We start from the raw sequence: 72,089 nt of genomic DNA, 5'->3' as shown, positions 1-72,089 counted from the left end.
CCCACTAACACCATGCACCAAAGGCACATGACACAGCTCATCTCTTCCACTCTAGTCGTGGCTGCTCTTACCATGGAAAAGTTCTCTGACAAATTGCTGCCTTTGTTGGCACAGCATTATCTGCAGTAAAGGGACTGAAGTATATCTTTTAACACAAAATCTGAGACTGCTTTCAATATTTCTGAATCCTGCTACATTGTGGGAAAGTTCAAAGAGAAGCTCTGATAACTATGACATTGAATTTCTAAGAAACCTACAACAGAATTAAGGGAAATAAATATGAATTATTGTATTTAAAGAAGAAGAATGAGAAGAAAATATCCAGAGGGCTTTTTTTAGAGCTTTTAGGTGATCTGAGAAGAGGATGACAAAGGAAGAAGCCAAAATTGTAACTAGGGACAGAGGTTAAAAGTTTCCCTTTAAAATACTTTCAAATTTTAGCTACAGCTTACAAGAGATTTAAGGATTGGAGTGAAATCATTGAGCTCAAGCTGACTTCATTAGAGCTATTCATGTGAGGAAAGTGAGCAGGATTTGGTCACAAAACAGAAAGGCCTTTGGTGTTGTTTTCATTGCCAAGTATTTTCTAATTGATACTGCATGTAAACTCTGCCCTCTGTTAATACACTAAATAATCAATGCTATCCAAGCTCATAGGTCATCTTCTGCCTAAAACATGATTTTGTTTGTATCATTGCCACAGGGATGATAAGGGAGCCAGGAAGGGGCTGTGTCATTGGACTGTTCCTTCCTCATGCTGCACCACGTTTGTGTTATTCCATGCTCTCTAATGGAGAGGTCATAGCCCTCTTAGCTGTAGTCCCCTGGCAAATCCCCACCTGGCTGTAATCCCTTGCACCTTGAAGAAGATGGGATTCCTCTGCTTTCCCTGAACACTGCATTATGTCCCAGCAACTACCAGCCAGCTTTAGAGACTGATTATCCAAATCCTTACAAATTACATATGACCTTTGGAAAGCTACCTAATTAGAGAGAATGTACTCCAGGGCTTGGAAAGCCACAATGTCCTGAAGAGAAATGCAGAATACTTTGGACATCTCAAATGAATTTGGTAGACCGTAGTATAAACTCCAAAACAAGATTATGAGTTGCTGTGATTCATCTTTTTTGATTAATACTGTTATTTCACAGGATTAAAAGCTTACTAAAGAAAAATGTTTAACTTCATGGCATAATACAAGAGTATTTTCAGTATAAAAAACCCTGTGATTTAAGGCTGATCTTTAAAGTCAAATTCTGTTTCCCAACAGTTGCCTATTTTCTGATGGTATCCCTATATATTATGACACCTAAAGTATATAAAAGCTACCTTAAATATTACACTCACATCTCAGAAGCTGTCCATACCATCTCTCACTTGCTGAGTTCTTGGTGGTGGTGCTGGATGGTGACTCTATATTACCTTTTTGTACTTAGGAAATAGTGAAATTACTGAAGAAACTTGCCATATCAGATGCTGGTGATACGTAATGACTTGTGAAAACAGAAGGTCTCTCTTTAAGATTTTCCTCACTTCTCTTCTGTATTGACTAATTTTGCAATATTTACATTGATTTCATAGGTGGATCCAAAATTTAAGGAATTATAATATCAGAAAGAGTTACTCTTAAATCTTACACAATCTCCCATTAGAAGGAGACTCTTAAAGCATCTTTCAATCAATTTTTTTTTAAAGTGATAAGATCTTAAAATACCCCAAGTCATGCAGTCTTGGTAAAAAAAGCCCAGATACCAACAATATCTATGCATTTCTCCTATGATAAGTCATCCTTGCAGCCAAAATATGCATCTTATTTTTTATCAAGTTGTGGCTTTCAGCCATTACAGTTTCATATACAATTTTTCTTACTACACTCAAATTGGTTTTTGCCCCCATCTCATGTTAGTCTTCGATAAATGAAACAGACTGAGTGCTTTGAGTGCTGCACAATGACATCATCTCATTCGCTTTGTAATCATTCTTCCATGAACACTCTTCAGTGATGAACAGTCTGTATGGACGTCACACTCCAAAACAGGACAGACGGTGTGGGATTGCTCTCACTTAGAGTACAACCCACATGGCTCCCTGCAAGGTAGTCACACGTTATAGTCAATGAGGGCTCCTTTTCATGTGTGATTCACTGGGTGCTTTGTACACTTGAGATGAGGTGAATAATACCCTAGAAATGCCTCTTTGTAGATAACAACATAATTTTGATAAATTCTTGTATTCTGGACGCAGTAGCATTGGTAAACCTACATATGCAAATTTCTTTATCCTACTCAATTTCCTTAATTTACCTGCTCAGCAGCTGTGTTTGCCTGTTTGTTCAGTGCCTCCAGAGTGTGCTCCATCCCTCTGATCATCCTTTCCGCCCTCTTTCTGAATTTATTCCAACAGGTACATGTCCTTTTTATGTTGGGGACCCCAGAGGTGGACACAGCACTCTGTGTGTGTCTCACAGGAGTGGAGTAGAGGGGGAGAATCATCTCCCTTGACCTGCTGTCCCCATTGCTTTTGAGGTAGCCCAGGATACAGTCGGCTTTCTGGGCTGCAAGTGCACATTGTCAGGTCATGTCCAGCCTCTCATCCACCAACAGCCCCCAACATCCACCAACACCCCCAAGTCCTCCTCAGGATGGTTCTGAATCCATTCTCTGTCCAGCCTGTATTTGTGCTTGTGATTGCCCTGACCCAGGTGCAGCCCTTTTAATTTGGCCTTGTTGAACTTCACAAGGTTTGTGAAGTTCCACCTCTCAAGCCTGTGCAAGTACCTCTGGACGGCATCCCTTCCCTCCGGCATGTTGAACGCACCACACAGATTGGTGTCGTCATATGATGTCAATCTCTGTACTCTTCCCAGGCTACCCATCCTCACTTTCACACTCTGTAAGCTTAACACAGACATATAAAAAAGTATACTTTATATTCTTCTACATGTTCAAACACAGAATGCATACACATGCAGGAGCAGACAAGTACACTGAGGTTCCATATATGTGAATAAGTGTGTTGAATTAAAGTTTCTTAGCACAAGTTTGGTCTCAGATTTCAGAACCTGTAGATTATCCAAATAAGGAAATTTCTAGCATGTTCATGGGTCTTCTGATTTCTTATGTAGGTAATCAACAGCATTGGTGCATGACACAGCCACATGTTAGTATAAAAAATGCCCTGAAGACAAGGTTCTCTTCCATTAAGAAGAAAACATTAATACATTAATTAATGTCTACTATTAATTTTAGTGTGCTTTCATTATAGCAAAGGGATTTTTAAAATTCAAATTAATTACTAAAAGATTAACAATTGGTTCAGAATCTAAACCAAGAAATGGTTTAGAATAATCTTGTTAGTATTTCTTTCCTTAGAAACAGCAACTTAGTCAAATTGATGCAGTTTACCTAAAAGGGAAACTTGTGACAAATTTTGATTACTGCTATTAGTGTTGCTTTTTGAAATTCTGAAATGTTCTCTTACAATATTTTCTAAAAGAAGACTGCATTTTTTCCTGATTAAGAGAACCTTACTTATAGCAGCTAAGAAAAATATTTCATGGACCTTCCAAAAAAATTTTTTTTTCAAAGTCAGTAGAAGGAAACCATCCAATTTGATGTAATTTTAATGTTCTTCTGTGTGAGTACATTTCACATATGATAATCATAAAAATACAAAAGTATATATCTGTGTTAAGTCATATTAAAAGTATTGAATAGCAAATCCTTAGGAGACAGTCAGTATAAGAACATGCAAACAGTTTTGCTTCCTCAGACTACCTTTTGAAATGCAGGAATTTCTTGCTCAGTGACTACCAAACATTTAATAAGCATGGATTTCTTCCAGGACATAGTTTCTTTTTTTTGAACCTATGCAAACTTTTTGCTTCTACAGCATCTTATAATGAAGCATTTCAAGTGTAGCTATGCATTTTGTGCCACTTGCAAGCTTCATTTCATGCTCCCAGCACTTTTTCATTTGAAGCCTATCTACCTTCTCAGCAGCTATCATAGCCAGCCATAGACGTTTCCTATGCTGAAAAGCCCTTGAAAACTCTATTTATTGTTTCTTATACAAAATCTGTTCTTTATCTTTTAATTTCAGTTCTTAAACTCTTTTGACAGTCCAATTTTTCATCCTAGTTTAGTCTGGGAAAAATGTTGAAATACTAAAAAAAAAAAAAAATTCTTTGGGGATGGGAAAATCATTTTCTGTCCAGCTCTAAGATTCAGTTCCATTTTACTATCAAGAACAAAGCACACGAAATCCACAAGCATGTATAATACATCTGGAAACAGGTACTTCAACACTGAGAGATTCTTAGACAATGAAATAAATTTAATCTCCCTGACTTCCTCAGGTGATTTGTTGCCACACAACTTTCTTTTATTTTGTATTCAATAAATGTATTTGCCATTATTAATTACTACCATCTGTTCAAGTTGGGGTCCAATTTGTAGTGCTATAAAATAAAAGTAGCTTTGCTGGAATAAGACTGATTTTTGCTTAGATGAGAAATTTGGTCATGTTCTACTGTTTTCATCCATGCCCATTAGAACTTTATAAACAGTAAAGTCTGTAGAAAGAAATTGAGATAACCTCCGAAATCAAGTCACTTTCACAAGTCACAGAATTTCCAAAGGGCATCAAGAGTTATGGACACTGAAATCAAAATATGCAACTTTAGCAAATAATTAGCATATCTACATTTCAGTTGATGTACTTATTTTAAAAACCAAATAAATAAAACAATGATAATTCAAGAAAATCAAATGGTCTCATGCATTGATTCTGCAAGTTTACAATTCTGACCATAACAAAGCTGTTTTCTAGACATGTTATGTACCATCTGCATAAAAAAGAAAAGTTTTTATAGTTCTTTGCTTAAGGCTGATGCCAAATAAGTTATATATCAGACAAAGTCAATTGGATAAAATGGAATATGTATAGGAAAATAAAGGGAATGTAGGTGAATAAAGGGAATGTATTACTTTTTCCTGATGCCTTCAAGTTGAGAATATATGCCTCTCCAGAAGCTGTGTTTCACCAAGAGTAGATAACACGAGATCAATTTAACAGCCACTATGTAATATACAGTGATTGCTGCTATAAAAGACATTAATCCCTTTTGCATTACCTTGTTTGCAACTTTGAGGGCTTATCCACAGGATAATCCATCACAGGTATCTTCACATAATATGATGGATTGAAATGCATCTCAAATATGGAATCACAGAGTGAACGACAAAAGCAAGAAAATGACATTTGAAATACAGAAGAAAATTGGCAAAGAAACAAAACATTTCTGAATGAGATAAACATTTTTTCATTGGATGAACTAAATAAATTATTATTTGGCAACTATTTCTTAGTTGAGCTCAATTAAATAATCTACATCTTATTTAAAAATATCTCTTTTTTTGCTGCTAATTTAGGACTACAAGACAGTTACTATCTAATGTATAAGAACTGAAAATTCTAATATAATACATCATCAGAGACTTAAGTGGTAGATACAACTTTGCATCCTTGCTAGATTTTGTGTCACAAGAAGTATTCAAGACAAAGATCAGCTCTGTAATTGTTGTTAAGACTAGCCAGCATATCAGAAAACAAATTGTGCCTGATATGTTTCTATACTGGCTTCCTTCTACAAGATTAAGAATGTAGTTTCCAGTAGTTCTATTAATCATTTGTCAAAAAATTTACTATTACTCTATACCAAAAAAGTAGCATGTAGACAGAAAAAAAAATTAGGTAGTGTCATGCAAATACTGTGATAGTGATTTTACTGAATCAACTGCCAAAATTAGATTAACTTTTTTACTGTGAAGCTCCAGAGAGCAGAAGAAATAACTTATCAAAGTACTGGACAGAAGTGTGTACTGTTAGAATGAGTATGCAGTGAAGGTTTGCATTCTGTCTGGCACTTCAAATACAATTTCAATGTTCCAGTTACCCTCAACCATAACACTTGTTCTATTTCAGTTAGAAGAACTCATTCTTTCTATCTGAAAAGCTTTTAATTTGGGAGTCAACTTTGATAGCTTCCTTCTGGATCCCATACCTAGTCCAGGACCTACTTCTTCTGCATCAAGCTTCTAGGATATAGACTTCCTTTTCTCTGCTATTCACCTAATGCTCTTGCTCAGTCTCTCATGCTCACATCTCAATTTCTGAAAGTTTATTCCTGGTCTTGGCAAATTAATTAGTTTTGTATTTATTTGTAAGGATTTAATCTTCAGTATGGAAGGACTATAAGAGGAAGCACAGTGGCATGTGTTCAACAATTTAACGAGTCAAGGAGGGAGGCTGGCATCATGGGGCTGAAGTGGGAGGAAAAAAGAAGACTGTCTTGTAGGTAAGTGGCAGATAGATCAGTTAAGAGAGGACAGGACTGGAAAATGCTGTGACCACGAAGACAAAATCTTATGCTTTCTTCAGTGGACAGGAGGCGTGCAAACAAATGAAACTTTGCTCTAGTCTTGGAGGTTGATATAAATAAGGAGAAAAATTCTTTCTATTGTGTTCTTGTTTGAAGAACCTCCATCTTTCATGTCCACTGATTTTTCCCATCTGCAAGACAACAAAAAGCTCCTGTTAAGTTCCTGATGTGCTGTGCTGGTTTTGACAGGATTAAGGTTAGTTTTCTTCACAGTAGCTGGTATGGGGCTATGTTTTAATTTATGCTGGAAACAGTGTTGATAACTCAGGGACGTTTTCATTATTGCTAGGCACTGCTCACATAGGGTCAAGGCCTTTTCTGCTCCTCACCCCACCCCACCAGTGAGGGGGCTGGGGGTGCACAAGAATTTGGAAGGGGACACAGCTAGGATAGCTGTTCCCAACCGATCCAAGGGATAACCTACACCATATGGCATCATACTCAGCATATAAAGCTGAAGGAAGAAAGAGGAAGGAGAGGGACGTTCAGAGTGATGGTGTTTGTCTTCCCAAGTGACCATTATGAGTGATGGAGCCCAGCTTTCCCGAGGATGGTTGAACACTGTCCTAAAATAGTGAATGACTTCCTTATTTTGCTTTGCTTGCATGCACAACTTTTGCTTTACATACTAAACTATGGTGCTTAGTTGCCAGCTGGGATCAAACCATGACTTATGCAAAACAGAAGTTTTTGTGGTGATCACTTTTCACTCTTGTCTTTGCCTGTACCCACGTACCTCTGTCTTATATTGAGGCTGCAATGCCCTTTTGTAATACATGTGTACTCCATGTCAGTCACTCCATGAACCCAACAGTCTAGTTCACAGAGAAGGTTCTTTATTGCTACTGTTAAGCATGTCATTGCATCAACATCCATTATCACAACAAAATTGTGATGACTTGTTAGAATGAACTGTGTATCCATCTCTTAAGTCATAATACTTCAAAAGTTCAAAGATCCATTTGATAAAATATGTAATATCAGAATAAAATATGCTAATATGCATATCAAAGAGAAATACTAGAGATCCCATGAAGCAAAGTTAGTACTAGAAATATACTTTTGACTTAACTTTTTTTTTTAAATTAAAATTCAGTGATACTCTATAAATTCCAAATATACTTACTTTTATATTCACATGAATTAGTTTATCCATCAATTCTTTATATCAGCATATGCACATGTATTCCTTTCAAAATCTTAATATGCTGCATGCTAGCATATGATCTTGAAATATATTTTTAATATAAAATTGGGCTAATATATTTAATAGCTGCCCAAAATAATTAAAAGGCCAAATGAAATGGATTCCATTGCAGTGGAGTGGGAAGCAAAAACTCACATCCCTGTTGTGGTTCAGAAAAAAATCAGATGAAAATCTTGCCTGTTTTCAATCAGGAAAAACAGGAAAAAGTCGTTCACAAGTCAGATGCAGAAACCTTTTCTTCAGCCTGAAAAACTCCTTTTCTACTTTCAGATTCTGTTGTTCACATGATGGATCCACCAGATGTTTTCTCATGGAGCACTAGACCACAAGCAAATTGTGACATTCTGAAAGCTGCTGTGCAACAGAATTGCCATCCTCTCTGGTTGGCTCTTCTGCCTGCAGGACATACAAAATGAAAGGGGAAAAAATGAAAGAAGAGAAGGGACATAACACTGCAAATCTTTCTGCTAATTATAAAATCAATTTGTGGTAGCTTTCATTTAGGAAATCAAAATGTTTAATAGGTAAAAAAAATGAGCATTACTTTACACTAGGTTTCAGCAGGACTACTGCATTGCTGGAGTAGATTGCACAGCATACCAGCACCGTATCCCTGAAATACATTTGAGAATGTCCTTCTAGGTAAAAATAGCTCCTCTTGTAAGAGAGTTCCATTTTCTGGACTGCAGTTAAGAATATTTTCACAGTACAATATGGAACAGTGATAGGAATAGCTGGATTACTGCTGAGCAACCTAAAGCAAAGATGGGTGCAGGATTAAAGGCTCAAGTTCTGGAAGCAGTAAAGGCAGGTTAATGTGTTACTGCTTCTTCTCCCAGCATCTCACTGGGGACAGGAACATGGCTACACCTTTCGCTTTCCAAAGTTATCATGTTCAGAGTGTACAAAACACTGGTATGCAGACTGGAAGGCAGTGAATTTCATTCTACAGATACATCTTTTCTCAGTTCTTGTACAATAATAAAAAAAAAAGGTGACTGAGGGTGACATGATTTGGTGTGATCAAGTAGTTAAACGCTTTAAAGGGCTTATTGCACATTTGTAACTTGCATACTGAAAACGACTGAAGGGGTGAAATGAGGACATTGGTGCAATGGTGAGATGAGAGGCAGATTCCTTAATTCTGTCTCACATTAGTCCTTTCCAGACAGCAAAAATGGTTTATAAAACTCTTAGATACACTGGGGCAGCTGCCTGTACTGGTTCTTCTTTTCCCACTAGCTGTTTTCTACCTCCTCTCACAAGGCTCCTTTCAAGCAAGTCTCTAACTTCAGCTGGTCAAGATATATTAGACCTTCATAGAATTTCATCAGAATAATTTGCTGCATTCCTCCTCTGTAAAGTAACCTGACTGAGAAGCCCTATAATAGTTTTGTCTTTAAATAGTCTTTTACTCTGATGAGGAAACAAAAGAAGAGATAATTTATAAATACAAGGAAAGAAAAAAGTGAATATTTGAGTAGTTGCAGAGCATAGAGATCGTGCAAGAGTATGAAGGACAAGGATATATTTGTTGGTTTCACATTTATTTACTTATTTATATTCTAGAAATCACACCAGGGAGTGAATAGATCCACTGTGTTAATGAAATATGTGACATTTTAAGTCACAACCTAGGCTGAGTAGTGAAGAGATTTTGCTGTCAGGTTTTGAATTGCTACTGGTAGCTAACATTTGTGAAAGCTCATACCTTTCCCAGAGTGGGATTCACTGCTGCCATCCCATACTGTATTGCTGAAGCTTGGAACTTGTGTAACTCCCACATTTTGCCCAATTCTGAGTGCTTAATTCTTTGTGCTATTGAACATAGAAACATATTTGCTGGAAGAAAAATGAGCAGAAACTCTCTAGATTGGGGTCCATATTCTGTCATTTGGGAAGGTTTCTCTGCACTCTGTGTGACAAAACCACACAATATTCTAAAATTATAATAGATACCCAAGCAACTGACAATCTGTTCTCAAAAATATGAAATCTGGACTTCTCCTTAGGGCAAAAGAGACATTATTCAGCCTAAAGAAAATAATAGTCATAACATGGAAAAGTAAAGCGGCTCTCAAAATTCTTAAGGTCAACACTCTCCAAAGTCCCTTTTAGCCCTGTGTTTCTAAAGAGAGACAGGTATTTTCAAAGTCCCACTGGAATATTTTCTTCAGCAGCAACTCACAGAAGACTCCCTAAATGCAACACGTGTTCTCATGTAGTCTGCAGCTATTCAAGTAATAGCTCATAACAGACTGTGAAAACTGGAAGAGTCTGATAGAGACGCCTTCCTGGACAAAAAAGCTTGGGCTATTTACCAGCCATCTGCTATGTGACTATTAGTGTAACAGATTGGGTGGGCAAGGGTTGGTAGGGAAACACATCTGGGATAGTTGATCCCAACTGACCAAAGGGACATTCTACAATGTATGATGTCAAGCCCAGGGAAAAAAAAGCTCAGGCAAAGGAGTAAAAAGGGTGCTCATGGTAATGACATTTGTATTCCCAAGTAAATGTTACAGGTGCTGAATCACTGCTTTACAGGATAGGACTGGACACCTGCCAAAGGGAAGTAGTGAATTAATTCCTCTTTTTCCTTGGCTTGCACACACACCTTTTGCTTTCCTTATTAAAATATAACTATCTTCATCCATGAGTCTTCTTGCCTTCCTTCTATTTTAATCCTGTCCCTCAGGAGAGGGGAGTGAGCAAGGGGCTGGGAGGGTGTTTGGCTGATAGATGAATCCATTTCACAATAATAAAATAGTGTTATATACAGACTTTTCAGTGAATTACTTGTTCCTTTAGATTTATTTTTATAACACACTTTTTCCACTGTGCCCATTTTTTATCTGATAATCTGAAAAATGAAAAAGATAACTCTATTGCTCTAAGATGTAAGCCTGTCTTCGGTCCCAATGTTAAACACAAGTATGTCATATAAATAAGTCAGAAATTTTAATTTGCAATCATATGCTATAAAAATATAATCATAGAATCATAAAATCATAGAATGGCTTGGGTAGGAAGGGACTTTAATATTGTCTAATTCCAAATCCTCTACCATGATCAGGGACACCTTTCATTAGATCAGGTTGCTCATAATCCCATCCCACCTGGCCTTGAACACTTTCAGGGATGGAGCATCCACAGCTTCTAGTGCCTCATCCATGTTTTAGTACCTCATGACTCTCATAGTAAAGAATTTCTTCCTAATATCTAACCTAAACTGACCTTCTTTCAGTTTAAAGCCATTGCCCCTTGTCCTATCACTACAGGCCCTTGTAAATAATCCCTCTCCTTCTTTCCCTTTAGCTACTGTAAGGTTGCAATTAGGTCACTTAAAAGCCTTCCCTTTTCCAGGATGAACAATCCCAGCTCCCTCAGCCTTTCCTCATAGGAGAGGTGCTCCATCTGTCTGATCACCTTGGTGGCCTCCTTTGGACTCAGGTCAATATCCTTCCTGTGCTGGGGACCCAGAGCTGGACAAAGTACTCCAGGTGGGGTGTCATAAGAGCAGAGTACAGGGGGAGAATCTTAAATTTTTTGCACATCTTTGTTATGGTGTGAGAAGTAGTGTCATTAGCTTATATCTTTGGCAAGCCTAAAGAGTCCTGTCACATGTACTGATGGTCACTACATGAAATTCATTCAGAAGTCTTCTGGCTTGTGAGAGTTCGATTGCTCACATGTAACCAAGCTGATCTCAATCAGAATTCCAAATGCATATTCACTTCTTTATTGCCTACTTATACCTACTCAAATTTTTCAGCAATACAGAAGACCTACAAATGAAACATGTATCTGCATAAGATTACTAGGAGGGATTAAGATTTTTCTTGGATTTTTGTATCATTTTCTTTATTTGAGTAACAGAACACTTGGAAAACTTGCCTGTTATAAACTTTTCACTTTCTTCCACTTCACATTTTTGCGAGTATTTTAACATAGAGGAGATATGCTCCCCAGAGATGATTTATAAACACTTAAAACAATGAAGAAATTCTCAGTTATTATAATATCATCTGTACCACCCCAAAATAATTGTACCTATGTAGCTTTCACATATTTTACCCCAGCAAGCCTAAACAGTTAGGAAATCCTTTATTTTATAAGAATTGCCAATGTAAAGCCACATAAATTGCATATGTAAGCATATCCCACAAAAAAGTCTATTTTAGAAAAGAATACCTTGGAGATTATCTTAAAATCTTAGTCATTGGAAATCATGTCATCTACAATGAGTAAACTTCAAAAGAACAGAGTGAGAACTGCCAAATGTATAATCCGTTTTATTTTTTTATATATGTGGTTTTATTTTAATAACAACACCAAGTGAATGGGATTTAGGCACCCAAAGCTGCCAATGCCTCATGAAAATCCCATCTTCATTGATGGACATTTAGTGATCGAACTGCAGCGCCCAAGACTGCCCTCTGGTGACCACCAAAGCCCTTCACCTGTGACTGCCAGGAGATCACAGGACTGGTTTCCTCAGTCCTTAAAGACAGGCACAAAAAAAATCCTTAAGTTAGGTGGGTTAGGTCTCACCTACAAATAACATCTTCATATATATTGAAGTTACTTTGATGATTGTTCACACAGCACAAATACCCAGTGGCAAACAGAAAGCTGTGAAGTGTTTGTACAGAACATTCAAAAAGTACTTGGAAATAAAAGGGTTCCTGAATGGCTCATCACAAATTCATCTGCTACAGGAAACTAACATTTGAACAAATATTATTAAGAAAGAGTTATTTGATCAGGTGTAGCTTGAAGGTGGATTTCACTTCAGGTAAATGACGATAATCATCTGTGACTTATTTGCCTGTCTAAACTTTTGTCTGCAGACAATAAACAATCTAGAAAAGAGACATTGACACATTTGCAGTATCTCCTGCATTTTTCAGGGGTAAATCATGTTTTAAGCACACTTGTGGTCTAGTTTTACCCAATCTATTCAGTCATCCAAATTTACAGTTGTCTCAGTTACTTGAAGCGATGGGAATACAAATAACATGGAGTACTGAAACATGCTGCCTCATTTCCCTCTACATTTCTCCTTAACCCTTTGGTTTTGCCCTTTCTACTTATTGGTCCTTTTCCCCTTTGTCTTCTACTATTCTTGATACAGCTTGATACTTTAATTAATTTTTTTACTTAGTTATTTGTTTGTGGAAGCTTCCCTTGCTTATTTCTTTCTCATCTTTATAAACTTGTCTTTTGTTTTGCCACAATAGGAATGCCCAATCAGCTCCCTCCACTTTCAAATTCCCTCTGTACTTTTTCACCAGCCCTCTCCTTCCTTCTGCTTTGGAGTCAGCCCAATCCTGCTCTACTAAGATTTCTTGGGGATTTGGGGTTTTGCTTTATTTTTGTTTTTTGGTTTGGAGACGAGAAATAAGGTATCTTTCCGTGAAGTTTGGGCAGTGCAGAAAGTACACTCCTTTTTTCCTGTTCATTTCTTGATGGATTAGGAAGAATAAAACCCTGTGTGTTGGGAAATGGAACACAAACCTGAGAATAATTTGCACAAGAAATTAGAAGACTTAATTATCATATGGTCTTGGTTTATCAGAAGGAACATAACTGTTGATCTGATGGGAGCTACATTGGGTAGCACTTTCACACTATGGGAATTTTTTGAAATATGGTAAGGTTATATAGCCAGCTGGAAGAAAACCCTAAAGCAGGATGTGCTGCTGGATGTGTGTTGTAGGAATGAGACTGTGAACTTAACAGTTCCTTGGTGTGACTTGGAGAGTAAGGTCAGTGACTAAGACCAGTTGCCAAACGGGTCCTAGTTGTACAATTAAGCAGATGAGTTGCTGGAATTCCCTTAGGTCGTTCTTGCTGTTCCAGTCCATGGTATGAACACTTAGATGTCCTGGCAGTCATTTATTTCATTTCCTGCTCAGCTTACCTTCCAAACTGAAGAAAATTATGAATTTTGTAGTGAAACTAATACAAAAAATGCAATGCAATGAATTGGTACATAAATAGACTCTTTGTCACCTCCCTTATCTACAGATAGAGAAAGCAGATTGGGAATGGCAATCTATCAATATCAACATCAGAGTGCATATGAACCATTTTTCTGTCCATCCATTCCACTACTGAGGTTCAGGCAAGCTACCATACTATGACAAACTGGCTGCTAACAGCTGTGAAGTACAACATCTTCCAAACAAAAAAGCACATATAAATAGATGGCATATGTTGCCTTCTGTGCAGACTTCAGCTTTACACAGGAAAAAAAGTCATCTTGGCCCTAAAACTGGCTTTTTGTTTAAAACAAATTCGAGACTTTAAACCTATCTGTGAATTTTAATATTCACAACAGGGATCAGAACTTGGTAGGGAATGACAGTCCCTTGATGTATTTGGGGAAAACTGCTGTTGAAAACTTGGTTTGTTATGAGGGGCAAGGCTAAAAATTTAAAAAAAAATAACCTCCCCTCCCCCCCCAAACCAAATGAACAAAAAATAAAGAGGCATAAAAAACATGGAGTTATTCTTTCCATTTGACATACTAATCCTTCAGAGAAGAAAAATCCAGAAAGTATGCTCAGTCTATGTGTCAAGAAAAAGGTTTGTATATTACTAGAGAAAAGAAACTGTGATGATTCTTATCCAAATTATAAGTTTGATTGACTATTTCCACTACAGGTTGTCATGTCTAAGGTCCCGGAGCAGGACATGAAAAAGAAGGTACAACTGAAAACACACTGATGGCAAGGCAAAATAAAAGTTTGTGCTGAACCATTTCTTTAAAGAAAAGAAACTAGACTTGTGCCATGACTACTTAACCAGAAGGCTGTTTGATCATTGTCACAGTTACACAGATAATTGTTAAGCTTGATGTTCACATCAAATTGTGTTGTGGTGAGTGCTTGATATTCCTTCACTAGACCACAAAAAGACTAATGGTACCTTGCAAGTTGAACTTCTGCTGTCCTTGTTCAACAGAGTTCAGTTGCATGTTCAGGAGGCATGATCTGTGACACAGTTGCCAAATAGCTTCTTTAGAATAAAAATACTGTCTATTTAGGAGTAAGGACAAATACTAGAGAGAAAACAAAGGTAAACAAGTTGCCCACACACCTGTCATACTCCAAAATGTTTATCAAGTTTTCATGGCCTTGAGAAACCTTCCAAAGTTCAGAGCTAAAACTGAATTTTTCTCCCTCGAGGAGTGTACCTCTTAAACCCACACAGAAAGGCAGTTTCCTTCCACTTTGTTCTTTGTCTTTCACTGTCTTTCACCAAAACACATTTTTCGATCAGACTAGAGAAGCTGGGAGAGTTCTTATTGTGAGCACTGGCCCTTTATCATTCCTTTACAGTTCACTGATGGGTGTCTATTTTTATGATTCATTTATTATTATTTTTTAGAAAAATATATGCTCTTGATAGAAAACCTTTCTAGCATATATGCTACGGTGCTTTAATGAGTAGTTAATCACATCACTAAAAAGTCAGCATCTTTATTTCTAATCTGAATTCATGTAACTTTGGGAGTTATCTCCGGTCCTTGTACCATTTCTCCATGTTAAACAGGAATGCTCTCCATCATCACATTTCTGTTCCTTGTATAGTCATTTAGAGATGTCTGATGGCAAGTTACACTGTATCATTGCCTTTAGTAAGCTAACCAAGCCAAAATTTTAAATTCCTTTGCTAGGAGATGCATTTTTCATTTCATTGGTCATACTCACAGCTTTCCTTGGCAGCCTCCAGTTTCTAAATCTTATCCAAACAGGTTTTGTATGTTCTGAAGCTGATGTATTAGAGAAAGATTACCTTTATTAAGACACAAGCAGATTGTTTGAATAAAGTGATGCAAGCTTTTGCAATACACCTCTGCAAAACTCTCAGAGAAATTAAGCTGATTAAACATTTTATTCTGAACATCAAGGTCACTATGAAAGGAAAGAACATGGATAGATTCCTCAGAAGCTTCTTGGAAGTTGTACAAAAAGCAAATAAGCAAAGCATGTTTATGTGGGAAAGATTCAAGAAGTTATAGCATCATTTGAAGAGAGTTATTAGTATGAAACATCAAAACAATGTATTTGGATAATTGTCCATGTATGGAGATTGACGGTTCTTAGTTAAGTCCATGTGCTGGTATTGGCATCACACTAAAACCATGGCCCACATATGGAGATAACCAGAAACAGTAACAGAAACAACTCTAGTTCAAATGTGGAGCTTTGACCAGAGCTTTCACACTGCTCTTGATAATTAGGAAGCTTTCTCCACTTTGGAGAATAAAACTGGAGAAGCTCACACATCTGTAAAAAAACCCAAACAAGCAAGCAAACAAAAAAAACATATGGAAAGAGCCTAAGGTAGTGTAAGTATCAGACTGTGGGATTCTTCAAAGACACTGAGTTGCTAAGAAAGCTTTTAATGGCTTACAACTTTATTTGTTATGCTTTTAGCATAACAAATCAGAAATATGGAACTTATTTACTGATTGAATTCTGTGGGAAAATACTGTAGAAATGTTATCCTTGGATGTGAAAGGTTAGCGTTTTTACAGAGTACCCAGAAAACCCAGAGGGAATTCCAGCATGGGGAATACAAACCATCTTATGATTTGGATGGAAAGAAACTCTGTAAAAGCACCCAGTGAATACTCAAGGCTCTCTTGCCTGTGCTCCTAAATAGAAGGAAAAAAAACCCAACCACCTAAAACTGCAGTATTAGTGACACTAAATGAATTTATTTGAAGTAGTAACACCAGTTGCCTTTCATCTGACTCTACTTCCCAGCCAGCCAGTATACTCAAAGCCCACAGTTTTCCCAGTCACAAGCTCTCATCACATTATAGTGTGTTCATATACACGGGATTTTGAACAAGTCCATCTCATGAAGTGTTGAATAAGACACTGGTATGAAATTGCGAATAGCTCAGACTGGGGCTCACTGCTATATGCCCAGTGGGGCTCAGACCAGTATCTGAGCATCTACACCTGTAGATCATCAGATGATAGCTTAGCATCTTCTCATGACTTGCAAGTCATTATTCACTGTTTTGCACTGAAACCTACAGTTAGGCTCCAAAAATATTTTGGTTGCCTTGTCAAGGGCAGGAGCAGATCTGAGGTGCTGTCCAGGTCAGTTTTGCAATTAAAGAGAATTAATGATCTGAGTCAGTTACATTCCTAGGATTTTTTTCTCCACAATGTTTGCCTGAAATTATCTATGGATGGGTCAACTTTTCTTGAGACTAGTTAGTTTAAATGAGAGTGATCACACATCAAAGCAATGTTCAAGCCACACAAAATCATACATGTGTCTCCAGTGTAATGTATCACTTACTTCAAGCAACACACTCCCCTTTATGTCCAGATGTCAGATGAGAGGCAATACAAAAAAAAACCCCCAGAGTAACACAGCACTGAAAACAAGCCCTAGAAGTTGAGTAAAATTCATCCTATGCAAATTTACATTTTTATTCTATGATAAGAAGAACTTCTCCGAAAGTGGTGGATTTTTTTCTATTGAATATAAAAAGAGTTCAAAATGATTACTTTAGCCTTAGACAATTGATTTTAAATGTCTAAACTGACAAGATAAATCTCACTCCCATATCATAGTCTTCGAAGAAAAACAGTCATAGACTGTGCTGCTATACATAGTTACAATAATCCCAGCAGAATACAAAAACTTAGTTCCAAAAGGTGCTTTTAGGAATTGGATGAAAACCCAAATCTGAAATATTCACAGCGTTACTAACATCTTAACTTTCTCATCACTATGGAAACAAATCCAGTGGGAAATGATTGCGTATTTCTTTTTATGTACCAGTAATTTCTAACAACATAACTTCAAGTCCTCAGTTAGTGAAAACAATGTTTGCAACATTTTTAATCTGCTATCACATTCAAAATGACTGGTCAGTTTACTCAAGGAAATATCTGTCTTCATACAGATGAATATGCTAAATATGGCACAGGTTAACTTCATATAGATGGGACTAAGCATAAGCTAAAAAGTTACAAACACAGAGACAGAATTAAACAAACTTACTAAAATATCAATATAATTGTTTAGAAAAAAATGTTCTATCATGCTCTCCCTAAAACAAAAGACACAAAACCAGTGTTATATGTAATCACTTGCAAAATGGCTAGAAAACCTTATGTAATAAGGGTACTTGGTTCACTCTTTGCTGCGTACACATTCACTCCAAATGACATAAAGGAATTAGTAAATGCTTTCTTCACTAACATGCAAACAACACTTTTCCTGAATGAATGGCAAACTCGCATTCACCAGCACGCCCAGCGAGCCTCAGCAACCACAGGGACCCTAGCTCTGGAGTCCTTTAATAGGTTCTATGGAACAGGACCTTATATTTCCAATGAGGCCCAAACCAAGATTCCTATGAATGAATTGGACATTTCAAAAAATCTAGCCTTCCAAGCTATTCAAACCATTGCTGAGGCGGACGAACCTACACCTTCATACACACAAGTACAACAAAAACCAACAGAACCATGCATAGGCTTTGCAGAAAGGCTAAAGAAAGCCATTGCAAAAGAAGTCAAACACCCAGAAGCTCAAGATGCACTATTTTTAAGGTTGGCTATAGAACAATCTAATGACGATTGCCAATAAATACTAAGAACTCTTAAAGATCCCACTCCTGTGGTCATGGTTAAGGCATGTCGTAATGTGGGGTCTCATTCTCATAAAGCAAGACTAATAGCTGAAGCTTTAGCTGGACCACAAACCTGTTTTCACTGTAGTGAGATAGGACATATAAAAAAAACCTGCCCACGATTAACCACAAAATTTGAGCTTCCAAAGACACCGTGCAAGCGATGCGGCAAAGGCAGACGCTGGACTAAGGATTGCCGCTCCCTCACTAACATCTACGGAGAACAGCTGCCCTCGAAAAAATCACCCGACTTAAGGAGAAAAGTGACTTTTAATTCAATGTCAGATCTTAAACAGTGCACCTGTGAACTGTCAGGAAACAAGGCAGCAAGCTCCAGGGGTGCTGTGTTAACACAAACACCCCCTCAACTGTGTTCCATCCTGCATAGCCCATCCCTTCAGCAGGTGCCAGGAAACCACAGCAATTAGAATGAATCACGTTAAACCTACCATTCCCTGCAGTCCTAAATTCTCCCTTCTAACATGTTCTGTTTACTTTCCAGGATCTCATAGTCCACAGAAGACCACTATCACTAACCTTTTAGACACCATGGAGGAGTGGCATCTCGGACTGGAAACAATTTTTAGGGGGGCAGTCACTCAGCGGATGCAGCTGTCCAAACTGATTTGGAAGATGCAGATCTGTCCTCCCCCAAGTCCATTTAAATAAACCCTTTTAAACTTGCTTTGAAATTTTGCTTTCTCTGTTTGTATTGTTACTATTTCTTGTGTCACAGTAGGATGTAAGAGGACTGTCAAAACAGATATTTTCTAGCTGTGCTTCAAACAAATAAGTAAGGTTGAGATGTGAAGGACCAGGAATCAGAATGGGGAAAATCTCAGAAGTGGAAAAGGATGTACAGTGATTGAATGGACTTTATGATGCAGACTTTATAGTTATTATGTATACACACATTGTATGTTCCCCCAGAATTTGTATCTTCTGGGTATATCCCAGCCTGTCCACCTCCCTGCTCCCCTGTTTCTCTGCCGATTGGCTGGAGGAGCTGCAGGGAGGAAACAGCTTCCATTCGCCCCTTATCTCCCCAGTTCCTCCCACATTCCTCCTTCATTTGCCTGTGCCCCTATTCTGATTTGCTCCCCCGTTTGTCTGTCTGATACCCCACCCTTGTTCTGGTCTTTTCCCTGCCTGAACCGATAAGAATCCTGCGCACGCCTGAATAAATCATTCTACTTGCACCCTTCCTCGTGTCCCATTCCCTCTTTGGACCATGGCAATATGTGGCTAAAAAATGACGGTGCATGAAATGTGTGACGAGTCATATCCTGGATGAGGTAACTGTAAATAAGTCCAGCCAAGATGTGCTGTAACAGAATCTGCCACTACAACACATATTACAGGAAAACCAGAAATAGTCCAGCCAAGATGTGCTGTAACAGAATCTGCCACTACAACACATATTACAGGAAAACCAGAACTAAAGCAGCTTATAATTTTTTGTGGTTGTGGCTATGCCACCATGATAGTCTAATTTTTACATCTCATTAAGTTTCTTAGTGTAAAGAAGGATCTGAGCAATTTACAAAACACACTCACAGAAGTACACTCAGTCCGCTCTCTAATAGGCTTATTCCATCACGTTACCTAGGATCTTCGTATTCCCCACTTTCTAGTTAATTCCAAACTTCATGTGAAATAATCTATTAACATGACTGTATCTTCTTTTCAAGGCATATCATATCTAATCTCATATTTACCTGTATCGACACTTGTTGCTACATGTGAAAGACACAGTTTTTGAGAAGTATCATATCCCAGTAACAAATCTAGTTGTCAATTTTACCATTCTTCTGCATTTCAATGAAACTCCTATTTGTTTTACTTGCTGATTTTTTTAACAGTACAGTATTATTTCTTCTTCAAAAGTTGACTGGTTTATGATAAATGCAACATTTCTGACTGACTAGTGATCAGTTGTTGTGTATGAGTTTAGCACACAGGGGTCTACTCTGAACCTTGTGACTCATCAGGAGGACCTTCTATAGTCCTTTTCATCCTTACCCTTTCCTATCTTTTCCTCTTCTCCCTCCCCACCTCCCCCCAGACTCCACATAGAGAGTTTTGCGTTTATTTAGGTTTGGATTGATTGATTTTGGATTTGTGTTTGCTTTCTCAGTGTGCTTTAACCATCTAGTAAGTAGTAGAGTGAACCTTGCCAATGAACTTCGTCATGCTGTTCCTTTTATATTAAACCTCGTTTTGCCGATACCTTTTCTGGTGATCCTTTAGGCGATCCCATTCTTAGTTTTACAGGGGTTACTTTTACTCTCCACCTGTCATAGATCTGTGTTTTAAATATTGATACACCAAGTCAGTGAAATGGTACTGAAATAACAGTTCAGGTGGTTAATGATTTTTTCTTTTGTTTTATATTTGTGAAAAATGAGATGGCTAACTTTGAATTTACAGCAGGAACTTGGCTAATGCCTACTCTCTGCTCAGTCAGACAGATTTTGGTATATGATATTGGACAAAGTTTCTTGCTGACCTGAAGGGAAGCATATATTCCTCCCTTGAAGCTCATATTGATTAATTAAAATATAGTAACCATTAGACATAGTGGGAAAATCATCAGAAAATTATAGGTTTTCAAGGAATGATGTACTAGTAAACTGATCACTGAATATAGATTCTATAATTAAAATTATCACATCAATATTTTCCTTAAAAAACTAAGAAGTCAGCTGGCTACAACAGTAGAACCACAATCAGTATTTCCCTGTCTGTCAATAAAATGGCCTACTCTTAAACACTCACCATTTCACTAGCAGTATGGGATCTGTTTATTTCTTACTATGCTTCCTGTGGGAGAGTGTTACTGTAAAGAATTCTTCCTATTTTTTTTCTAAGTATGAGATTATTTTTAAATATATAACGAAGTTGGGATTACTCACTAATTTAATACTAGTCCCAAAGTCAATAAATAAAAAAACCTTCCCCAATAAATTTTAAAAATGAGAAAGAGAGAGAGAGAAATAACAATATTAACAAATATGTAAATTTGGAATAGAAAAAGCTTGTGGTGAGAAAAAAATCCCATGATCAACTGAATAAATTAGCCATAACACATAGTATGATGGCAAATATTCACCATGTATTTTCAGTCAATATTTATATTCAGATGAAGCTAATGCTGTCAGTGGATAACTTCCCCTTTTTTTTTTTTTTAACAGAAGAATAAACAACGTAATAAATTAGTCCAAATCCACAGTATCAATCGCAAAAGAATGATATCAAATATACAGAAGTTACAAAAACTTAGTAAAGACAGGGCAAAGAAAAAGCAATTTGGACAGTTTTTCCAAACTAAAAGAGAATTGTAATAAAGCACAGTTTTATATAAAGAATAAACCTAGTAATTCATTAAAAAAAAGGTATTGCAGAACAGCCTATTCTTAACTATATCCGGAAGTAGCTGCTGAGCCTTTGTACCAATGACGTCCATTTCAATACATACTTTCCTTGGGGACACCAGAGCGCAGAAAAACAATGATGTGAGAGCTACAATATCTTCCCATTGCAATGCTGTGGTTTATTTGTCTGCTTGTTTTTAATAAAACTGTAGTAATTTCTTCCATTTTCTATGGGATTTCATAGACTCCTGACAGTAGATACAGTATTAGCTCAGAAGCAATCTTTCTTGTCTAGGTTTGGAAGAAGAATTTCATGGAAACGTAAGCATAAAAAAATAGATTTGTTTTAAGAAAGACCTATTTAGAAGGTACTTAATGGAACATAATCAATTTAATTTATTTGTTTATACATGCATACCTTCTCTATATGGATTTGGGAATTTTGATTCACAGATAAAACATATGTGAGTATTCACCTGAAGTTACTTTCACACTGTTTTAATCACCTGGCTAGACCAGTTCGATCTGGCTCTGAGAATTGATGGAGAAATAAATGGAAGAAGGCACCCAGAGAATTTTCACTCTCCGCACTTGTCAGAAAGTGTCTTTATGAGAAACTACTGTCTAAAATAACCCACCTTCTAACTAAAGTGCACTCATAATATATGCTTAGAAGCATAAAAAAATCTGTTGGATAGCTCTAAAGTCCTGACAGAACTCCTTACCAGAGGAGAGGGCTAAGTTATGTAAATTCTATTTAAAGTGTCGCTGGCATGTAAACTTAGTTATTCTTCTCACCAGAAAATAGTTGGCCTCAAACAAACCAGACAGTTTCTTGGACATAGTTCCTGAAAAAGGTTGGCACATATTGGCCTCCAATAGCACTTGTGTGACATGCAAAGCTACTAGACTAGAAAAACCCTCCAACAATCTTCTGGAGATCACCTTTGCTCTCCATGAGCAAGAATGCAAGTTTTCAAATGCTAAGTCAAGAATTTTAATTCAATACTAATCCTAAGTCAAGAATGTTGACTTTTATTTTCAGAACTGAAAAATGTTTCAATTAAAAATTATTTATTTCTTTAAAATAGAAGTTTCTTAATTTAGTGTTCGTGTGAGCTGCCTGTGGTGGGTTGAACTTAGCTGCCTGACAGGCCACTACTGAGCTGCTCTATAAGTCCCTCTCCTCAACAGGATGAGTTGGAAAATAAGACGAAAAAGCTCATGGGTTGAGAGAAAGATGAGGAGATAAGCTACCTTCAACCATCATGGGCAAAATAGACTAAACTTGAGGAAAAACTAATTTCTTAGCAATTAAAATATATTTAGGTAGAGAGGAAAAAAAACAAAAAAGAGAGAGAGGAAAAAGGTAAAATACCTTCTCTCTATCCACCTCTTCTTCCCAGGATCAACTTCACTCCTTCATGCCAACTCCTCTACCTCCTCCCCATTCTCAGTGGTGCAGTGTGGGTCCTTCCACTGGCTGCAGTCTTTCAGGATAAACCTACTCCACCCTCCACCATGGGGTCTCCATGGGCTGCAGTTCCTTTGGGAAATATCCACCTGGCCCAATGTAGGGGTCTTCCGTGGGCTGTTGTCATGGTTTAACCCCAGTCAAAAACCAAGCTCCATGCAGTCTCTTGCTACCTCCCCAACCAGTGGGACTGGGGAAAGAATCAGAAGAGAAACATCTAGAAAACTTGACAGCTGAGATAAAGGCAGTTTAATAGGGAAAGCCAAAGCCATGCACACAAGCAAAACAAAACAAAGAACTTATTCACCACCTCCCATGTGCAGGCAGGTGTTCGGCCATCTCCAGGAGAGCAGGGCCCCATCATGCACAGTGGTTAATGAGGAAGATAAATGCCATTACTTCAAATGTCTTCCCCTTCCTCCTTCTTCTCCCCAGATTTATATACTGAGTATGATGTCACATCATATGGAATATCCCTTTGGTCAGTTTGTGTCATCCGTCCTGGCTGTGTCTCCTCACAACTTCTCATGCACCTCTGACTTCCTCACTAGTATGAGAAGCAGAAAAGGCCTTGGCTCTGAGTAAGCACTGCTCAGAAATAACAAAAACATCTCTATTATCATCACTGTGTGATGATAATAGCACAAATCCAAAACATAGCCCCATACTAGTCACTGTGAGGAAAGTTTATTCCAGCCAAAACCACCACAGCTGTGACATGAATACCTGCTCCACCATGGTCTAGTCCATGAGCTGCAGTGAAATGTCTACTCTGGTGCCTGGAGCAGCGTCTCTCTCTCCCTCTGCTCCCATGTTGGTGCTCACAGGGTTGCTTCTCTCACATATTTTTTCCTTGCAATCCTCTGTGAGGTGTTTTGACCTTTCTTACATGTGTTTCCCCAAGGCACCTCCCCCTCAGCTGTGGGCTCAGCTGTGCCCTGAGGTGAGTGGGTCAGAGCCAGCTGGAACCAGCTATGTCTGGCACAGGGCAGCCCCAGCCTCCCCTCACAGAGCCCCCCAGCAGCCCCCGCTGTCAGTGCCTAGACACCCACAGTGTTATTGAATAGAGAATGCAGTAATTAGTCCACATGGTGCATGGGATTACAGTGGTTGTAATGGAAGCGTTTCCCCTTAACCATCCTCATTCTTTGAGTTGACACCAGTGCTCGCAAAATCTGAGAGACAGTATCTTTCACCATGAGTTACTTGGCCTTTAGCCTTTCAATTGATAAGACCAACAGGGGCGTAAAATATTAACTGTGGCTATTTCAGAAAAGTCATACCGGGACAGGATCAGTTGCTTCCATGGAAGCCTGTGGACACCCATTGGGGAGTAACAAGGCACACTTGATGCCATCCTGTCCCCAGTAGAGTGGCTGCATTTGCCTTCTCCTACATGCTGATCCACTGAGTCATTCTGTGAACCCAGCCTTGCTATTTTAAGACCCCATTGAGCATACCATGTGGCCATAAATAGAAACATGTCTGAAGGAAAATAAATACAAAATAAATTGCTCATTTTAGCTTGTTGAAAAAACTGTAGAAAATAATCGTCCTTCCGACAAGAAAGTCAAGGCAGTTTTTTGCCATTTTTAGCTAGCAGCTCATCTGTTTCTTTTGAATTAAGGCGTATTTCTGTACTTCGAAAGTTTTGTAATCTGAATAAATTAGAATCTATTTTGTCACTTTACAGTATCTTAAAATTTTTCCCCTTCTTTATTGATTTCAAATAATTTCCGTTTTAATTCTGTCCAGATGATAAGATTCAAGTTTTTAATTTCTGGAAAAATTAAACATCCTGTTTGGTTTCTGATGGCAGGAACTGATGAAGTACACAGTCAATGATTACACCTGCTGGCGCTATCTTGCTTGAGGTTTCAGTCTCTGCTTTACCTAGTATCAATTAGCTGCTTCTAACACTATGTGAGCGTGACTGTAGCTGGAGATGACTGGGACATAATGGTGTTCAGAACAGATATCTGATCTGCTGAGACCTCCGTATTCTGGGGAGACGTTTGTCAGTGCAATTTAAAGCTATCTCTCTTCATACAACGTGAAATCACTTTCATGCCTTTAAAAGCATAGAGAAATTGGTAGTTTATGTTTGTCATGGTTTAAACCCAGCAGGCAACCAAGTCATATGCAGCTACTTGCTCCACCGCCACCTCTGGTGGGACGGGGAATAGAATCAGAAGGGTAAGAGTGAGAAAAACTCATGGGTTGAAATAAAGACAGTTTAATAAGTAAAACAAAGACCTCATACACTAGCAAAACAAAACAAGGAATTCCATCACCACTTCTCATTGCCAGTCAGTGTTCAGCCATTCCCAAGGAAGCAGGGCTCCATCACACACAACAGTTACTTGGGATGACACATCACTCTGAACATCTCCTACCCGTCATCTTCCTTCTTCCTTCTTCCCCCAGCTCTATATGCTGAACAGGACACCATATGGTGTGGGATATCCCTTGGGTCAGTTGGGATCAACTGTCCCAGCTTTTTCCCCTCCCAACCTCTTGTGCACTCCCAGCCTCTTCACTGGTGAAATGAGATGAGAAGCAGAAAAGGCCCTGATGCTGTGCAAGCACAGCTCAACAACAACAAAAGCAACACTATTTTCTCTGCAAATTCAAAACACAGGTCCATGCTATCTACTATGAAGAAAAATTAATTCTATCTCAACCAAAACTAGCACAATAGCAAAAACCTGTAAGGTTTGAAAGGGCTAAAGTGTTTGAATATTCAGTTACAAAGCTCTCACAGCCCCATCCTTTTGATACAACATTTTCTGAAAACTGAAGCTCTTTTCCAGAGAAAATGACCATATTCAATTGTAAAGAAAGCAGTGTTAATTGTGACAAGCAAAATACAAGTGTGATAGTTTCAGCCTAGGCCTTCCTGGAGACCAACTTGTAACCGGGAAGGAACTAGGGAAGTGACCAAGGAAGTATTCCATGCTACTCCTTTACGTAAACTGAGGTATAAATAAAGCTGAACAGAGAGACCTCGCTCTCTTCTGTTCCGGCGAGGTCTGAGAACAGTAGGTCCCTTGCGTTGGTCTTGTTTATCTAGAGCTGGGGCCTGCAGCGACTGCTGTTGTCTGCCACGTGTGAGGGGAGAGCACTGGGCCCTGTCCAGCTGTCCTGCTTTTCTCAAGGGAAGTGGTGAGATTTTACTAGTTCTTTATTTTGTTAGTTACTGAGTTTCTTGATTGTGCATACCTGTTTTGGTTTTGTCCCTTTTCGCCCCTTTTTTCCCATTTTCTCTTCCCCTCTTCCCTTTCTTGGGAGTTGTACATAGTATCCTTACTGTATATAACTGTGTATATGTAAAAATACACATATATTTTGGTATAATTGGGTTGGTTTCGGTTTCTCTCAGTTTCTATAATATTTTTTTCCTTTCCTTTCTTTGCCCAAAGGGTGAGGGAGGTGAAGGACTTTCACTGAGCGTTGGAGATTTTGGCAGGAAACCAGCTCAAACTTGCTCACAGTAATGTGTCTTGCACACAAGTCATACAAGCCAATATTGACAGAATAGCAGAAGTGAAAGCTGTAAAGTAATTCTAGCTTTGCTTGGCCCCAAGGAGCATGTTAAACAATTCAGTTGGAAATCCACCAGAAATATCCTTGTCTTGTGTCCTGGTTGCAGAGAGGGGGTGGAGCTTAGCACCACGTGGATGTGGCTAGGCTGCTATTCTATACACCCATGTCATAGCCGGAGTGTATGGTTTCAGGGGGAAAAAAAGGTAGGCACACCCCTGGAAGGGAGGCACTTTGTCTCCCCCTCTCCATCAGGGAGATTGCCAGGATCAGCCCATTCTCTGCTGTCACCACCTGTCCCCTCCCCATTCCTCCTAGACACAGCTTGGGGACATGGTGCTGAAAAATGGCAAACACAGCTCCAAGATGTGGTGCTTCCCGGTTCAGGAAGCTACCGCAGGGAACAGAGTGGAGAGGTGAGCCTGAGCTGAGTCTGATCCAAGCTGAAAGGAGCTGACCCGAGCTGAAAGGAGCCAAATCAAAAGGAACTGAGGGGAGCCGGGTGGAGCAGGATGGAGCAATAAAAAGGGGCTGGAAGCAGTTGCACAGAATCAAGCCCAGAGTCTGAAGCAGCATGGATGATCTAGCTTTCAGGAATTTATCCATCATTGTTTTCCACTGTCTCAGGCTCAGGGATGGGGAGGAGCCAGCAATGGAGAGCCCCTGCCATCTTGTCTTTGTCTGGGGAAACCATACGGCACTGGGTGCAGGAACAGCCTCCATCTTGCTTTTGTCCCACGGGGCCACGTGGACACAACCTATGGGGAGAGTCTGTCATCTTGTCTTTGTCCCAGCAGCCACCTTTTGTTTCAAAACATCTTCTCTTTTTGTATACTTTTGTGATTAATATTGCTGTTCTACTGTGTGTTGCTTATTCCATTGCTGATTTCTTCCAGTAAATTGTTATCTCAACTGATAGTCTCTGCCTTTGTCCCTCTCTTGCTGGAGGGGGTGGGGAGAAGGGGAGTGGCTTATTTGGAGTTTAATTTCCAGACGATGTTAAATCACCATGCCTTTGTATCCACATATATTTGTTCACTCCGTACTTGTTAACAATCCAGAGTTGTCCAGTTATCTTCATGTGTTATCTTGAGGAAAACTCTGTAAAGAAACATACACATTTTTGTGTGCTTTCTCAAGATCTGACAAGCACACTATATGTTTACATGAATCACAGTTTTCAACATATGGAAGATTAGGTGCCCAAGCTTGGGCGTCCTCTGTCCAGTCAGAAGAACTCTTTTCCTTCTAAACTGGTCAATGGCTTTTTCAAAATTAAACTAAATACTGGATATTTTAATACATTTTGTTTTCAGTCTTCCTGGGAGATGATTCACTCTAGCCCAGGGGCGACAGCAATGTCAATATCAGGTAAGGGTGATCCATAATCCTTTTGGAGAAGTACTAGAGTTAGAAATGCATAATGAATTTGTGAATCACACAAAAAACTTGTGGAAAAGATTTGAATCTGAACAAAACAGAAAAAAAAAAAGGAAGGAAATGACATGAAGGGAACTAATGATTTTATATCATGATTCTCTTTGTTGAAAGTGATACCCAGGATGGAGGCTAATATTTTTACGTAAAGCTGTTTAATGTCTTCATCAATGACATAGACAGTAGAATCCAACGTACCCTTAGCAAGTTTTCAGATGACACTAAATTGAGTGGTTTGATTGACACAACTGAGGGACAGGATGCCATCCAGAGGGACCTGGACAAGTTTGAGAAGTGTGCCCATGGGACCCTTATGAGATTCAATAATTTTAAGGGCAAGATCCTGCACCTGGGTGTGGGTGATCCCAAGCACAAATACAGTTTCAGTAGAGAATGGATTGAGAGGAGTCCTAAGGAGAAGTATTTGAAGGTATTGGTGGATGAAAATCTGGACGTGAGCCAGCAATGTGCACTTGCAGCTAAAAAACCAACTGTACCCTGGGCTACATCAAAGGAACTGTGGTCAGCAGGGTGAGAGAGGTGATTGTCCCCCTGAACTCCACTTTCATGAGACCCTACCTGGAGTGCTACTACTATTTCTGGCATCCTCAGCACAAGAATGATACAGACCTGTTGAAGCAGGTACAGAGGAGGGCCATGAAGATAATTAGTGAGCTGTAGCACCTCTTCTATGAAGACAGGCTGAAAAAGCTGGGGTGGTTCAACCTGGAGAAGAAATTACTCCAGGGAGACCTCACTGCATCCTTTCAATACTTCAATGAGGCTTTTAAAAACAGACTTTTAAATAGGTCCTGTAGCAATTGGATAAAGAGTAATGGGTTTAAACTAAAAAAGGATATATTCAGACTAGAAATAAGGAAGAATTTTTTGCACTGAGGGTGATGAAACACTGGAACAGGCTGCCTAGAGAGATGGTAGAAGGCCCATCCCTGGAAACATTCAAGATCAGTTTAAATGGAGCTCTGAACGACCTGAGCTGGTTGAAGAAGCCACTGCCCATTGCAGAGGGGTTGGAATTAGATGATCTTTAAATGTCTCTTCCAATACAAACCATTCTAGACAATTAATGAATATTATAGCATAGAGCATCCATGGCATAACATGCCAGCTTTATTCTGATAATTTTGAAAGTATTTGCCAGTTAAATAGTTGAGCTGGTTTTTTTATAAAAATCAGTGACAAATTTAAAGGATTAAATATTTGACAACCTCTAATATACCACCAAAAATGAACAGAGTAAATCTGAACAGCAAGTCTCAAAATATAATCACAGTGAGATTTGTAAATCACCTTGTTAAAATCATATGGGTTTGTAATGGGCAATAATGGTTGTAATATTTTAGCTAAACAGCCAATAAAGGATATCCAGCTAATTTATTTGTACTTCAGAAAGCATTTAAACAACCCACTAAACAGGCAATTATAGAATTAAATAGACACAGGGTAAGAGATAATGAACCTCCAAAGTGAGGAACAGGTCGACTTCTAGAAAAAAAAATATATTAGAACACAATCCACAGATTTAGATGCCTTAAACAGCCTTTTCATACAAATCCACAAAATTACTTTTCATCATGTAAGGAAGAAAGAAGAGGAAAAACTATGTAACAAGAAAATTACGATTATTCAACAATATTAAAAAAACTAGTTTTTTAATATTGTTGAATGAATAAATTGTCAAAGAGACTTTATTTCTTAGGATGTTATCCTGGTTAAAACCAGATTCTACTCTTTGTGCAACCTCCTGGACGCTACTTAAATAACTACTTGGGAAAAAAATATTTGAACACTGACATGGAAAACTGATCCACGAGAAAGACTATGACTTCTTAAACAATGACATGACTTAACAAGGAAGTCTGATCTTGTCACCTCAAAAAAATTATTAAATAATATTACAATGGAGTTGTAAGGGAATATACATGATAAAAGTAATGAGTCATGGAAAACTCTCTATCAGAGAACACCCTGAGAAACTAATATATATATAAAATATTGGTTAATATGGTATTCTGTTTCTATTTATCTCAAGATACTAGAAGGTGTAAGTTCATGGAAAGGAACACAAGCAAGCATTTGTTTAAAAACTGTGTAAATAACTTTTGTATGGAAGTGCCACGTGGTATGTAGCAGTATAATAGTACTAAAAGCATGTTTATATGGAGTCACAGACAAAATAAATTACAAGGGGAATGACTTGTGCTTCAGGGCATAATCAAACCAGGAAACAATGGGGCTAGAAAGAAAGGTGGTGTTGGAGAAATAATACTTATGTCTGCTAGTATATCTGTGCTTCCTGCTTCACACATTCATAAGGTCTTGTGATAAAATGTTGTATGTTCTCTCACATAGCAAGCCAAAAACACTGTGTCTGGCCAGGTTTATTGCTTGCTCTGTTCCCAAGAGAAACCTTTCTTTTTGTAACTCTTTAGTTTCCTACATTATTTTAACAGTTCAAGTGGGCTCCGGAGATCCTACATCCTGTACCTCAGGACACTATCAGAGCTGCACAATATTGGACACCCCTACAGAAATTATCTGACTTCACACGATGGCCTTTTTTTTTTTCATTTTTTTTCCTTCTAGCTCAACATGTCATTGCTTTTATTTGGCACTGTAAAACTACCAGTCGTGTAATTTCTAATTTTAATGCAGTTTATCTCCCTGGGTTGTTTTTGGGATTTGAGAATATACAGAAAGCTCAGAATGCACTTCCACATGCATTCTGTCTGTTACACAGCCCTGTGCCAGGTGAAGATTATCATCCCAGCTAGCATTGTAAATTGCAGTGAAGCTGAAATCTGAGCGCTCCCACATCCATCTAGAACTATCTAGCTGAGCTGCTGAAATTGAATAGATTAGATTGATATCATTACAAACTGCAAATGATAAAGAAGAGACAATTTCTGAATCCTTCGCTGTTAGACTGTCTTCAAACTGGAGTGTCTTGTTTTCCTTTCTTGAGTATTAAAGATCTTTATGTGTATGAGGCTAGGCTTTGCAAACGAAGATTTGGGAAGGGCTCTACCCACATTTGCTACAAACGTACTGGTGGCTAACAAGGCCAATGTGAGATAGACAAGTCCAGTTGCAAAAGGCACAGCAGAAAGACTCCTTAGGTGGTATCGACAAGACATGGTTCTTTCTGCGTTGTCTTTTCTCCTCGAGAGTGATCCTGCGTGCGTTCTCAAAGAAAGCAGCAGCATTATAGATGGTGTGTCTCCAGATCTCCTGATTAGAGGCCAGAGTAGACCAGTGATGATGATCAATATGGCCAAGGCTGAGATGTTGTTTCAGGGAGTCCTTGTATCTCCTCTTCAGGGCTCCTCTCTTGAGGCAGCCAGTGGCAAGTTCATGATCTTGGGGAGGTGGTAGTCCTTCATCCTGGAGACGTGTCCTGCCCAGCGCAGCTGTGTTCTCAGCAACATGACCTCAATACTCGTAACTGCTGCCTGTTCTAGAACAGACATATTAGTCACATAATCTGACTGGTGGATGTTTAGGATTGTTCGGAGGCAGCGTTGATGGAAGCGTTCTAGGAGTTGCAGGTGGTGGCGGTCGATGGCCCATGATTCAGATCCATAAAGGAGAGTAGACAGCACAATGGCTCTGTAAACACTGATCTTTGTACTTTTCTTCAAGTGTTTATTTCGCCAAACTCTTTTATGGAGTTTTCCAAAAGCTCTATATGCCTTTGCTAACCTGTTGTCTACCTGTCCGTCAGTCTTACCATCTGAGGAGATGAGGCTACCTAGGTAATTAAACTGCTGGACTGATTTGAGCTCTGATTCGCCAATGGTGATATGGGAATGATGGAAGACTTCCTGAGGTGCCAGCTGATAGAGAACTTCTGTCTTCTTTAAGTTGACTTCCAGCCCAAAAAGCTCAGCAGCATCTGCAAAGCAGGATGTTCAACGTGCAGAGCTGCTTCTGTGTGGGCAACGAGGGCGTCGTCATCAGTAAAGCAGCTCCCGGACAAGATGATTTCAGGTCTTAGTGTGGGCCTTCAGTCGCCTTAGGTTGAAAAGGCTTCCATCAGTATGATATTGAATGTAGATACCATTCTGATCATGGAGGTCTACCGTGGCCCTTTGGAGCATCATGCTGAAAAAGATTGTGAATAGGGTTGGTGCAAGAACGCAGCCTTGTTTCACACCACTGGTATTAGAAAGGGCTCAGAAAGTGCATCACCATATCTGACTTGGCCGTGCTGATCCTCATGAAAGGAAATGATCATTTTAAGGAACTTGGGGGGACATCCTAAACATTCCAAAATCTGCCAAAGATTTTCTGCTCACAGTATCGAAAGCCTTTGTGAGATCAACAAAGGTTACATAGAGTCCTTTGTTCTATTCCCTACACTTCTCTTGCAGTTGTCTGAGAACAAATACCATGTCTGTGGTACTCCTGTTGGCTCTGAAACCACACTGGCTTTCAGGTAGAAGTTCTTCTGCTATAGCAGGTATTGGTCTGTTCAGTAGTATTCTTGCCAGGATTTTACCAGCAATGGAGAGCAGAGTAATACCTCAGTAATTTGAACAGTCTGATTTATCTCCCTTCTTCTTGTACAAAGTGATGATGAGTGCCTCACTACCTACTCTGATGGTAGCTCGCCTGGTTCCCAATAGCGCACCACAAAGTTGTGAAATTTAGCACGGAGCGCTTGGCCCCCATGTTTCCAGACTTCAGGTGGAATTCCATCAACCCCAGCTGCCTTGCTGATTTTCACCTGCTGTATGGCCTTAAGAGTTTCTCCCATAGTAGGGGCAATGTCCAATTCATTCTTCACTGGTTATTGTGTAATGTGCTGAATTACTGAGTCTTGAACTACACGGCTAGTACTGAAAAGAGTCTGAAGGTGTTCAGACCATTGATTCAGAATGGAGATTTTATCTGTGAGAAGCATTTGACCATCTGTGCTGAGTAGAGGACTTTGGATATATGCCCATATGTAGGCCTGTATGCTGTTTTCAAGGTCTCATAGAAACCTCTGTAATCACCCATATCTGCGCATAATTGAATTTTTCCTGCTAGATTGGTTGACCACTTGTTCTGGATGTCACAGAGTTTCTGTTGGAGCTTGCTACATGCAAGATGAAAGGCTGCTTTTTTTACACGGCAAGATGGCTGAGCAAGGTGTGCTTGGTGAGCAGTTCTCTTCTTCCTCAACAATTCCTGGCATGCACTCAATTTGTATTCAGACTATTTTTTTGCTTAAAGATAGTGTCGGTGATGGTAAGCTGTTGCTCCGCACAGAATTCTAGCAGAAGGCGTCCGTTATCGTTGCAGTTTCCAACAGATTGCTTGCCTAATACTCCTTTCCAGGCTTCAAAGTTCTTTCCTACTCTGGCATTGAAATCACCAAGGATAATGATCTTATCATCGGTGGGAACCTTTTGGGTAAGGGGGTGCAGGTCGGTATAAAATTTATCTTTTTCAGCAGAGTTGGGAGCTATGCTGGCGATGGTACATGCCTTCGACAGGGTTTCCCATGCCAGACAGGTCAAAACTGGAGGGACAGATAAAATGTGTCCATGGGCAGGATGGGCTCACTAGCCTTCCAGCATTCATCCTAGGAGAAGGAAAACTCTAATTCCAAACCTGGGCAGATGGAGTTCTCTTAGCCCTGTAAGGCCATCCATCTAAGAGAAGGACGCTCTAATTAAACCTACATCCTAAGGACCTCACTGTCACCATAAAAGCTTGCTAGGCCCTGGCAGATGAACCTTAGGATTAAAGGGTGGGTCCAGTTTTGCGCATGCTGCATCTCACCTAAAAATCCACTGCGCAGGCTTGAAGGATATATCCACATTTGTAAAGCCCTGTAGTGACAGGCAAGGGTCGAAACAGCAGGTGAAAGGTGCACTGGAGGCCGCAGACCCAACCCTGCATACAGGCGGTTCAGGACATTGGTCACCTGAGACTGACCCTGGAGATGACAATCTCATTGGGCAGCATCCTGAATGACCAAGCAGCATTTTTCAAGGAGAGCACTTCTTGCTCCACTCGGAGAGGGGCCTAGAAAAGGTGGCCTAACTAAAGCTCATCTCCACCCTTCACCCAGTTGGTTAACCGTGGCCAACGGGCATCTTTTAATGCGGTCAAACAAAGATTAAAAGACAAAGGCATACACCTGCCTTCAAAGGTGTACCCAAATTGACTCTCTCATGCTGGAACATCAGAACCATGCTTGATACTGTGGATAGTGGATGTCCTGAGTGTCGTTCTGCCCTAATTGCCCACTAACTGTCACATCTCAGCATCGACATTGCTGGTCTGAATGAAGTTCATCTCCACAAGGAAGGCAGCCTTAGAGAACATGGTGCCGGTTATACACTCTTTTGATCTGGTAAACCCAGAAGTGAAAGGCATCTTTCAGGAGTTGGCTTCATGACTAAAAACTCTATTGTCCCTAAACTTGAAAATCTGCTGACAGGTCATTCTGTTTGCATTATCTCCTTACACCTTCCACTACACAACAAGCAACATGTTGATGTGTATGTAGACAGTGACAAAAATTCTTTGTCAGCACTGCTACTGGGCTCACCTCAGGTTGCTTATTTGAGAACGGGCCATAAGGTGTCTGAACTTCAGGCAGGTCATAGTTGTGGAACTAAAGAAACTGTAAATCAGCTACTTTAAAGCTCTTTGGTCTTCTCTTGACAACAATTAGCTGAGCAGCAGTTGTGTGATATCAACCTTTTCAAGTTTTATCCCAGGAGCTGCTGGTTATTTTTGAATCCCAATAAGAAAGCCACACAATTTTCTAAAAAGATAACTATTTTATTAACATCCTAGAAAAGTTATATCAAATTACAAAATTTTATGCCCATTCTGATTCTGAGAATGCTGTGATGATGCAGCATCTGATGAACCACTAGTCAGGGCATTGCACACAATATACGACCTGTCCATGGTGAAGTTCACCGTCATTACAGTTTTTATTGGATTTTCTTACAAGTAAACAACTCTATTCAACATTTCTGCTGTTGAGCAAAAGGGTATTAATGTGAAAACATCCTGCTTCGCTTCGAGATAAAGACAAGAACATGCCGCTGGTGTCATTATTAGTGATCCCACGTCAAGAGATTTGTGCAGCACAGCACAGTCCTAAAGGCCAAGTACTGTACGCAGTGAAGCACAAACCTGCACCTACTCAGATCAGCTGCTGTATAAACCATAGAATCGTAGAATCATAGAATCAACTGGGTTGGAAGGGACCTCTGAGATCATCAAGTCCAACCCTTGATCCACTACCACCGCAGTTACTAGACCACAGCACTAAGTGCCACATCCAGTCTCATCTTAAAAACCTCCAGGGATGGAGAATCCACCACTTCCCTGGGCAACCCATTTCATGTCTGATTACCCTCTCTGTAGAGAATTTTTTCCTGATATCTAACCTAAACCTCCCCTGGCACAGCTTAAGACTGCACCCTCTTGTCTTACTGATAGCTGCTTGGGAGAAGAGACCAACCCCCACCTGGCTACAATCTCCTTTCAGGTAATTGTAGAGAGTGATGAGATCTCCCCTGAGCCTCCTCTTCATGCTAAACAACCCCAGCTGCCTCAGCCTCTCCTCATAGGACTTGTGCTCAAGTCCCTTCACTAGTCTTGTTGCTCTTCTCTGGACCTGCTCCAGCACCTCAATATCCTTCCTGAACTGAGGGGCCCAGAACTGGACACAGTACTCCAGGTGTGGCCTCACCAGCGCTGAGTACAGGGGCAGAATCACTTCCCTGGACCTGTTGGCCACACTGTTCCTGATCCAGGCCAGGATGCCATTGGCCCTCTTGGTCACCTGGGCACACTGCTGGCTCATGTTCAGCTTCCTGTCAATCCAAACTCCCAGGTCCCTTTCTGCCTGGCTGCTCTCCAGCCACTCTGTCCCCAGCCCGTAGTACTGCATGGGACTGTTGTGGTCGAAGTGCAGGACCCGGCACTTGGCCTTGTTGAACCTCATCTCGTTGAAATCAGTCCAAGTCTCCAGCCTGTCCAGGTCCCTCTGCAGAGCCCTCCTGCCTTCCAGCTGATCGACACTCCCCCCCAGCTTAATGTCTTCTGCAAATTTGCTGATGGTGGACTCAATCAATAACTCCTTATCCTACAATTGCCTTCTTTTAGGATCATGACAGAAGTCACAGTATCTGGGATTGAAAAACCAAGCACATTGCCTTCATAGAAATCCATTATTGGATTATAATCTTCATAGAACTTGGGCATTTATTTACGTATTTGTCTTTTTAGGTTCGTTATCAGAAAGAGGCAGTTTTTTTAAAGCCTGAAGAAAACTATGACTTTTGGTTTACTACACAGTCCCCAGCTGACACTCTCCTTCCACAGTAAGACATGCAGGCTTTCTATAAATTCACACTTTTTGATAAGTTTCCTATAATTTTCAGTATAATGTCTGAAATTGTAGCTGCAGCTAAGTGGAATACTATGGCAGTGAATACGTCTTTACTGGGGTTCTCTGGGCAGCTTTTTCAAAAAGTGCTGAAATGATGCAGGACATGGAAGAGTTCAATGCAAGTGTGACTTTTTCCTTGTTAGTCTTAGGTCACAACCTAAATACTGATCATGGACTTCTGATTTCAATTTATTTAGAAGGTACGAATATTAAGCTTTTGCCTAAGTTTTTATAAGCCTTTAAAATCTCTCTTAAAGCCAGACATCTTTTGGGTTAGTTTCCTGTTATCTATACATATAGGGCATATGTCATCTTTCTCCTCCAAAGTAAATAAGAAGGAAGGAGAATGATGATGACCCTTATGCATGCACATACTCTCTCTCCTTTTGTCTGTCATTATATTAATCTAACAATATCTTTTCCCTAGATTAGAATTGTAGGATCATAGGATAACTAAGGGTGAAAGGGACCTCAGGAGGTTTGTAGTTCAACCTTTTAAAGCTGGTTCAGCTCTGACATCAGGCCAGGTTGTTCAGGGCTTTATCCAGTCAGGTCTTGAAAAACTCCAAGGATGGAAGCAGCAAGAGCTAAGTAGAGAGGGGTAGTCCCTTCCCTCAATCAGCTGGCTGTGCTCCTGCTAATAGAGTACAGGATGCTCTTGGCTGCCACAGCTGGCTCAGGCTCAGGTCACTGCCCATCAGGACCCTCAGGACCTCTTCAGCAGAGCTGCCCTGGGCAGGCAGGCCCTAGCTGAGGTCACTGTTAGAGGATTCATTTCATTTGAGATACTGTTTTGAAGAGTTGTTCTTATTGTGGAAAAGGCATTTTAACAACTTACTGACTCATGATTATAGTATTATCCATGACACCCAAGCACACAGAAGTTTAATTAACTCTCCACAGTTCACCAGCCTGTGAGTGCATATCTTAGTGGTTGCTTCAAAGTACATGGTGACAGCCCAACCTTTCAGCCCAACCTTTTCCAAAGGATTTTGAATCAATTTATTACTACATCTAATGTTACTTTAATATGTAACATTCTTCAATAACTTTGATATCCTACCCTGAGCTACACATTTTTTTGACTCACCAAGAGGTAAGGCATCTATGTCCCTTAATATTGCACTCTATTACTGAAAAGAATGCAAAAAGTACTTTTTTTCTTGTAGTTTTTTTATTTTTGTTTGGTAGGGGTTTTTTCAGGTATTCTTGCCAGGGCATCTTCTTCAATCCACCCTTCAGTCAAATTCTGGTACACAGAGTACTGTTAGTTTCACTGATAGCCATGAAGCTTTTCTTGGTGTGAATAAGTTATTTTCTGAAAAAAAAATAATTCATTACACATGGTTTTGCATTGTATCCAGTATTATACCTGAAGACCCTTCCAACTGAGGATTTGCTAATGACACTGTGAATGTTGCCTCGATTAACACATCTGACTGTTTACCAGTTTGGTGTTGGCATTTGTTTTACCATCTCTATGATTCTATGAATCATAGAATCACGGAATCAACCGGGTTGGAAAAGATCTCTGAGATCATCAAGTCCAACCCTTGATCCAACACCGCCGTGGTTACTAGACCATGGCAGTAAGTGCCACATCCAGTCTCATCTTAAAAACCTCCAGAGACGGTGAATCCACCACTTCCCTTGGCAGCCCATTCCAATGTCTGATTACTTTCTCTGTAAAGCCCTTTGTACACTTGATTGCAGTTCTCATTTCATTAGTAATGATTACCCTTGTGCCTAGTGTTATTTTAACCATTGTGGATCACTACCAGGCATGTAGCAGAGATCACATCTTTTTGCTGCATTTCTCAATGACACTTTTTTAAAGGAATGTTACAATTTGCTTAAATGTTGCAGAAAGAACTTCAGATTCAAATATTCCCCTGAGCAAAATTAAAACTCGCACGAGTTATCTGTTGATACCAAAACTTGATATTTTTATTTCATTAATTGTAAGAGATGCAAAGAGAAAGAGGAAAAAAATAATAAAAAATTGGAAAAAGTTAAGATTACTTCTAGAAGCATAGGAAAGATACCACCAAAACTACCTTTCCGCCGAGCTGGTGTGTGTGTGTGTGGAGAAGTAGTTTCTGCCTTTTTTTTTCTCTGTCTCTACCACTTTTTGATGTTATCTTTAGCTGTGGGGAGTCTTAGCAGCTTTAGTTCTCTGGAATGCAGCCAGGATGTGTGGCTTCCCCGCTCACGTTGAGCTGTGTTCCAGGCCATGCAGGGTCCTGATTCAGCAGCACCTTTCGGCTCTCAGAAATATGGTCAGGGTAGAAGGAGAAGATATAATTCACGCATGTGGTACGGTGGGTTTCAGTTCTTCTCTGGGCCAGCAGAGTTTCAGTCGCCGGTGGCAGGCAGGCAGCATGTGGTGGCAGAGGAAAGGTGAGGAGGAGGTGGGGACCCTGATTTTCCAAAATTTTTCCTCAACTTTTATAGTGTTCAAAGGAGTTGTACGTGGTTTCTTGGCATGTAGCCTTATTCAGATGTTCAAAGAGATATGATAACTATAAACAATAGCAGGATGTTTTGGCAGGAAAACTCCAGCAGGAAGCTCTGGTGAGGACTTTCGGCAAAAAGCTGACAGAGAATTTTTGGTAGGAAGTTATGACATGGAGAAACAATGATGAAACATTATTTCTGGCATTTCTGTATTATCTGGTTTTTACAAGAAATTCTGTGAATTCCTTTACAATTCTCATTTATAGATAACAAAGTTTGGGAAATGAATATAAGTGTTCCCTGATCTTACTCTTTCTTCAAGTGCGGACTATTTCAATTTGTAGTTATTAAGTTGCTTCATTTTTTTTGTTCATCGAAGGATTTAATTTCTTTTGCTTTGGTAATTCATTTTACTTCATGGTGGTAATATCTTGTTTCTTTCTCTTTGTAAACAGATTGCATGATGTTTACTCAGAGTGGCCTTAAACGTTTTCATTTTTCCTGGTTTTATTTATTTCATTTTTTCTACTTTCACTCCATTTCCATGCCACAGGCAAAGAGCATTTTTTTAAAAAAAGTGTTCTTTGTATAAACTTAAGTCCTTAAATTTTTTAAGGATGGTTTCAAGTCAACTCTAACACTTTCATGAGGTATATATGTTAAAAAAAAAAAAAAAAAAGAGAGAAGTATAAAAGAAAAAATTGAGACTGATATTTTGGACCTAAATATGGATTCTGTACACTGTGATGGAAGTGTACAGAATTTTCAGGGAATTCATTGGATATACTAGAAAATCTAGTTCAGTTCTTTTGGTTTCTTGAGCTATATTTTAGGTAGAGATAGATTTATGCTCTAAATAATAAAAACTTAAATTTCTTCTAACTTTAAACAATGAGAGATCATATCTCTACTCAGTTTAGGCGTTCCAGCCTTGGACTAGTTTCCTGAATCAAACACATATTTCTGGCTTTCAGTGACTCTGTTTCCATTTAGATATCCCAGCCTAATAAAACTTACCTTACTTTTACCATGGAAAATCCTGTGATTTTCTAAACAAGGACTTGCTGTGTTTGAAGCTTTCAGAGGCTATTTGTCTAGGACTTCCATTTTCAGTAGGTTTCATCAGTTTCCATAATCTTTAGTCTATAGTGTTCTTCTGTCACTTGTGATTATCCTACCCCTTGTAGTCTGAGAAACAGCAAAATTCTTCTTGTTAACAAGACTTACACTGCCTTTCCATTTAGCTCTTTGCAAGGTTTGTAGTTTGTGAGAACTAATTCTGGCTATGATGATGCAGATATAGAAAGCTGAGCAACTGTCTTTAACCTTTGTGGAAACAGAATCAGATTGTTCCTACCACAGGTAATAGTGAATGAAATTGCTGTAGCTTACAGTTGCTTGATTGCATCTTATGATGCGCAAGGATACAGTCAGTGCTAGTACGGCCTTCTCTCATCTCAGGCAACAAAACCTCAGTTTTCACCATTCTGTGGCTTGTTCAGTTGCATTCCTCTAAATGGCCTGGAACAAATAGTCTTACTGGAGCTTCCAGATTTGTTACACTCTTATTCACAAGCTTAGCTATTTATGGAGTACTTTTTTTATACTGGGATGGGAATATGTTGATTTTTGATTTATTTTTAACAAACTTCTCATGGATTGTGCTGGACACGGTCCATAACTAGAAGCCAGCACCCTGCTAGGTGTCACTCACACTAATGCCAGACTTAGTGTCATCCTTCTTTTCTTGAAGGAACTGTTCCCAGTCCTCAAGTTACTTTGTACATAAAGTAAATATACTGATCGCCTCGCTAAGAATTAACAAGTTCTTTGCAAAGGCTTTCTGGGATTTGTTCACTTTGGCTTGCTGACATCTTTTTTCTTGAAACTTCTTTCAGTGGAAGATATGTTTGTGGGGGTTCTAACAACAATTACCTGTGTAAATGTTAATCTCAGTTTATGTGCACCAAATAGAACTAATCTCAATTTATACTATTGCTGATAAGAGGACAGTTACATCTGTATATGGGCATTTCTTCATGTAACAAATACATAGTGAAATTTCATTCTGGTGAAGTCAAGGGCAGAACCATATTTGTTTTAACAATACACAAATTTCAACCAAAACATCTCTCATAGTGCATGTTGAAGAGTATTCTTGCATTTACCAAGACAGAAAAGTAGAATAATATCCTTTCAATATGGTGTGTTTATTATCTAGCAAAATTGTCTCCATAAAATTTCCTCATCACAGAGAAAAATTAATTTGTTGGTTTGCTAAAAAACTTTCTCTAGCAGAAAGCTGATCTATCACTTACAAAGAGTTTCCAACTTTCTGAACTAAATACAGTCTGAGTCATGTGTAACTGTACAAAACAGGTCTAAGTGTTGACAAACAAAATATATGTTAAGAACTAACTGCACCCTGTTATGTCCTTACCTGAAGTGTGGGATGTAGTTTCTGCCAACTCATAAATATGAGATACCTTTAAAGACTGTACCACCATTTCTAGAAGTTTTGGAGAGAAACCTTGATGTATTTTCTCTATAAAGCAAAGTATAAAATAATGGGGTGTGATGTTCCTCTATCCGTGAACAGTTTGATCAGGTTTATTTTGTCAAATGCTTGGACATCTGTCTCCCCTTCTAGACATTGGACTTTTCTCCAGAGGCTTTACAGACTGAGAAGAAGACAGAGAAATGAAAGATTATGTGATAACCCCAAAGGAAAAAAATATCAGGTACCTGAAAGCCTCTGAGATTGCCTCACGTGCTAATCATTCCAGACAAAGAATATATGCAATATATAGCAAAATACCTGGTACAGTCTTGGATATCACTAAGCTTTTGACTTTCTCAAATATTCCTTCCTTCTGTCATCATTCCTGTTTATGTACTGCAACTGTGATTTGCATTTCCATCACACTCCAATACATGACTACAAATGAATAGCAATTTAATAAAACTATTACAGTTCTTCACCTAAAAATATGCCCAACTTTTCTTTTTCTGTTCTTGGTTTTGGTCTAGTTTTAACTCCAGTCTCTCTGTCACAATTATTTGATTCTAGCGTCTGCTATTCTCTCTCCACCTTTTCTGTTCTTTCCTCCACCCAGTCATCCTTATGTCAAATTACTTTGCTTTGTTTTTTTTTGCCTAAGAAAACACCTCTTCTGAATCCCATGCAGTAAGCACAGACTTATTCCCCTTGCAGTGTTTGGCAATGATGTTGGGTTGGTTCCTGCCACTTTCTAGATACAATTTTGAGCTGTAAATGAGAGAGAAGGGGCTGAGGGAAAGAATCTAGAGATACAACAAAATCTTTTTTATTTGTTTGTTTTCTCTGTTCCCCTTCATAAATACAATGGAAAGAGTCAAAAGTTTGAAATGCATTTCCTAGGTTTGAAGTCATAAATCTGGTATAAAAGATATGCTTAATGTATCAGAGTATACTTATATTTTGATTCTTTTTTGACAATAACAAGCTGTAAAAATGAAGCACAGAACAAGACAAGTATTATATTACCATCGGTTATTAGTTTGCCATGAGGTAAAAGTCCCAACAGTGTAAGCATGTGGAAGCTGTACAAATGTATCCACAATACAGCATAATTTACAAAGCTGCACAGGTTGGAAAAAGACTCCAGGTCTAAATGCAAGGCTGAAAGGAATGTGCTAGTCCCGCACAAAAGAGTGTAGGCTCCTCTCAAACCAGAAGTAGAGCCAGACCAATGTAAGGGAGGACAAAAACCCCTTTCTCTAAGTGACACTGAGCACTGAGAGCTCAAGTCTATGCCCTGTTTAACACAGTTTGGAAAGAGAAGATGCATGACTGCTGAATTTTTCTACTTATTAACTAGCAGGATAGAACCATTATACATTATGGTCCTCACAAACCTCATTGAACCAGACAGATTTGAGGTAGTCACCTGTATTTCAAGCTTGGACAATCATCCAGAAATTAAGTTTTCCCATGAGCACCAAGGGTGGGTACTGTGGCACTTAACTATAGGCCTGGCAGCTGGCTTCCTTGGGAGCCAGATGTGCACAGTGACCTCTATCATGCAAATCACTGAATCTTTTAGTAAATATGTTCCTTAACCAACTACCTGCAAATGCTTTTGCAGTTCATCTGTTGCTTTTTTTCTCATTCTTCTTTTTTCATCTGTTTGTTGGTTGGTCGGTTTCTTTGTTTTGGGTATTTTTAGCAGATGTTTTCAACTTCTGTCCTTACTTTTTCTAAACATTTAGTGTTTTCCTGAGGACAGAACAGTAAAAACCTCACACAGATAAGTATGAGAGTACACTCTCGATTGTTTAATTTGAAACAAACTAGGAATTTCCAGATTTCAGAGCTGACCTTAATGTGCCAGAGTAATAACAACAGGAGATGTCTGGGGGCTCTCTAACTCCATGTGCTGAAGTGGAAAGATACTTAGTCATGGTGAGAGGTCAGATCTGAGCTATTATGCGAGTTAAATTAAAAAAGACTCCTACATAACTGGAACATATCTCAGAACATTAATTCACTCTATTGAATGGGAACAGAGTTGCTTAATTGGGACAGTACATCATAGTGTGGTAGAGTGATCCATTGGAAAGGGTACAGGAAGGAATTAAGTGACTCAGGTTCTCTCTTTCCAAATATATACTGTAAGTTTGGGGTTTTTTGATAGTATTGAGCAAATTAGTTATCTATTATTGGTATAATAGAATGATTTATAAGCAAATTATGTTTAAAGAGGGGGTTTGTGATCTGGAGCTTGTAGGTGAGGTGACGGCCCCACCTACACACTGCTTTATGTAGGGTATTTGTGCAAAATGTTGTAAGAACAGTAAGAAATAAAAGGAGCTATATCTGCTTAGTTCACCAAAAGGGAGGTCAAGATGTGGTTTTATATTCTGGAGTTTTGTTTTGGTACTTTGCCACATCCAAACGGAGGGAGCCAGAGATTTCAGTGTGGTGGGAGGGGAAATTCTTAAATTAGCTTTTCCACCACAGAAGTGCGGCTATTTTTTTTATTGTGCATCATGTTTGTCCCTTAGTTCCTCGTTGTCAGATACTAGTGGTTATGTTTTGTGACAGACAAGCTGTGAGGTAATGCTTGTGGTCTGCCACAGTCATTTGTGGACCAAAATGATCCCCAAATGTTGCCACAGCAGCATTTCAGCTGTTGCTGAAATCTAGGAACAGTTAAAATGATTCCTCTGTATCTTTTGCACATAGAATGGGCTACAGAGTAACTTAAAGAACAGATACTAAATAAATGTCAAAATATTAGCATCTGTATAAATAATTTTCTTGGCATATGATGATGTTGCTTTTGTTTAGAAGTTTTGCTTTAGTAAGGAAAAGTTATTTTCTATCAAGAAACCCAAATGTTGTGGGGTTTTTTTTCCCCCAATAAATGATCACTATATGTTATAAGTTTTTTATGAGGACATTGACATTTCTAAGTGAAAACATCATCATATTACCTTTTACTACACATTTTAAGTGAAAAAGGTACTGTGGAAATCTTTATATTTTTTTATCAAATATACTTTTGTTACTTTACGGACAGAAGACCAACCCATCTCAGCCATCAAGTCCTACAGTAACCTAGCGGTTATCCTGACCTCAGAGCAGCCATCCACCCTTCCTATGGGATTAGCACACATTTTCTTCAGAGCCCAAGCTGTTTCAGTGGTTCTTATTTTTATCTGTTCCTCTGTGGCAATACTCACAAGGCAAATAACTTGCCTCCTTTCACTTGTGCTGAGGCAAACAGAAAAATTTTTTTGTCATTGTGCTGTTTGAACTGCAGTGGTATCAGTGAAATGTTCCAAAGTAAATTGAATCAATACAAATTACGGGGGGGAAATTATAACAAAGGGGCAGTTGCCAGCTTCTGGAATGAAAAAGGTTGATCAAATAATAAGAGAATTAATTTGTTGTTCCATATATCTACATCTCCTGTACTTTTGTGGAAATAGATTATTTAAATCAGCAAACTGAGCAATTGTGAACCCAAGTACCAATTTTGTACTTGCTGTAGGGAGCTGTTTGGGGCACATAGGTGGATCATCACATCTGTTAAGTGCTGAAATAGAATTGTCTTCTGTCACTTCCTGAGCCAGGAGTAGCATTGGTGGAGAAGCTCATAAGTAAGAAGACATATTGTTGAGGCACAAGACTGTGTTTGCAGTGCAGCACAGTACAGAGTGGTCTGAGGCCTGCAGGATTGTGCCCATACAGAGTGAGCAGGAGAGGGTGATTGCCAGTAGAGATTGGATCACAATGAAATGGGGCTGCACAGTGCTTGGCTGTGTAATGCTGTTCAGCCACTATATGTTGGCTGACTGAGAATAATGCTAGAGTGGGTTAGATTACCACAGTACAGCTCTGTGGTTTTACTGCCATGGATTGCCAGGGAAATGGCATCAAGCAACAACTCAAAAGTGAGAAAGTGGTTGTCTCTTGGGTTGCAATTCATAGCACAGTTGAGCATGCTGTGAGTTACTGCACATTGCATGCTATGCAAGGTCAACATGTACAGATTTTGTCAGATTTATCTTGATAAAGTATAGGAAATCACACAAAGAGTCTTTAAGGATTGGCAGGTCTTCAGAGAGGGAAAAAAAATGAGTATGGTAGACAGAAGCTTTAGGAAAACTTTCCACACTGCCTACTAGTTCTTATTACTTTTAATCCAGTGAAAATAATGGCAATTTACTGCTGTAAAATGACTAGCAGAGTAAAATTCTGTGAGATCCAAACCACTTAAAATATCAAGTGTGGGGCTTCCCTGTAGCTAGCACCTGTGGCAGAGCTTTGGAAATCTCAATAATTCAGTGCTGAAAGTCATATTGACATTTGAGAGAAAACTCCTTCCCTACCACCATATAGCCTTCACCACTGGGGTGATACTAATGTCTGATACTAATACAGACATAATCTATATTTGACAGAACATGGAAGGCACAATGCATGGGTTTAAAACTCAGCACTAAGCAAAGACAAAGTAGAATAACCCCACTATCTGTGTCCAGCACCAGTTCATTTTTCCCCACTATGGTTTTAATTTAACAACTCCAAGAGCTTTTCCAGGTTAAAAAACATTTCCCATTTCTGTATTCTGAGCATTAGTTTGATACGTTTTATTCTACAGGTTAGGCTGCACGTCTGTTTGCTGCTCTCCCCTGCAACCTCCTTTACTGAGACAACTCCTGTCCTCGCTGAAGATAGTTAATTTACTGAGATGACTTCTATCCTCCCTTTTCACTCTCCCCTCACAGTTTAAAGTAACCCTCCCATGAAACATCCCTGTTACTGTCAGGGAAGAAGCTGTCTCCCTCCTTGCAGGAAGCTCCCAGTGCCACCCTGTGTGCAGCAGGCGGAACAAAATAAACCACTAGCCTTCCTCTCTAGGAAGGCCAGACTGGCCTACTCTTTCTGAAGAAACATAATGTACAGTAACTGCGACTAAACCCATTAAGTAGTTGCACAATCCACCACAAATATCAAAGACCACTTTGTGATTTTCCATCTTTATGTCACAGAAGTTTTGATATGCACAGTCCCAAGTCCTTCACTCTTATGTATTATTGTGACTGCACTCCCAGGAAATCTGAGCCAGGTAATTTTCACAAAAGCTTTGTGTCAGGCATGTTCCTTGTGGGATCCTAAGGTCTTCATAAGCAATCAGCAGCATGTCATACCCACCTGTGAGAGCAGCCTTGTAGGAATGGGGAATTTTCAAAATATCTATGGGAATCTGACTTCTACTGGGTTAAAGAAACCTGTCCTAAATTACAAAATTTAATGGGCTTTCGTTGTATATTGCTCTTCCGGTTTTAATTTTTTTCTCATTTATGATCCTTGATCCCATTCCCACTTTACCTTTCTGCATTTAATGGTCTTTCAGGTTCCATTTCCTGATTGAAAGGGGATAAAGGAAAAGACAAGAAGAATTAAAAAATACAGACACCAACCATCTTATAAGAATCATGCACACTCCAGTTAGAAGCATGAGTGTACATGTATGTATGCTCTCAGTCAGCCAGAATTATCATAAATGGAAAGGTTGTCATTGTCTTTGGTTTAGTTGAGGACTTGGCAGTGATAGGTTTACAGCTGGACTCAATGATCTTAAGGGTCTTTTCCAACCTAAATGGTGCCCTGAATCTATGATTCCATATTTCCACATTAAGAGTAAGACACAGAAACACAAATAATAATGTAATCTTATTCTATGGCAACCAAACATTACCCATTTTCTTAAGTTTGGGGATGCTAAATTTGCATACACAGTGTGTCAGAATACCCACAGCATCCCACCTCTTTTACATTTTGCTATCTAGGAAGAAGATGCATTTTAACTCCTTCAGGTATTCAAAGTACAGCCTTGTGTGTAAAAAAGCAGCAGCATAGACCAGTGTGCTTAATGGAATAGAAGTGGTGAAATACCATACCTGTATCCAGAACATACAAGGCTACAGTCTTCTGATGCTTAGAATCGCCTTGCACATAACCAAATTGAGAGTCCAACCTTCAGACAGATGATACTCAGGACTTTATTCTTTTTTCCTGGTATGAATTAAAATGACACACCTCTACAAACCCCCTGGGGATGTGGAACACATCCAGAGTGGAAGTGCTGGGAGTCAGAAGGTAACCTCTTGACAGTAATAGCTTTATTATAACACTCAGTGTTCTTCCAGCTTATTCACTAGTATTGTAAAATGCTTGTCCAGACAAAATGTTTTTAGAGCAAACTGCTAATGAGAAATAATAAAATGCTGAAATTTCTTCCTTCCGCAATTTCTTATTTAGGGCACCAAACTCCCAACATTAATTTATTCCCTTCAGAGTCATAGGATGGACTCTGACTTACTAACTTCCTGCCTAATGGATCTTTTTACACAAATTGGGCTTGCATGGGTTTATTTTTCCCTGGAGAGAAGATAGCTGGATTATGCTTTTTTTGTTGTTCTTTATCTATTATTTACATAGAAAAACAGTCCTTTTTATTTCTTGCTGAAAATATGCAGTTATTCCTGGTACCAATAAAAGGGAGTTTGTTAGTGTAATAAATGATCCGTTACTGTATTTTGCCTAAACTGATATATTACTGAAATACATGTTGAATGTACAGCAAATCAAATTCTGACTGGCATAATTGATATAGTTCAGACACTGCATTCCAAAACAGAAAACATTTTTATGGGTGTGTCCGAAGTTTGGAAATACCCATGCATATTTCCTCTGATCCACAAGAACTATTTCTCCATGATACTCATTTCTATACTTTTTCAACATCAGGCTGAGCTTTAAAATACAGTGTAATATTTGTTACCCAGTCAGGGAACTTCTCCGGGCAGATGGAGCTCTGTAAGGCCATCCATCTAAGAGAAGGTCACTCTAAACAAACCTACGTCCTGAGGACCTCGCTGCCACCATCCAAGCTCGCTCGACCCTGGCAGATGAACCTTAGGATTAAAGGGTGGGCTCAGTTCAGCGCACACTGTGTCTCACCTAAAAAATCCACTGCGCAGGCTCAAAGGGTAAAGACCTTTCCCAAATCTTCGTTCTCGAAGACTGGCCGTGATGATGATGATGACTATTTGTTAACCGCGGCTAATACATACGCACAAAACACAACACATTTCCGTGTAGCTAATAGAAGGTTAAATATTACTGTTTGTGTATTAAAGGGTGGGATTTTTTACTGACACAGAAAATCCCTAACATTGGGAACTAGAAGGTTTTTTCAGACATTACTGTTCTAAATGCAAGTTACATTAGGCCTACAGAATTTTCTCTGCTGATATTTAGCTGTTAGCAAAGGCAACCTCAGTGTCTGACTAATGCAAATGTCATGATTAATGGAGGCATTCAATCATGTGCCTGAAGAGGTGACATGCTCCAGGTGAGACTGCACCACAAGAAATGACTAGACACAGAAATCTGTCAGTATGATGTTTAACCAAACAGAACCTACCAGTTCACTTCTCAGTCCTACTCGGGAGTTTAGTTTAAGGTAGTCTTGTGAGAAGCAGGGAGTTGGACTTGATGATCCCTATGGGTCCCTTCCAACTCAAGATACTCTCTGAGTCTGTGAGTCTAGAGCTCCACTTAAATATAGCAGCTTCATCTAAAGGAAGTCCAAATTCAACTGTATGTGTATCACCCATGTGAAAGAGGTAAGAATGCAATAAGCAATTTAAATGTGAACAAAGTAAGGTACCCAGCTTTGTTGATTCAATAAGGATTACACAACAAATAGGAAACAGACTCTGGAAAGAAGTCTGGTCCCACTGAAATAGAATAAAACATTTCAAGTTTTACCTCTATTACTTGAAAATCCGGAGTTCATTCCTCCTGTACAATTTCATTACGTTCAATATCAAAAACTTACTTGATTAGGCAGATGTAGAAACATTTCTTGTATTTCTTAAAGTACTCTGAAGTGCTCTGAAGTTATGCACAATTGTAATCCTTGGACCCAAGAATATGCATGTTTATGATATTCTTTTAAGCATAGGTTAAATATTCTGAACAAAATGTACAAAAATGTTCAAGAAATAATTACAATATTTGCTTATCCATATTCCAGCATAGAATGCATGTATGTTTGTATTAAGGATATAAAACTGAAGTCAAAGGTCCATCTAAGACTAGTGATCCCCCAGTAAAACTGTAGATTCCCTGTACCTGCTAGGGAAACTCATCCTTTGGAACAAGCTGTAAGCATGGAAGTCATTAAGAGACAGTTCATCTTTAATAACTGTGTACAAACATCTCTTCTCTGTGATACCCTTCAGCACTTGTATATCTTAGCTAAAACCATAGCAGCACACACCCATAATATTGCATCACTGCTGTTGACTGCTTGGCCACAGAAGCTGATATTATAATTTTTACATTGTACATAAAGTGCTTTATGGGATATGCTGTTTCACTTGGGTTTTTTATATTTTCCTATATTTTTAAGAAATTCAGTCCTGAGAACACAATAAAAGGGCTTGTTTTTGCTGCTCCTCAAAGTAAAAAATTAATAGGTTTTATATGCTTTTATTATTTTAAAAGTCCAGTGCTTTTGAAAATTTATTTGAAAGTTTCCAAGAAAGATTTTTTCAGAGAAAAAGTTATTTAAGAATCTGGAAAATCAGCTTACTTCTTTAAGGTGGTAAAGTCATGCATGAATGAAAGAAAGAGTGCAATACAGCTTCAGAACAACACCACAAAACTAGGTCCTGAGAACATCCTGATAAACTGAAGATCATGAGTAACATTTTCATGTAATATACATTGACAGTGCTGTGGTGTGTACTGGTTTGGTCATCTATTAACCACATGATCTACAGACAAACATTTTGCACCCCTTGATATTTTCTATATTTTTCCCACATTATAACTCAGCAGAAGAGTTCTATCAGTTTCATGAAGGCACAGGAAAAGGAATTACTATATTTTGGTAAAAGTTTTCACAGTGAAAAATACACACAGGTAATATGTTATTTCTGATCATCAAAATCTTGTATAATCATTGACTTTTGAAATTTTCAAAACTGCAGTTATTTTGTTAATGTCTACCAAGAAAGTTAAAAAGTCCAATTGTAAACCCCCCAACAACTAAAATATTTTGAGAAGTATACTATTTTTTAATATTGATCAGCTGTCTCTGAAGAGTAAACCTATTACTCATGTCTTTCATGTACTGTAATTTGTTTGCCAAATTCAGCTGTCTTTAGACTCTCCTAGTAAACTTAATTCTTCTAGAAGCTCTACCAACACTTTGTGCAGTGACTGCTATTTTAAAATAAAATTGGTTAGACCACATGACATTTCAACCAACCCTTCCAAACACTAAATTCCAACATCCTACTTTGGTAATGATGAGGTGAATGTTTCTTGAACGGTTACAGAAGGTAACAAGAAAAAGCAAGTTTCCTGTAGGTAACACAGGAGTCTATATCTATGGCATTTCCAAAGGGAAAGTCAAAATCACTTTGGGATTAGGCTTCTGAGTTGAAAAGCTTGAAAAGCTATATCAGGTATTTATGGAACATGTGGTGTGATGAAAAGTTCACTGACTTTCAAGTTCTAAAATTAGAGTAGTTGGGACAATTCTCACTTTTTGAAAGTGAAATGAAATAACTTGAGATCTGTGGCACGGAAGCAGGAATAATTCTACTGGAGTGCAGCTAGTTGATGCAGGTAAGATCACTGTCAAATAAAACTTGCAAAATTCTTTCTAGTGACAATCCCAAATCCTGAGAAATACAGTGAAATGAAAGGCAAATTCAATAAAACTCCTGGGGAGAATTTCTGGTCTTTCGTTTCTTTCCACTAGCAAGTTATTCTCATTATATGCCTAGATACTTTGAGAAGACCTCATATTATTAGATAAAGCTGTTTTTAATTGAAAAGACAAAAGCCGCAAGATAATTACAAAAATTAAAAGGCTTTAAATTTTTCTAAATGAGAAAGACAAAAGCAACATTGTTGGATTTATCCTAGTATCAGTTTCTCAGCTGGATAAAAGTATTTTATGCAGTTCACATTAGTGTGAAATGCAATGTATTTTCCTAGGTTTACCTGTAGTTGTCTAAAATGACTTGACATAAACTTCTCTTTCCTATCATAGGTCTCTGTTTACTCATTTCTTACTGGAACCCACTGAATGATTTATGTTCATGCATTTCTAACCTGCTACAATTAATTTCAATCCTCCACATGAATCAGTACCTAACTGGATGACTGGAATTTTTCTGATTTCCGGTTTTGAAAAGGTGTTCAAAGCTGGGCAATATCTTTACCAAAGCAGTTGCTGCTAGATGAAGAAAACTCCTTGAAAGTATATATCAGTTGGTTGCAATTTTGTTTCTCTTTTGAATTTTAAAATATTCTGAAGACCTAAATGACCCAGAAAAATTAAGGCCTTTTTGGGAAACTTTGACTGTGATTCTTATTTAAAACTGATAACCAGGCCCATTTTCCCAAAAGAGGTATTTCTTCCTTGCCAGAAAATTATCTCCTGTTATTTACAGGAAAAATCGTGGACCTGGATTCTGCTGCATTCCCAATTCTCATTAAAGAAACAGCAAACTTTGCAGTTTGAAATTTTCCCTTTGTCCCCTAAGGAAAACATCCTTATGAACGCCTGATGAACTCTCACTAAGGAGATTCTTGGCCTACCAAGGCATTTCCTAAATTTACTAACTCTGAAATATATAATTTCCCTAAAACGTAAGGTACATTCCTGTTAAATCCCAGTGATGACAGTCATAAAAATTGCTAAGTGACAAACATGATATTATCTGAGGAGAAAGAGTATTCTAGTAAAATGTTATATGTCTCTGTGTGAAGCAACTTTTCTTAAGGAATAAAAAATAATAAAGGAACGAGAGATAGCAAAGGTGTATCCATTAAAAAATTCCTGACTTCTTAATGGAAAGCCAACCAAATATTAATTTATCTAAACCTAACAACAGTTGTAATATTGTACTTTTATTAGTACTTACAGGAAAATGATTTCAGATGGAAGAAATTTCTAAATTAAGAGACTCAAGGTAATTCCATTAAAAATAGAAAAAAAGAAAGAGCAAACTTCATTAGAATACACCAGAAAAGCTTGAACTGATTCATTTAAAACATTGGACTTCAAAATACAGGAATAACATTGACAGAATAAGAAAGAAGAATGATACAGTCAGAGACAATGAAACTATTTCAGAATTATAGTGATCTGTTCTTGCTTCTATAAATAACGCTATTACCAGTGAAGCTCTTCTTGATTTATCCAGCTGATTCACAGAGGCAACAAAAATATAAAGTAACAGACACAAAATGAGGACATGTTGTGAAGTTTGATTTTTGCACTCTGCTCTGCAAAACTGGCTATTCAAGAGTACAAAAGCCAGGTTTCTTGTAACACCCAAATTGTTTTCAAACCACCAAAAATAATTCTAATGAAGGTATTGTTCTGTGTGATGTATAGCACAGTGCAGTTCATCTATTAACCTATATGTTGGCCTGAGGGAATGCATGATCAGCTACAGTTTTATAAGTGAGTAATAATGTGTAAAGTTGCTATTCAAAGTCAGTGGGAACTGTCAACAAGGAATGTTTGGGAATCAGAATCTTACATAACCATTCAGGGTGAAAGGGACATCAGGAGGTCTTTAGTCCAACCCCTTTTCTCAAAACAGGGTCGTCTGAGACCACACCAGGTTGCTCAGGCATTCATCTATTCGCGCCTTGAAAACTTCACTGCGCAGCATCTCTGGGCAACCTGCTACACTGCTTGGTTGCCCTCACTATGAATATTATTTTCCTTTCACTGATCTGAACTTACTGTGTTTTAATTTAAGACCACTGTCTCTAGCTAACCCAACAGGCACTTCAGTAAAGAGAACTTGGCTCTTTTTGCGGAAATTTCTTCTTGGATATGATGTCCCCAGGCACACCCTCCTCTTCTCAGTCCCCCTGAAGTTGTCTCTTCCCAGGGATGCATGAAACCAACTGCTCTTCATAGAACAAGTGCTCCAGCTCTCTTCTGTCTTGGTGACCTCTGCTGAACTCGCTTCAGTCTTTCTTATATTGGGGGGCCTAAAACTGTATGGAGTTTTCCAGATGCAGCCCAATATGTATTCGAACTGCACTCGATGGATATTTAAAAAGTGCTGAATAAAGAGTCATGGATAAAGGTGCTAAACAGAATAGGTCTCAGCACAGAACACCACGGCACTCCAATTGCAATTAGCACACAGGCAGATTATGAGCCATTATTCAATGCCATCTGAACTTGATATTTCACTCTTCTAATACACCCCTAATCTTAACTCTAACACACTGATTTGAATACAAGGATACTGTGGGACACCGTGTCAAAAGCCATGCTAAAACCAGAATAGGCAACATCCACCTCCCTCATCCACTGATCAACTTGCTAAAAAATCAGTAAAAATTCATGTGTTATGGAGCTGAATATGTGAGTCTGTATGACTGAAAACAGGTACTCAGAATATGAAGCATAAATTTTAAAACAGATTATTATTATTTGCATATGGAATATTATAAATTATATGTTGCGGAACACACACAAAATATGAACTTCAAAGAATAAATAGCTCAAACTAGCTAAATTATAATTTATTGAAAGAAATTGAAGTGCTTATTCAAATACGTTTTAATTCATTTACTCTTACTTTTATTTTTATATTGTGTCAAATACGTTCAGTCCAGAAATGAAGGGTTGCACACAATTAGACAAAGATTAAAATGGTCTTTTTCCCATGGAAGTGATTATTATCAAAAAGCAACTAAACACCCAAGATATTCTGTACAATTGATTATGAAATTCCATAATGTCTGTACATTAAAATCTGTTACCCACTCCACTGAAACAGATCTTTCTAGATGGTGTGGAAAATAATATCTGACAAAAAAAATTACCTAATTTCAAAATAAGCAATAACAAAAACTGTACATTGGCATTAGTTGTCATTACCAAAATTCATAATTTTAACACTAAATTGGGTGTTAAAGCACAAAATGCAGTGAATGCAGTGAAAAATATGAATAATTAGAAGAAGATTAATATTTTTTTCCAGAAATGTGTTAATGTTTTTTGGGGGGGATTTTAATTTACTTTTTCCTCCAGGCATCCTTTGTTATCTTTTGGTCAACAATATAAAATATAATTCAATATTTACCAGGTCACTCTCAAACAAAAATAGTTGGTGATACTGGTATTTTGTGTTAAGCTTCTATTACAGGAAAAACTATGCAAATTGGGTACCTTTGGTATTTTGGCTACCAACTGTCTCTGAAAAAATTGGGTTTTGGTGCCCAGTTCTGTGGAACCCCATTCTTTCCTCCTCTCCCTGTTCACTCACATGAAGCCCCACAAAATAGTTTCTAACTTCCTGAATACAACTGAGGAAGTGCATTTATAAATACATTCTGCCACTTTCTATCTCAGCGTTTTCTTATAGGAATATTGTCCTTCTCACTGAAGTGAAAATGGAGCCTTACAAAAAGTATGGGGCTGTCAAAAGCTCCTCATGCTGCAGTTTAGTTTGGTTTCACCATTATTGTTGTAGATAGAAGGGACAGGACAGAACATTTATTGCAATTTAATGAGGGAGAGCATTACCTTTTCTTCTAAAAGTTTTGGTCAAAAATAACTTTTCACTTCTCTTAAATTCTTTACTTTTCCATTTTTGCTTGAAAGGCTTTTACAATGTAACAGAAATCTACTCAAAACAGCCTTTTATTTTTGCTAGTCTGCTAGTCTGCTTACAAGTTGGAGTATCACTCAGAAAGCTCACAATCCGAATTTTGTGATCTTTTCCAAATGACATGCTAAAATGATCACCCAGCTTCATTAGATAATGCACATGCTGAGATGTTGATCCACCTACTATCTGCAGGAGCAGCTGCTCGGTGACTGCATTTGTTACTGGTAGAATAGAAACATTTGGGACAAAGAGACTCTCAAGTCTGTTGTTCCTCACTGTGGTGCCATGGGAAGACCAGTACAAAGGTATTTTGATTGTGAGTCTTGCAACTGCAATAGTAACTACAGAAAGGAGAGCAGGAACTGCAAGCATAGTACTTATGATTGACATTGAATGTCATGATCAGTATATAAAGGGGATGGTCCTTACGTCGCTCCTAAAACGTCGTGGTTTGTCTGTGGTTTTCTTTGAAGTGTATATTTTCTTGAGCAACTGATGCCTTGTAGAAAAAGATTTTAAAGATTTAGCCAACTAAATGAACTCAAATGCTATGTTGTTAAGATACTATTAGGGTTGTGAGAGTGCTCATGCTAAGAAAGTCAACAAAAGATAAAAAGTGAAGCAATTTTAACTTATACGAATTAATACCATGTTAAAGCTTATGTTTAACACTAAGCCCATCATGGCAGCAGATGGGTCAAATTTTCAGCTGGTTTTAATCAGTAAAATTCTCTAGGTTCCAATAGAGCTCTTCTGATTAAAAGCATCTGATATTCTGGACAAATTATTTCCAGATAAATTATTCACAAAATAATGGGCAAAATTGAAAATAATTAATTTTATTCATACAGCCTGACCATCTATAGAGTTAGTTGAGTAGGAGAAAACATTTTTGTGAAAACATTACTTGATAATTAATTGAAAAAAAAAAGTTGTCGTTATTATTCATTCATGTAAAAGGAATACAGAATACTCTAATGAAGTGATGAGAATAACTGCAGGATTTCTTACTGGATAATTACAAACTATAGAAGTGGAGTACATGTGTTCAACTTGCTCTGGGATAGAAGTTTTACTGCTGAATTATATTACATGTCTATTAATGAAGCTAATATGAAACAGGGATCAGTTTGACTTCAAACATCCAAACAAATTATTTCAGAGGAGAATGTGGGACAAATCTGGACATACTACAAGTGGTGTAACTGCATGGTTGGATTTGAACCTGGGCCTCTGAAAGATTAAGCCTGTTTATATTTGAGAATAGCAAGGGAAAATAAAGTAAAAGAACATAAGTATCAGATACATTAACTATTTCTTGGTTCCAAGAACAACAAAATACATTACTCTTAACATCAGTCTGAGCATCAACAAATAAGCTGGAAATTTGAAATTAATTAAACTTGCCATGTTTACACTGCATCCTGGATATGTCCCAAGGAAGTATAAACAAATTTAAATATATTGAATAAACATCTGGACCATTAATATTGTCACTTACAATCAAATTACAAAACAGCTGACTCAGTCAACTTTCCCAGGTACTAGAAGCACAAGCAAAGAAGTCTTAATTGTGCAAACCAACACATGTTAGATATTACGTGTCTACATTACAGAATTACTCAAGAAAACAATTAAAGATTCTTTTAGAGAAAATTGCTACTATAATTGAAGGCTTTAGTTTTCATAACTATCTCTGCTTCAGTACCCTGGTAATTTCTTTTTGAGATTTCTTTAGCCTCTGTATGTATCAGTAACACTGCTAGTCTGGAAGACTCATAGAGCACTAGGCCTTGAAGGTTTTTTTCAGTTCAATATTTAGACAAGATTTAAAAGAAAAGTCCCCTGGCTTCTCCTAATACACTATTAGGGATGGCTGAGTGCCAGCGTCAGCAGAATCCAATATTTTTGTAATCTTCATGCCTGAGAAGGATGAAAGTTTTTGTTCTGCATGCCATGTGTTCATCTCTTCCTCTTGTCTCTGACCTGATCCAGGTCTACTACCTCTCCCACAGTCAGCACAAGCCAGGCTGTAATTGTGAGCTTGTGCTACATGTTAACAAGGCTCTCATGTTCCTGGAAACTACAGTTGTAGACATTAAAAGTCTCAAGAAAAGGATTTGTAATACTTCCTTCCATTCCTGGGCCCACATTTATAGCATCTTTTTATTGAACACTTTCTGTGAAAGTACCATGAAATGAAACCAGGAATATCTTTCCTAGTCAAGCCGCCTGGCCATTTCTTTCCTCCCCTAAACAGCCTTCAAAGGTCTGCTCTGACACACTGAGACCTTAATACAAGTCAAGGATTTATGTCTTATGGACAAGTTTGAAAAACAGGAGACTAACTGTTTTAAATTCTTTGTTGTTTGCATTTCTTTTGTTCGGTTTACAAATTTGCTGTGATTTTTCTTTAAATCCCAAAAAGCATATTTGGAAATACTTTTGTAGAGAGGAAAACAATGTGTTGCCACTTCTCTTATTCCTGTTTGGTTCTGTTAAAATAATTGCAGAATGCAATCAACTAATTCTGACTATGGAAATAGGACAGGGTAGCTACTCTTACTTTTGTATTCTGTCAAGTACTAAATACTAAAACTGTAGTTGTCTGGAGGCCATAACACCATTCTTTGTGATTTACAGCCATGCACATACCTGAAAATAACTCATCTGATTTCAGTAAAATTACATTTTATCTTCATCGGTGCAAATAACATTGCAATCCAGGGTAGCATTAGAAAGGTGCTTATATGCTGAATGCACTATCTGTCACTTGGGCATTACATAATTCTAAACCTCTTACAAATCACTTTCAGTTATATAGGGAAAACATATGCATTACTGTATTTCTGTCCTTGCTCTAAGTGAGTAGCAGCTCAACATTTTGGCTGCAGTTAACATCAGAGGAACTAACTACACATTGATTACACTGAGCATAAAAAGCCATGGCATTTAAGGCAGAATACAGGCATAACTCAAGGCATACAAGGGCAAAGATGAGACACATGAATTTATTCTAAGCTCCTTGACACCTGAAAGTTCATATCTCCTGTGTTTTCCGCAGAAAATTTTAAAAGATTAAACTTCTCTACAGATATTGAACTACCACCTTAAAATACAGTCTAGTAAGCATAAACTAATGATGACTACCAAATTCACACACAGTCTGTTTTATTTACAAACATATTTGGAAGAGATGATAATGCCAACTTGTGGTATCTGGGTTCAGGGTTAAGATCTTTCTCAATGGGGTCTGCAGATGGTTGGGAAGTCCATAGAAATCGGTTACTGAAACTAAGACTTCTGCACAGAAGGATGCAAAGCTTTCATCATGAGTGGAGAGTGGCAAGAAGAAAACTGTGTGCTTGGCTTCCTAATGCAGTGGTATATAGCTGCTCACTTGGGGAAGAGGGCTTTGGGACACTGCTCTGCTAAGACTGGTTCATGCCTTTTGCCCTTTAGAAATAGTTATATAGGACGTTGCTGAATAAGAAATTCTTACTAAACCACAGTTCTTTCTAAGTGTGACTCTGTGTGTGTTCGCTGCTCAGAGTTAAAGGTGGTAGAGTTGGGACCTCTGTAAAGGAAAAGCATTTTTCTGCCATATTCTGTGTATAGCAGACCCTGAAACACAACTCTTTGCTTTCAAAGAACAAATATAATTTTACCAGGGAGACTGTGCTGGGTTTTCTCAGCTGTTTTGATTATTTCACACTTTTTTTTTTTTTCCACTTTCTGCCCAACTGAGGGAGCAGGGAGTCTGGCTCACAGCCTCTCTTGGTGTGTTGCAGCAAATAAAACTGCTATGACCACTGCTGAAAAAAGAGGCCTTAGGTGGTCAAGAATCTGTGATGACAGAAAAGCAAACATAAGATTCATGTCTTTTTAGTTCGGACTGGAAGTGACATTAGAGAGTTGTTCCCAGGGCTTCTGAAGAAAGCTGGTCGTGCGGAAAGGTTGTGTTTATGTTAAATGCAGTCAAAATCTTAAAACAGCTAATTTTATACCTCCAGAGTTGTCTACATAGGAACTAAATCTGTATTCTTTTTGCATGACTTACACTCTAAGAATATCTATTGAATATGCTTCTTCTCTTTTTCATGGCACGTGATATCGTAACGGAGTTGGTGTTGTTGTACTATGATTCTGAGGCTTATGAGAGTTCTGATATCAGTATAGGTATATATTTGCATTTTCAATGCAAATATAGTCTCATTTATTGTAGTGGAAATTTTCCAATAAGCTTGGTTTGTTTTCTAACTCATATTGTCATTCTCTGTCACCATTTGATATTTCCTCATTTGTGAGCAATTCACAAAAATATTCTACTGGTCCCTTTTTTAACATATCCAAATGATTAATTAGAAAGCTCAGACAGTCTGTGGGAAGTTGAAAAGACACTCTTAAGGTCATCTGGTCTTAATGACAATCTTCATTTTTTTCTCTTAAACAGTTTGCAAATGCCTTGCACATGTTTGCCATAAAGTCAAAGCCACTGTTTACATGAGAAAGTAGAAGTTGGAGTTGGTGCTGTTTTGCACCTGTTGTTATTTTTGTTCAGTAAAAAAAACTATGTGTGAAATACATTACTCCACTTGCCTAACTATTTGCAGAAGAATTTTTTCTTCGAGCAAGACTTCTAACATCATCCTAAGGTCTTTATAGACCTAAATCTTTAAGAACATAAACAGTTTATGAGGAACCAGAACCAGAGACAGAGAATCCATTAATTTTGTGAAAGCAGCAAAAGAAAAAAAATTAAAACAGCAGGCTAAAGTAAATATTAGAGGCTGCAGGCTAACTGACGTACATCCCATTCATATATAGTAAGAAATAATACCAAGGGGAAACTGAATGGACTAATTAAATGAAGGTCATGATTGATGAATATTCCTGATGGCACTTGAATAAGGCAGCAGAAATGAAGCAGTGCACAGCATGGATCTTGATTTCAGAAAGGCTTCCTATAATGCACAAACAGTACACACAAATCAGATCCCGTAACCTTTCTGCTGAGGTAATAGTGTGCAGCTGCCAACAACAGACTGCTAATTATTTGTTTTAATGGCTCTTGTTGGAAAAAAAGTAATAATGCAGAAAGGTACATAGGATCATTACTACAATTTATGTGCATCACTTCTGTAGTTGAAACTCAGGAAGCTAGGAAATGAGTCATCTAACGGACCTCTCTGGACATTGGCTCAGGTATGTTGGATGTTGATTTTGTTGGGGTAAAACTCAGCACCTGGTGACTGAGGGCTACATGAACATTTCCCATTGTTTAAGACTTGCAAATTCAGCTTAATCTGATAAGCTTTTATTTTACCAAATCCATTCAACTGTTGGTTTATCTAAAACTGTGCTGCAATGTCTGTACATCCCTTGGCACATGAGTTTGACTAAAATGAACTTAATAGCATTGCACTAAGGTCCTACTCAAAAACAATGTGAGGAGAAGCCTCCTACAAAAGTGACCAAATAAAATAATTTCTAAAGCATTATTCTGCTGAAAATCAACCACCGAGAACAACGCTGTATATAACAAAACAGTCAACCCCACACCCTGATGAGAAAATTTAGATGCATCTCTTTAACTTTCATGTAATCACAGCATTTGATCACAATTTCTCTTGTGTTCTTCAGTATTCCTTTCAAGGTTCCTTGGTGCTGTAAGAAACACCTGTAAGAAATCACACAGTACATTAGAGAATATGCTTTTACTTACAGGACTGAAAATCTAAAGAAAAGGTAGATGAACACCACATGAAGAAATTATCTGAACGTTTCATATTGGCATGGTTTAACCCCAGCCAGCAACTAAGTCCCTCACAGCCACTCACTCACTCTACCCCAATGGAAGGGGGAAGAGAATTGGAAGGGTAAAATTGAGAAAACTCATGAGTGGAGACTAAGACAGTTTAATAATTGAAATAAAATAAAATAATGCTGAAAATAAAAATAATATTATTAATTATAATAATAATAATAAAAAAAATAAATGTAATGAAAAGGAAAATTACAAAGATAAATAAGACCCAAGAAAAACAAGTTATACAGTTGAAAACAATTGCTCAGTATCAACCAACTCCTTCACTCCCCAAGCAGCAGCCCCCCTGTCAACCTCCACCACTAGTTTTACTGCAGAGGACGATGTCATATGGTGTGGAATATCCTTTTGGTCAGTTGAGATCAGCTGTACCAGCTGTGTCCCCTCCCAGCTTCTTGTGCACCACCAGCCCACTCACTGGTTAAGAGAGCAGCAGAAAAAGCCTTGATGCTGTGAAAGCACTGCTCAGCAGTAATGAAAACACCCCAAGGTTGTCAATAGGTTGTGCTCTTTTGATCACAAATCCTAAACGTGGCCCCATAACAGCTACTGTGAAGTAAAGGAACTCTATCCCAGGCAAAATCAGCACATGTATATATGTGGCTCTTCTCCTCTTTTCTGTTGCTTCTACAGAAGCAACTATACTTCCACTATGTGCTGCGTAGTGGAAGTATAATGGCAAAGGCTCAGGAGACCAATGTGTGTTTTTCAGTTCCATTGACTAATTGATTAATCCAGAAATGAGATATCGGAGCTCAAAGCATTTCTCTGTCTGTGAGTCAGATCTTTCCCAGCAGGCAGCTGGGATCAGCAGATACTAGGTGATCAAAAACACTAAAAGAAAATCTTCTGAATTTGGACAACTGCACATTAGCAAACCTAAGGTCCTCAGGTAGAGTTTGATTACTAACTACACAATAAGGTGAATGTGAAGCTGATCCTAGCATCCTCCAGTGAAGAAGATGCTAGGAACAACACCTGTCTTTTGCATTAAGAAACTCTTGTGCAAGCTGCAGTGGCAGTCAGACCTAGTTTCTAAGAATTATTCTTTTTAAGAGTATTCTTTGGCTTCATTGATTTCTGCAGAGATCCATGTCAGCTTCATCACAGAGGACAGGAAAAATGCTCAAGTGCTGCAGTCTGGCCAGATACAACCAAAACATTTTGCTACCACATAAGTTTTAGCCTTGGAAGTTTGAACCAAAGGTAGCCTGAAATCCAGATCTCCAAATCCCCAATATAAAAGACCACCCTTTCTCCTCCCATGGTCCTGGCACTCCCATGATTCTGAAGTCAATGTTGTCAATGCCTTCTAGGAAATTCTGAACACATGCATCAATAAAGGCCCCTTTGAGGAGAGGCTTGGCAATACCTATTTTGTGACTCCTAAACAGCCCTGATAACCCTTGTCAGACAACATGATGGTGTAAAAAATTATAGACATCAAAAGGTACTAGGGGAGGTGGGCATGAAGAGTTTGTTTTATTGCTTTGTTTGAAGTCAGTATTTAAAACATGCCTAAAGTAGTTCTAAGGCATTTATGTTCTTTTAGAGTTGTTTCAAAAGATCATAAAAATATAAGGAAAAGAAATACATAATTGGGACTAAAAAGACTTTTGGGGAAAGTTAATATTGTGTTTCTGGTCAGAATTTTCCTTATAATACTATATATTCAACATTTATTTAATTTCTCCTTTCATTATATATATTAATAGAACTATGTGGTGATTTCATTCTGCTCCTTATTACTCCCATGCCAAAATCTATGAAATGAGCTAAATAATTTAATAATTTTGCCCTTTAAACTAAGAGATGTTAAAAGGACCAATGCAGCCAAGGATTTATTCAATTATTTAATTCACTCACCTGAAAATATGATACAGCCAAGTAACAGGACCACCATTCAAACATTCATCTAAATTATATATTTTAATTTAAAATGATTGCCATAAAGCAGTATTAAAAGCAGTATGGTTCTTATTAAAACAACAACTTTTATCCTGGCAATCTTCCTCCTCTGCTAACACTCTTTAATTATATATTCAACAGATTCCCTCATCAGGTAAAAAATGTAATACCGAGGTTAGCTATATTTCCTCCTTTGTCTCCCATATTTTCATCACCGATACTAAAAAATGTAATTGCTGCAAGCAACATAAATTGTAAAAACTGACGCTCAGAAGGGACTTAATCTGCTCCTAAAGCCAAGACAGTATTGCAGCTCCTAAAACTGTCAAAGCACAAGTGAACAGCTTCAGTATTAGGAGAACTTTTGGCTGGTGCACAACTGTCCATTTTCATTCTATGATCTTCATACTCCTATTCCCCTTCACCTAACAGTGGCTAGCACTGTGAAAATGTCTTTATTGTGACTTTATATGTGTTTTAAGACAGATTGGTTTACCTAGTTGAAAAATCTATAGACATTATGTCATAGTGTCAGATCCAACATAGGGTCTCCAGAAGATGGTGCAGCTAATTCATACATGAGACATTCACTCGCCAAAACTGAGCACACACCTGTGATTTGTGACCTCTGCATGGAGTCTGCAGATAGCTGTTACCCCTATGTGGTAGGTTCGACTATGTGGAAGGTATCCTCAAGCCTCTGAAGGAGGGGGGCAGATCACCCCCTACCTACTTCTGCCATTTGAGCCCTTTGGGGGTCACGGAGGGCAGGTCTATTCATCTCTGTGCCTCTCCTGATGAAACTGGCTACCCTGAAAAGAAAATAGCAAGAGTCACAGACACAGAAGATCAAAGAAAGGAGGGTAACACTCTATAGTCTAATGAAAAATGCAGCTGGCTAAAGGGTAGGGAGCATGGTACTGTTTCCTGCTACAAAAGGATTTCAGATGATCTTCTTTTGTTTTTTTTACCTGAAATGCAAACGCATTCCTGGAACTAGGACCCAAAACCTAGATGTTCTGGTAACAATTTCCATCCATTAAGCTACAAAATCCTTCATGATCATTTTCGCTGTCGTTTGGTCTTTTGTCTCTAAGAAATTGGAGCAACATCTTTATCATGAAAGTTAAAAGATAGAAGATTTGTCCTGGCCTCTGGTGTTCCTTGATTGTTTTTCTAATAAGAAAAACTTGCCACCTGTTATGCCCAAGTGCAAACAGCAACAGCTCCCAAGAGTGTTGCAAAATGTTGTGTTTGCTCTGCTCCTCTGGGAAGAAAAGGAATTAGTCAGGAAAAAATAAAGATTGAAAATGTTCAGCACTTCAAAGCTACTCAAATTTCAGAGAGTTCTTTTTCTTTAGTTTAAAAACTCTTCTAGATATCTTTGTTGAATCTTTTGTTTCCCTTTAACAGAAAGAGAAACCTTCACCAAATATTAATCAATTTATATTTTTAAAAATAAGGCAATGGTGTGTAGCTCTGCAATATGTAGTTTCTATTTATATTTATAATTTATTGATCATGTATAACAGGTTAATAATGTGATATATATCTTTATATACTATATATTTTTCTGACCTCCGAAAATGTTTAACATGTCATTGTCCTTTTCCACAAATCTGTATTATTATACTGAATGATTGTGTATTTCAGGGTAGAAATTGGGCCTATGGTAGCATGATCAGAAACATAAAGAAACATATGAGAAATCAGCAAGTTGAGATTACCCTTCTATAATATGCAAATATAGACAATCCAAATAATAACTATTTACTTAAAGTGACCAATCTGGCATTTAAAATAGTGAAGGTCTGTGTGTGAGCAAAAGGGAAACTAAAGTACATTCTTCCAAATATCTGGCTACTTTATCAGAATAGCACTTTACATCTTTTAAGGAGCTATCAGGCTATTACATGTGATTAATATATCAAGTTTCAAAGCAGCTTTTATTCAAAATTTAATAGAGATAATAGTAACATAGAAGCTACCCTCTGGATCTTATAATTAAAAGAACGAGAGCCTGAGAGTCATAAGAAGGGAACATAAAGTTAATTACTTGCTTGTGTGCGGAGTAAGAAGTCTGTAAGCTTAAGTAGTAGCCAATTTATAGGTTTGAATTCCTGAACACTAATGTATTAGGAGAATCATTTCTTCCTCTTCTGATAATTTCTTCATATAATTATGATTAATCTCTTAGCTGTAGTTTAATTTACTGTGCCACTTCCCAAAATGTCCCTTTCTCTATGGTGTTGTTTACCAGAGCAAATATTTCAGGCACTAATATTGTCTGAAAGCTTACAGTAAATCTAAACAGTAAGTATGTTTTACAGTCAGTTGTAGCAGAAAATAAAAAGTGATAGTACTGATTATTTCCTAGTAGATATAAAATCCAGTGGGGGAAGATATAGAAAAACTATCTGCAGCTTCCTTGACCATGTGGAAAATTGGTATAGCAGACTAGAACTAGAGGGATGAAAATTTATTTGAAACAATATTTTAAGATTAAACCAACAGCACAAACAGATGGTATGATAGCCAAACTGACAAAGTAAATGAAATTTTTTAATAGTAACATATGGATGGTTAGACTGATAGGTGTTAACATTTATGCTGACCAAATTTTTCTGAGTTGTTTTTTTTTTTAAGGAAGGAAAGAAGGAAGGAAGGAAGGAAGGAAGGAAGAAAGGAAGGAGAGAGAGTGGGCTTAAGGACACAGGTACCAAAGATAATCTAGTCAGAATTCAAAACTGAAGTGAATACTTTGCTTCTACATTCAAGAAAGATGAGCATGTTGTATGCAACAACAAAGACTGGGCTGCTGACTGGAAGGGAATTGTTTAAACAGAAAATAACACAGCTGAAATGGGAACAAATTTTCAGTCAAACGTATTTTAAGTCAGTTCTGAAAGCTGACATGATTTCAGACATGAAATCTGAGAAAGAAGGAAGGGGATATGTAGTAAACTCCCCATATTTCAAAGGGTGTTAAATAGGTTATGAAAAACTGCAAGGCTATGAGTTTTCTTTCTCTAATAGGTAGGAGGTAAAACCTTGCTATATTTTAATTATACCCCTAAAATTAATTCAGATATAAAAACACCATATGCCTTTTACATAAACCTGAATAATGACAAAATACAACTATGTTTATCTGTGATAATAAGATGTACTGATATTTCAGCATGATTATTGCAACATAGATATGCTTACTATGTCTTCCAGGCAAGACTAGCTGAGCTTGCTTTTTTGACATGTATTCCTAAACTTTCTTTCCTACCTTTGCCAGTAGTTAAAAAACTACAAAAAGCATCAGATTAAAACTAAATAGCAAATATTGATAAATAAAATATTCCTTGAATTTTACTCTCCTAATTATTGCTTTTTAAAAATACTATGAATTATCTTATTATGTCTATTCATGTGATAGATCTACCCAGCCACTTCCACTTTCATTGCCTTTTATTTTGTATTTGTAATACTTATTAAATTGTTCTCTGTGCCTTCTAAAATAAAGTGTTGCTATGGCATACAGTTCAAGCTAAAATGCTGATACAATTATAGCTGCATAATATGTTGGATTAAAGTCAAATTAAATAAAATCATTTCCCAGAAGTGACATAGTGCCTTGGTGGATCTGTGTACAATACTAAGTTATTGGGACATAATTGTAGGAAGCATGATGCCTAACACAGAAAAAATTCACATTATGGTGTGAAAATACTATTATTGAAATTTCCTTTCCCTGAAATAGGCTAACACATAAGAAGTATTTATTGACATATTTTTAGAAATCATTTAATACTCTTCCACAGATGTGTCTACAATTAATGTCACAATGTAACAATTGATGTCATACCCAGTAACAATGGCATTACCCAGAATATGCATATGCAGAAGCTCTTGTGGGGTAGGCATCTCTTTGCACGAAGGGAGTACACAATGAAGAAACTGGAGCCTGTAAGGGATCTCATTTAAACTCAGTAGATCTACTACCTCATGGGACTTCAAAACAGTCTTGATCCTTATTTGTATTTTGCTTATTAATTGATTATAATGGACTAAGAAATCATAAATACCACTTTAACTAATAATCAGAGAGTTAGACTATTGACATGGAGACCACACTCAGTGTCTTTCATGGCTTAACCATACAGAAAGTGGATATTTGTTCTTCTATTGATGGTGCATATTTGTTATGGGTTTATATTTGTAATAAACATTCATATACTAAAGACATAGCTGTTTTCATAACTTTAATACAGACTGCAGACAGGGGATTTGTTTTATTCTTTCAGAAGAATCAGTGTATTTGATAGATTTGTAAAAATGTATCCATTAGATTTACATTAAATGTATTTTGATGTAGAATTTTAAAAGTCATAAATTGAAGACCAGTTCCCACTGGATTTATATCACATTTTGAATAAAGGTGGTGTAATGGTCACTGTCTGGTATCAGAGAGGAAATAATAGTTTTCAGATTAAAAGAAGGTGTTTCATCTGAGAAATATATACACAGTAACAGAATTGCACTTTTCCTTATATTCTCTGATAAATAATAATAGTAAAAGGAAGCTTCCTTTTTAAAGACAAAACATATATATGAAACCAAATAAAATTCACATGAATGCAGACAAGTACACTATGTCATCAACGCAAGTGTATTCTTGCAGCGTATACTCCTGCTAATTCTGTCTTCCAAAGGACATGATGAACATCTGGGCGACCACTATAGCCATGCAGCTGTCTTATCATCACCTGCCTCCAAATCAATCAGTAACTGCCTTAAATCAATACCTATCTTATCAGGATAGCCTATAAGTTTATCACTCCAGAGTAACACACCTGCGTGATATTTTCAATGGTCCTGTGCCTCTCTTCATTAGGTACAATTCCACTGCTGTTACCTACTGTTCATTCCTAAGTACTTCTCCATTTTTTCTGGCACTCAATGTGCAGCTCATCAGGGTTCATTTCTCAGCAATGACAGTGGAAGGAGGTGTGAATCAGGTAGTGGGAAATAATTTCAACCACCCACTGCCCTATGATCACATGATCAAACAGGTAGCAGTATAGTAGGTAAAGTATACACTGCCTTGGAAAAACTGATTGTGTGGTTCTGTAATGCAATGATGCACATCACAGAATCACAGAATCTGCTGAATTGGAAGGGATTCACAAGGATCATTGAGTTCAACCCTTAGCCCTGCACAGGACCATCCCTAAGAGTCACACCATGAGCCTGAGAGTATCGTCCAAATTCTTCTTGAACTCTGTCAGGTTTGGTGCCCAACCACCCTCTGGGTGAAGAACCTTTTTCTAATATCCAACCTAAACCACCCCTGAATTCAGGCTATTCCCTCGGGTCCTGTCACTGGTCAACAGAGAGAAGAGAACAGTGCCTGTCCTTCTTTTTCCCCTCACAAAGAAGTTATAACTGCAATGAGGTCTCCCCTCAGTCTTGTGTCCTCCTGGTTGAACAGACCAAGTGACCTCAACTACTCCTCATACGACTTTCCCTCAAGGCCCTTCACCATCTTCCTTGCCCTTCTTTGGACACTCTCTAAGAGCTTAATATCTTTTTATATTCCGCTGACCAAAACTACACCTAATATTCAAGGTGAGGCTGCACCAGTGCAGAACAGAGCAGGACGATCACCTCCCTCCACTGATTGATGATGCTGTGCCTGATGCCCCCCAGGACAGGATTTGCCATCCTGGCTGCCAGGGCACTGCTGACTCAGATTCATCTTGTTGTCAACCAGGACCCCCAGGTCACTTTCCGTGGCACTGCTTTCCAGCCTCTCATTCCCCAGTCTGTCTATACATCCAGGGTTGCCCCATCCCAGGTACAGAATGCAGCATTTTCCCTTGTTGAACTTCCTATGGCTTGTGATTGGCCAGTCCTCTGATTTGTCAAGGTCTCTCTGCAGGGTCTCCCTGCCTTCAAGGGAGTCAACAGCTCCTCCCAGTTTTGTGTCATCTGCAAACTTGATTAGTATCTCTTCCAGTCCTGTGTCCAAGTCATTTATGAAGATGTTGAAGAGAACAGGGCATAAGACAGAGCCATGTCCAATAATGTACTTTCTGGAAACACTACCACATGATCTTTTGGTTTGCAGTTTCATTGATTCTAAAACTGGATCTGTATTATTGTCTGGATTGTTGGGTCCAGATTGAATATGTATTTCTAAGAGTGTATAGTATAACCACTTGTATTTGGTTATAAGGGTTTGAATTTGTCCTTTTTAAAATCTTCTTTTGTTCAGGTTAAGACACACATCTGGAATACTCTTATAATTAATCTCTTAACATTCTTAAATCTTGAATGACTCTAGGTTGTCAACATGATAGCCTTCTACAAAGAGATGACTGGCTTGGTGAACAAGTGGAGAACAGCAGAGAAAATGCAGCTCTCCACAGCTGGAGAACTGGAGAACAGAAGGCTTAGGAAGTGGAGATCTTGTCAATGTCTATAAATACATGATGGGAGGGAATGGAAAAAAGAGAGCCAGGCTCTTCTCAGCAACATCCAGCGGCAAAACGAGAGAGAATGGACACAAACTGAAACATAGAACATTCTGTATGAACATAAGAAAAAACTTTTTACAGTGTGACAGTGGCACAACTCACCCAGAGACATTGTGGAGTCTCCCTTCTTGGAAATGCTCAGAAACAGACTGGACATGGTCCTGAGCATCATGTTCTAGGTGATCCTGCTCTGAGTAGGGTGTCAGAGGCCTTAACTGTCTGAGGCCCCCTCTAACCTCAGTGCTTCTGCAATTCTGTGTGTCCCCTCCTCTCTGTCGGTTCACTTACATCTTCTGTTAGTTTGTACTGAAGTCCAACATAAGCAGTGTAATTTTAGGAAATTTTCACTGTTCTCAGAATCAATTAAGTTAAAGCATTACTGACTAAACCCAATTCTCCAATTTATGTGTTAAACACACACATTGAATAAGAGCACACACATAGCTGAGGACATAAACCACCCCAGGTACTGTACATTATTTATGATGGAGCTCATCAGCTTTTTGTATTTCGTTTCTCCTTCATCATTTAAGCCACAGTGCTACTACTGAAGAAAAAGGAAAATATTTACAGTAGAAGATCAGGAGAGGCAACTTTATAGGCTCATGATAAAAATAAATAATGCATAGTTTTATTCTTTGAGAATTCATTGACCATGTCCTGCAAAATATAGTACTGAGACGGGTTACAATGGATCTGGTTTATCTGATGCAAATACCATAAGATATGATTTCCCCTTCAGCTAAGAAGAATTTGCTAATTATTAGCATGGATGATTAAGTGTTTTGAAAGAACAGGGAGAAGGAAATTGCAGTAAAAAAATCATATTAGAAACTTGCAGCAACACTTATTATTCCCATTAAATATGAATCATTTATTAAGAAAAGTGACTGTAAGTGATACACATGCATTCACAGATAACTCGGTGTGAGGCTTATGAAATTAATGGGAAATAGAGCAATCTTTGTAATGTCCTGTTTAATGGCTAGATGGCTAGTCCCTGCTAATATAGCATGAAGCACTTTGAAGGTTCATGGCCTTATCTTCTTGCCTCACTTCTGGTCATTGTACAGCAAACTTGGTACTGTGACTTGCACAGAAGTACCCAGGATGTGTGTCTTTTCCTTGATTAGATACATTCTCTAGAAAAAGCACAGTCAGATCTGGTTAAGAATGAAGGAAGTTAGAACAAGTAAAAATTAAATCAGTTGCCCCTGGAAACAAACAGAAATGCTAGTGACTTAGGTCCGTATCACAGCAGAGGTTTCGGTCCCCTACCTTTTATTTAAAGAAACAGGTGTAAGGAAATCAAGTAGAGAAAAAAAAAAAGAAGTTATTTATTCAAATCCTGTTTTATTAACATTGTTAAGAGACATCATAGAATTACAGAATGGTTTGGGCTGGAAGGGATTTTTAAAGGACATGTAGTCCAACATGATACAGAGACTTGATCAGGTTGCTCAGAGTCCTGTCCAACCTAACCTTGAATGTTTCCCAGGGATGGGGCATGTACATATGGATGTACAATGGAGATGGTAAAAACAGAGATTTTTCAAAGGATACAGTGTCAAATTACTCTCTCTGCATCTAATAGAGGGTGGCCATAGATCTGAAATATTGAAATTGTAAGTGTTTAAAAGAATTATGCACCTGTTAGATGAAACAATAAGGGAGAGGTTTTCCCTAGGTTTTCAACCACCACACTGAGGCTTTCTCCTAAAAAAGGCAGACAAACATGATGATATTTTGCAATCCTTGGAGGGAATCTTTTTATATATTGAAAGCATTCAGCTATTTCCTTGCCTTGAATCTCCTATTCTCTGTATAATTCCTGCAGAGTCCCAGTAACTAAGACTACCTTATCTTCTCATGAAATGTTTCTATTTTTTTATGAAAAAATATATATAAAGGATGTATATAATATAAATATAAAAAATAGCAAGATGATCTGATTTGAGCTCATTGTAGTGTTTGTTAGAGAAGTTGTAGTTGGCTTATTGAGGTGTACATATGTACACATACAGGATGTCGGTGTCCAGGCACCAGCACGGGGGCTGTGGGGGGCTCTGTGAGGGAAGGGTGGGGTTGTCCCATGCTGGACAAAGTCAATTCCAGCCAGCTCCAACCCAACCACCACAGGGCACAGCTGAGCCCACAGCCGAGGTGGGGATGCCTTGGGAAAAGATTATTTAACAAAGGGAAAAAAACCCTGCACAGGCAGTGAGGAGTGAGAAGAAAAAAAAAAAAAAAAAAAAAAGGAGGGAAATGAGCCTGTAAGCTGGGGAAAAGAGGAGAAAGAGGGGAGGAGGTGTTGCAGGCACCAGAGCAGGGATTCTCCTGCAGCCTGTGTAGAGAACATGGGGGAGCAGATACGCCCACACTGTAGCCCATGGAAGACCCCACATTAGAGCAGGGGGATATTCCCTGAAGAACTGCAGCTCATGAAGACCCCATGCCAGAGCAGACTCACCCTGAGTGACTGCAGCCCGTGAAAAGGACCCATGCCAGAGCAGAAGAAAAGAGTTAAGAGGAAGAGGAGGAAGGAGCAGC

This window comes from Pipra filicauda, unplaced genomic scaffold, assembly GCF_003945595.2.
Source record: "Pipra filicauda isolate LSUMZ 115617 unplaced genomic scaffold, ASM394559v2 scaffold41_size5083284_pilon, whole genome shotgun sequence".
In the NCBI taxonomy this organism is placed as follows: domain Eukaryota; kingdom Metazoa; phylum Chordata; class Aves; order Passeriformes; family Pipridae; genus Pipra; species Pipra filicauda.
The sequence above is the reverse complement of the archived record's forward strand: the minus strand, read 5'-3'. Positions refer to the sequence as shown.